Raw genomic sequence first — 72,089 nt, 5'->3', positions numbered from 1 at the left:
TGCTTGCTGAATCTAACTGTTTGTTGGTCAAGGTAAGGGCAGGTCACCTAATCATATCTTCTTGATCTGTAAATGTCTGTCTATTTTGAACGAATGTAACCAGTAGTGTAATGTTCATTCACCTCATTGCCATTACCATTGACTTGAGTATAATTTGTTCTGTTCTCGATATATAGCAATTGTCATCAGTGTCAATTGAGATAGAAATGCCTCCTTCGCGGACCGTGTCTATAAGCATGTTTCCTTTTGATGCATGATAGTACATTCAAGGGACGAGTAACATGTTACTATTTGCGTCACATCAATCAATTGTGTATGAAAGTTATCCTAGAATACAGTCGGCTACGGTACACAGGTTTTGCTTCTGTGACCAAAACATACCTTGCATAGAAAAATGTATGAAATAATTCCATCTTTCTCACGCATTCATGCAAAATAATTTTTTAACGATGTGGACCTTTTTTTTTTTACAGAATTTCCAACAATGCCTGCTTGTATGGTTTACGGTTGCTGTTCTAAGACCCATGCCAAACCTAAAGGCACAATAATGCATATATTCCTGAGGAATATAGATCTAATAAGCGAATGGGTCAGATATTGCATATTTGTGCCAGCAGAGCTTGAAAGTAGAGCCCATGATGTCTTGGGGGACTTGAGGAATGATCGATTCCGCATCTGCAGCCTACACTTTACCATGAATACGTACGACCAATCGCAGAACACAAAGAAGCATCGACTCAGAACGTCTCCTAAATTGCTCCCAAATGCAATTCCAACTCTATTCATGCACACACTGCCTCAGGTGAGTCACGGTTCATGATTTAGCTGTAGGCCTTGGGGTAGTGAACAGGTAACTACATGGACGGACTGGTGTTTTTGGTTTAAATGTTCCCTACAATACTTTGCATATTGACAAGATTGTATTGCTTTATAACTACACCCCATTTTGCTATACAGCTGTGCCTGGTTTAAGGAGCATCATAGAAAACTATTTATGGGTGCAGAAAACTATCCTATAGTGCCCTAGGAAATAGGCACTATCTTTTCGTAATTGGTTGCTTTACATGTCAATTTTTTAGGTTAGCATGTTGACTGAAGCACAGACTATCGGTAGTGACGGCATCACCGATAAGTCCATTATACCAATGGTGAGCCATACAGACTTGCTTTAAGTTCATATTGTTCAGAGTTGGATCTTCCCACATTTGTAATGCAAATCTAATTTTCTCTTTATAACTCCATGACAATGCACTGAAATTGATGGAGCAAGATTCTACATCCATTTCTTTCCCGGAGTCAACAACAACTTTCAGTGTGTATCAGGTAGTTTTATTTCGCTATTGAATTCTGGAAATGTATTATGCATGGAATTATAGATAATATGAAAAAGTTTATGTATCCTATGTTTGTTTACTTAATGTTTCATTTATGGGTTTTTATTGATATGTACCATTGTCTGCATCCCATTGTGTGTGTTCATTTTTTTCATCCATACTAAAACAAGTACTGTGTTACAGGGTGATTCTGGTACTTCGACTACAATTAATCATCCTTTGGAGCTGATCCAGAGTCTGAGGTATGTGTACTGACAGTTCCCTTGAATGGAAGAAAGTATATCCTACATCTGATACTATTAGCAGTGACATTATTATAAACAAGCATCTTTTGCAAAAGGCTTGAGTGCAACATTACAATAAGTGGGTTTCGCATGGGGATCTCTGATCGAGTACAATAGCCATCCATCAGGTGAAATTTGAAATGTATATTTTGACTAAATGACGTACACAGTGTACGAGGGTATCTATGTAAGCCATGTGTGCGAGGAAAGAATTTGATTTCAAATACGATTGACTTTTTTAATGAATATTCTATTCAAGCAATGTATACGCGATTGGGAAATAGAAGAGGAGGCACGTGGATCCGAGGTGGCGGACCAGCTTGCTGGTGCAGTCGTTACAGTGAAGAACACAGTTTCACAGAAAATCAAGAAGGCAAGGGTAACTAACAAACAATTTCAATTACAAAAAGTGTTTTGGGCTGGTGTCTTCATAACATGCTTTTAAAAAAATCTAAAGTGCTATACACTGTATGTTGGATTTACATTCAACATGTTTCTACAACCCATCTCCTAGAGGCCCAGAAGTAAATGAATTATGAAGACACAAACAGCTAATGAAACCAGGGATGCTGCTTGCCAAACTGATTTCACCATGGAGCAACTATTATTTGAGGCACAGCGTGTTCTAATCAATAAGCAGACTTGAGATGCTTATGCCCAATGACCAGAAAATGAATTGAATGTGACCGGCGAAGCCAGCAAAGTGTTGTCAGACCATTGCTACAATGTGAGAACTCCACAAAAGGAAGATGAAACTGGATATAATGAAGATGCTTTTGAATTACTCGCTGACCATTTGACACAATCTACACCCTCAAAAAAAGGGCCACTCGACAAACAATCTACATTGATGGTTTCTCCAATTCGTGTTCAAATAACACAAGCTGAAATAACAGAGATTGAACCCTCAACGCAATTGACCGAGGAACTAGCCAAAGATCTCAACTACAGTTTTTCCTGTTCGGCCAATATGTCCACCACAGTTGAGTCACAAACCACATTCATGCAGGACGATAGTCTAACAAGGGAGCCCAAATACATTGTATTCGCCAGCTGCCTGGTAGAGATTATACTGATGCTGAAATGTGTTCATCCAGTGAGGGGGGAAGTATGCGGGACGCCATTTTTGAATGTGACTCGTGTATCACAAGGCGCCAACCTGAAAATACAAGCCGCCTGTGATCTGCTCCATGGTCCGCTCAACCGATGCTGAGGAAAGTGCCAGCTGGAAATCTACTGTGTTCAGCAATTATACTTTTCAGTAGCTCTACTTTTAGTGTTGTCCAGTTTCTGTCAATTTGTGGGACTCAAGTTCCTTTCTAAAACATAGTACTACAAATATCAACGTGAATATTTATTTCCTGCTATAAGTGAAGCTTGGAAAATCAAACAAATGTCAATTGAAAGGATATTCTCTGACAAACGGTTCAGGCTAGCTGGCGATGGACAGCGTGACAGCCCCGAATTTTCAGAAAAGTACTGCATATACCACTTTCAGGTCATGGAAACTAAAAAAATCATGACTTCGGTGGTCGTGCAGGTGTCTGAATGTAAATCCTCAGTGGCCATGGAGAAACATAGTTTTTATCAAATCCCTGGAAGATCTCAAATCGGGGGGAATGCAAATAGACCTCATAGCCATCGACAGACATGTTTCAAAAGCCAAGACCATGAGAGAGCAGTTTCCAAATATTCGCCATCAATTTGATGTATGGCACGTTGCCAAATCAATCAACAAAAAAAAAATCTCAGCTGCTGGAAAAAAAAAGGTTCTGAAAATATTTTACAGTGGTCTCAGCAACTATCTTTGGTGGAGCTCCAAAACTTGTGGTGGGTCTGTGGAAATTCTACTTGAAAATGGCGCTCACTAATGTATCACTGTTCCAACATTCGCCCTTGGACAGAAAACTCAACACAAAGCTCTTGAGAAGATCGTGTTTGCTAAAACTCTATCAAGAGATCTGAAGGAACTCACAGAATTCTCTCACACGGGAGATTTGGAGGTGTTCCACAATATGTGCCTAAAGTACAGGCCCAAGAGATTGCATTTCGGCATAGACGGGATGCAATATAGGACATTACTAGCGGTCTTAGCGAATATCAAGAACATGAGCATGAACAATCTAGGATTGCAGGAAACTTTGGGATGCTTCGTTACACAATGGCCTTCATGAAAAGAAGCAAAAAATGGGTGGTCAAGCCAATATACCAGGAAAAGGTATTTGATTTTGTGGAAGATCTCATTTTTACTGTGTTGGACATACATACTCATGGAATTGCGCATGATTTTTTTTACGAGAACACATACATTGCCACAAAACATTGCAAACGTGCTCTGTCCACTGAAAGCAGACCTCATGGAACAGTTCGCTTTCTGGTACAAATGATTAGCAGCTACTTATTTGTTCAACAATGTTTATATAATGTGTACAAATAAAGCATCCAAATTGTCTTTTGAAATGTATCTTCTTTGTCCATTTTTTTAGAAAGAAGTGCTTTCTGGAGGATGCCATATAGTGTAATGCTGTGTTTTCTATCTTCCCGTTTTCGTTGAGCTCTTGTGGGTCCTTCACTGAGGGTCAAATGGATAACAGCATGAAAGCAACTTTGGGGTTCTGCAGTTGCCTTACCAAACACTTGTCCAAATAGCTGAATAAATATGAGTCCCACAAAAGAAATGAGACTTCGGCTAGATAAGATACTTGGAACGCAAGATCTACTGACTGTTAACAAAACAGTGCATCAAAGGGGGTTGTTGGTGAGAAATAGGTGCATTCTGACCCATATTTTTACGGGGGCATGTGTTAGGGGTTGTTGCTATCGGATGCCTTATCACAGAGGCCAATCTTTGATTTGCAGCCCTCGGAGTCTTACGATTTCAAATGCAGTTGGGGTAGGTGTCAGCGTTACCAGAATATATGACCAATCCAGAATAGGTATATGGGAGGTGAGGTTGTGGTTGTGCAGGGCTAGGGTCTGGTGACCAGATGCATTCAAAGGGAACTGGAGTCATGGGTTCAGGGGACCGCAGCCTGGCAGGAGGGGGTTGCAGCAGGGCTTGCTCTGACATTCTCATACAAGCACATTTTGTCAGGGCCCGAGACTCGCTCCTTGCAAAAAATGTTTATGTGATTTGCCGTGTGAACAGGAGACAGGCTGAGTGACAGGTGGTGTGGGCTGGCTCTGGCAGTCGCTGGGAGAAGGCAAAGTTTTCCAGAGGGACATTATAAATAAGGCATTTGGAAGTAAACTAATTGTTACTGTTTTCATTAAAAAAGGCAATCACTAAAAATTTCACGTGGCATTGGTGGATGGCAACAAACAATTCATTTGTTTTTCAAAAATATTTCAAATGCCACTATGGTCTAAAGGGCTATTCGCTCGCATTCAGAGTGATGGTCAGCGCCTTTGGATTTTGCTTGTGAGCTGAGCAAACCCACGCATTTTACACAGTATAAGGTTCAATTGTTTTTCGACCTTGGAATAAAGGGAGTATTCCGAAAGGAATGAATGAAGGGAGGGGTGTAATACTGTCAAATATGATAAGGTTCACTATTCCAAAACTGGACAAAGGAACATGTATTTTCATTTTATGAAAATGTGTTGCTCTGAACGGACACTCTGCGTTACGCCGAGAGAATGAAAATGCCGAATAGTATGTGCGTTTTATTGTAGACGATTTTATAGACGAACGAGTCAAGATTTAATTTCCGGACCGTTATTGCTGACTTACATTGCACTGGGTTGTTGTTTGTGGCATATTGCAATGACACACAAAAATAACCTGTGTGTACTTGTCTTTGTCCCGGGCACATTGGCAGTCCAGCATCGAAAAGCATGTAGTCGACATGTGGGTTCCCCCAGGTTCCATCAACGCCATATTCTGCGCTAATATTTAGTTAAAATGCCATCTATGTGTTCTTCGAATTGTAGCGTCAGCTTCCGCATCCCATTGCGAGCTAAACATACTCCATAGCACTAACCTCTCAAGCAAATTGTAGACTAATTTCCACAATGTTTTCTTTGTGTTCCCATTGTTTCACGTTTGTGTTCATCATTAATTTTCACACGGTGCAGAATGAATGGGTAAATTGATCAATTATAATAAACAACGGCTACTGGGACACATTTCTGTTATGTTTTACACACAGCTACAGCCTGCCTTTCTGCAAATGTCATTGATTCCAGATACCAATTGATGGCTTCTTTAGCCGGCACCTGCAGAAACACTTAAATGACTGGATAACTATGACACTGTTTTGGGAAGATTGCCACGGGCCCATATGCTCTTACGCGGTACCAGCAATCAGGAGCAACCTGACATCGTTTACGGTGGCCTAGCGCCAAGCTGATGTTGAAGCTTTGCGATTCGTGGTGCGTCCAATGCGCTTCTCATACCCAAAAGTAACACCGTGTGGCTTACGATAAACATTTGTGGATCGAGAACAAAGAAAAAAATTACCCATTTGCTTGAATATGGCAATCACCGGATATTCTCGGAGCATTTATTGTGAAATAAAAGTACATTACAAATTGTACAGTGTTGCTATTTCCTTTAAAAATATAGATTTATATTAAAAATCGGGATGCACTGTGTTGTAAGATGATGTGTTTTGATATTCCAGGTTCTGCGTCAACTGAGGTTAACACGTAGGTGATGACTGGATGCGTTTGGCTAGGCTGCTCAGTAATGTCATGGAGATAGGCGGAGAATATCACTAGGTTTGGTGATGTCACCCTCAGGGGCGGGGGATATGATTTAGTGCCGCCAGGGCAGTTCACCTTAGGGCGATGCGGCAACAGATAAAATTAGCACAAGGTGGCCGTGCCCTGCTGCCTGATTTTGCATGTGTAAAAGTGAGGAAAACTGTGGTAAGGTGCATAAGAAATGTTTGTATGATCGATCAACATATGCTTAAAAACACATGCCCGAACACTCGGGACAATAATATTTTTGAGCGCACTATTCCTTTAAGTGGGGTATCGGACAGGCTTTGGTGAAAGCATGATGCATTTGTGATCAGGTAGCAGCCTCACTAGCACCAGATTGTTAATGATGTGCTGCAGCCACAATCCATCAATAGTAATTGGACATTTGGTGAGTCACTTTGCAGAGTCAGTTGATGGCATAACTGTAAAAGACGTTTTCATTGCTGTACGATGCAGACTGGGCTAATGTTGATGGCTCTTTAGCGCAGCAGTGAGTGTTCCGAGAAGGTCAGTGGTTCACGCCTGATGACTTAATTCTCAAAACGTCTCTGCATATGTTGGTGAAATGATTGACTTTGCTGAATCTTTTACATAGTGGACCTCACTCTGGTGGGAGAGTGGGCATGCTTACCACAATATCCGCGCAGCCGTACGGTGGACATGGCTTGCTACAGTTCAGATCACACACCAGGTGTCTTGTCCCACTAGTGGAGAACGAGATTCGGCTAAGTCGTGATTTCTTGTAATTTCAAGGATACTCTGGAGTAGCACACGAGGATCACTTGCGTAACCTGTGCGAACAGCATACCGTCATGGTCTCAAGCATCTGGCGGTAAACATGATCTTCCTAGCTGTCACGCTTGGGCATGAAAGTTTTCCATTGATTCACTGAATTCTTGGAAAATCTATTTTAGGAGGAATAGCTCACAGTCTGAATTGATGTGGGAGTTTAAGTGGCATCCATATAGTAGATGTCCTGACCAATGTTCTACAAAGATAAGAAACCATGTTTAGTAGCGTGGTTCTTCTCACCATTGCATCACTGCCACACATGGCATAGAAGTCGTTTTCCATTCGGCACAGCCACAATGACCACCTGCGTCCTGTTGGCATCCACACTTACTTCAAATGGAGGGTATTCCACAAGTTGGAAAGTTCCAATAGACTTCTCGTTCGTAGGGACAGGAACTACCGCTGCCAGTCCTGCCACAAGGATCAAACAAGGTCTGCCAGCCTTGTTTGTTTGTATAAATGCTTGGACTGGCAGCTTCAATGAGGTACATGTGGCATTTATGCTAAACGACCTCCTCATGGTCCGCTGTTATAGCTCCACGCTGGCGGTTGTTGGATCACAAAGCGCACCACCAATGCCAGTGAATTTTGCCTCCCTCTGCTTGTCCTCTGTCTTTATCTTGCTGAGAGTTTTAATCTGTCAGCGGCATTCTTGGATACATTACTGCAGTTTCTCTGGTTGAGGATGGGATGCTTCCTGATCTGTGCTACCTTGCCACGGTAAAGTTGGTTTCACAGGGTCAGCGCTATCATGGACCGAGCAAGCGCTTTATTGTCTGGGCTGTGATGTCATTACAGCCCCTGTGCTAGTGCATGCACGAAGGTCAGAGCCTCTGGGCTAAACAGGAGCTGAGAGGCACACAAACAGCTAAACACATAACACCTGGCACCGCCTTCTGGCACGCATGGCTTCCCGAGACTGCTGTGTTAGTTTTGGGCCGGAGCCAAACTCCTGCAGTGGGGCCTGAACTCATGACCATCGGCCCAGGGGGGCCTAGTGCTACCAGCTGAGCCCTGCCGCCGCCATCTCTGTGGCATGTTTATTGAGACAGGCTTTAGGAGCTGAACAGAATTACAGCACAGCCCTCCTGGTAATTTAGAAACTGCTAAAGCCACTTGTCAGAACTGCGAGACGTAAAGCCCTTAACCGAGTGTGCATTTCTCGGCATAGTAAATTTGTATTTTAGCATACGTAACAGAGTGGCTAGAGTCCAGTCAATTCAGGAGACATCAAACACCGTTTCTCAGCTGGGGAGTTTGATTTGTGAACCATATTATAGGGAGTTTTCAGCCGCCCCCTTTAAAGGGTGGCAAACTGGCTCAGAGGCATCAACGTGTCAGCAAATGCTTCCAAGCCCACAGAAACAGGGATGGCAATTAGTTCAAAGGTGTACAGACCAAACTAGCTGCATGTATATAATAAATATTTCATAGACCAATAAAGAGTCTCACCTCCACAAGAGGGCGGTATTGCTGTACGTCACTTTAGACTTACCATTGAGGCTATATAGTGTACTTGAGCGGAGGTGTGCAATCCGACACGTGACTCCAAATATTGTGCAAACAAATGCTCTAATGTGACAGGTCTATGCTCATATATAAACAGAAACCTGAGCTTAAGGGCCTCATCACGAGTTGGGCACTAATACCGCCGGGGCTATTAGCCCTACCGCCAACCCCCGGGCGCTATTAGCACCGGATCATGGGTTTGGTGGAACAGTTGGTTCCCATTTCCCATTGGGCTCATTCGGGAATTCCCCATTGGGCCCAATGGGGAATTTTCGTGCTGGCGGTAATAGCACTGAAAATCAGCAAAATCGTGGCAGATTTGCCCCCAGCTCATAGCTCATAGCTGGGGGCAAATCTGCCAAGCCCATGATCTGGCAGACCCTTAAATGCAGCAGTAATAGCGCTACCGCCACATTTAAGCGTGACCGCCAGACTCGTGATGAGGCCCAAGTCTTACAGACTAATTAATGCACCAGCCTCATTAAAGCATACAATCCAGTGCTTTGAATGGAAAAAAAAAGAAGTGCCGGTACTCACCAATCTAGGCTTTAAGTGGGTGGGGGCTCTGAGGAGGCAAGTTCCAAAAATAGTTGTTGTGCCTGGGGCCCAGACGGGTCTCCCAGACCTAGTTCTACGAAATTCACCCTGTCTTCCCACCCGGTCATGTAGTTTTCTATTGTTCTCACTTTCTATGTATGTCCTTTGGAATCATTGTCTGTTTGTATCACTTTCAATGTGTCTCTCTCCCCACTTATCCCCGCTCTAATCATATTTTCACCCTATTTTTCTTTTGCTTTTTTTCTGAGCTTGGCTCTTTGGACCCCAGCACAACATTAAATTCAGTAATTACAAACATGAACTCAGTATGATGGTGTACTTTTAAGTCATTCCAAATTTGACTCTGTCAGCCTAATTCAATCACAATGAAGTAGCTATTTAATCAAATTATGCACCTGCAGGCACCAGTGTGCACCGTGAGGGAGGACATGATGAGCTGTCCAAGGTTAGGAAACTGTGTGGGATATTGGCTCGTAGTGATAGGAGTACGTTTGTTATTTCTGCTCAGGGCAACCTTTCAATCTCTCCCTTCTCATCAAATATAAATGGGCTGTTGTGGCCAAATACAGCATGCAAGGCCATATGAGTTAAAACTGACCAATGGGGCATCTTTTCTGTTGCAGTGACAGCATGTTGTGGTGACAACCAATACAAAGTTCTTTCAATGATCTTCATGAAATTACGTCTCACCCAGAGGGCAGACTCTGGGCGATTGGAGATTAGAGATTGTCCAATGACCTGTGTTAGTATATGGAATAATATAGGTGCTTGCATTCCAACATGCAATTATCATGCGAGAATGCTGTTTATGATAATGTATGTAATGTATTGTTGTTTATAACCCCCGGTGTGACAGGAATTCTTTGAGAACATTTTGTACCTTTTACTGGCTGAATAAAGTAAATAAAGTTGGTTTCTTCGTGTACCATGATCTGCTCCCTTATTTTTTTGGATAATTGAGGGTTTGGGAGTGTGAACACAGTTGGAGGCCGCAGTGAAATTTCCTGTTTCCTCAGAGGGTTTGAAGTCTCTTAGCCACACCCGTTGGGCATTGGTATTGGTAGAAAAGTTTTAGGGAGGTTCGACATCGGAGGACCTCTGAAATCCTAGAATGTGAGGATGCCCTTGCACGAAGAATAACAGCAGTGTGTATATGTATGATTTGTTGTTTGTTTAAATGTTATTTTGATATTAAGAAGAAGAATGAAGATATTTTCGGTGAACTAGGGAGTAAGGTTCCAGTTATTCGGGGAGGCCACGTGGTTATAGAATAGAAGTGTTTATAAAGAGACATGGAAGAAGAGATGAAGAAGTGGAAATTCCTCTTATAAAGAGGAAATGCAGCATTGCATAGGTTTTAGTATTTGTGAATAAAAAGGATATTCCCAGAGGAGGAAGGGCCTGCTGTATAGAATAGATTAGGTCCTTTATATAAGTATTGTTTTTATTATTATTTGATGATGGATAGTTATTGGTTGTTGAATTGTAGTAGGGTAGGTGTTTTGTGTTGTGAATAAGGAAAGTTTGAGGCTTGAGATGATGTAGTAATGTGTGTGGATGGATGAGAGATGAATTTGTTCTGCAGTTTTAAGAGCTTTGGAGTATATAATAAAAGTTGGGAGGGTGATTTGATTTAAGGGGAAAAAAAAGATAAGTGAGAGATGCTGCTGGACCAGTGTCGATTGAAATTGGTGAGTAGTACATAATGTGGCAATAAGACCCGAGGCGGCGGGCCAATACCGCCCCAGGTAATGCTCGGGGCCGTAGTTATAGGCCCGAGCTTAGCGAGGGCCTTAACGAAGCCCCCGGGTATTACCTGCGGCGGTATTGGCCTGCCTCCGAGGGTCTTATTGCCATTAGCACCCCGGCCCGTTGGATCGGGTGCTAATGGCATTTTTCTTTCTGTTTCGCACGTTTCGAAAAATAAAAAAAATAAAAAAATGAATAAAAATGGGCGCCGGGAAAGGGAAAACAGAGTCCTTTTTGCCTTTCCATGGTGGCCATCGGGAGCGGACGTGCTGGGAACACAATAGCCGTTGCAGCCAGCCACATGATATACTAATCCCCGGTTTGTCACACCAAACTAAGACAGTGACAAAATGACAAGACATATTAAGGAGGACACACGGAATTCACTTGTGTTGCAGGTAGAGAATGATGCACTGTGACATTTAGAAGATCAGGCATGAGAGGTGCAGGAGGAATTAGAGAAAGGGAGGCAAGAATAGAGAGACAGGGAACAGGGACAGCTCCAGATAAATGGAGAGCAGGACAAATTATGTTTAAAACTGACAGCAGAGCTGTTGAGGAACCCAAAATGAGACTGTCGGCAGAAGTTAATACGCAGAGACAGAGGGTGGACCGTCCGATTATGTCATATAGAGCGAGTCAGCAACTAAGGAGGAGAAAGCTTTCTCTGAGTGTGGAACACCCTAATAGTATTGATTATGATTCAGTGAATGGGGATGAGGAAGAGGTCTAGGAGGATAACAAAGAAGAATTTGACGATCTTCAGGGTGACAACCAGCAAATGGATAAGAAGGGGCTAACAGGGCCCTGTTCCCTGTAAACGCAAGGAGATAATCATTACAGAGAGATAGGCATTAATGGCTGCCAGGAAGTATGGCTGTGGCAATGGGAAAGATAGCAAGGGACGTACCCATGTGTAAGAAGCAGGGTATGCATTTTCCCTTGTAACAGAAGGGGACGGGACTAGCTCAGTATGTTCCGTGGCCCCAGACAGATAAGGAGAATTGAATAAATAAGTTGCCATCCCCCACAACAGGTGCAAACAAGTGGATTCACACATTAGAAAAAAGAACTGCAGGCATCACTTTAGCTGTGGGTGATATGAAAAGTGTGTTTGCTTCGATATTGGGAGAGCAGGCGGATGATCTTTGGAAGAGGCCAGGGTATGCAGGAGTAACAGAAAATAGTAACAACCATGACGGATTGCCATTCAATAATTGTAGAGCAACTATGTGGAAGGAATTGAGGGTGATGTGCCCAGACACATCAGACATGTGTGCTATCATGAAGAATAAAATACAAACAGAAAAGGACCCTGCACAATATATTCAGGAGAGGAAGGAAAAGTGGCGCTTAGAAATGAGAGAGGCGTGGGGCAAGAATGTCCCTGTGTTTTATCACTTTATATGCCAGGGTCTTCCTGAGGACTTATAGGGACAATTGAGAAAGATGGTAAGGATTGAGATGAAACAGCGGCCTGAAATACAATTGCATATTGTTAATTTTTGTAGGTTGAAACAGGACAAGGAAAGGAAGAACATAGAAGAAAGAGTGAAAGAGGAAGCAAAATGGGTGCAAAAGTAATTAGGGAAAATTGTAGTAGAAGGAGCAGTGATCATAAACATGGGAGAGTATCAATATGAGCAAAGCTACCAGCAAGCAGGACCAATGGGATATAATGTAGGGGGAGAAGAACAGATGTATTATCCCAGAGGGAGGGGAAACTCCCAAAGGGAAAGGGGAAATGGATTTGGACATGCATATGGAGGAGGATTTGACAGAGGTATACCCAGAATGACAGGACACTATGCGAGAGGAAATAGTAGCAGAAGAATGGCGCTGTTCGAGTTGTCACCTCATGGCCGCAGATGCAGGGTCAAACATTCTGCACCCATGTATCCACTACAATATCAGATACAGTACCCTTGCAATGCACCACCAATATAGCAGACACCCTACGCCCCAACAAACACTTTTGATTATGCACAGCAACAGACATTTCCAGTGCTTAATTTGTAAGAAAATAAGTGTCAGTGCCCAAATATGTTCTAGCACGCCTGTAACACACTGGGGTTGACACTCTCCACGTCTGCTCCATGCAGAGTCAATATATTTAGAGTTAAAGATGCAATGCCTAACAGTTCATTGAAGGTGATGAATGATCTGACACTGGCAGCGTCGACATAACATATTAGTTGTGACTCGAAAATAACATAAATGTTTAAGTATGTCTATAAAACACATAATTGTTAACATTTTGCTCTAATTCTATCAGTGACAAGTGCAACATATTGACCATATATCCACAGACAAAAAGAACAAACATGCTTTACTCCTATAGCAATTTGATGGAAAAATACAAGCAAAATAATTACTGAACCAATAAAATTGTCTTTCAAACACTGCAGTAAGGTCATCTTGTTTAGGTTGTCACTCATGACAGGCACTCTCTTTGACATTGGCCTTTTCACTGGCCCTGTCCCTGTGTTGGGGCTGCTCACTGGCGACTGCCCTGTTGTTGCTAACCCACCCTGCAGTCGCAGTTCTGCTGGTTATTAAGGTAGATAATGTGCACTAATGTCATGCAGGCTGAGTGGAGCAGTGTTCAGGCATGGCTCGCACGAGTGACCAGCATTGTCACCTTCCATCTCTATTGTTATTCATGAAAATTGATCATTAGCAATGACCTGCCAATTTAGGCCACACTGTTCTTGTTTTTACTACAGCTGACTGACAAATTAAAATAATAAAGTTGGCAAAATACCACAACTTAATCAAACTAGGCTCTGAAATAAGTGTCAGGGCTGAGCCCTGGCAAACAGCCCCACAAGTTAAGCACTTGACATTTCCAAGCATGATACCACAGCCACAGCCCTAATCTCAGCAACATAATCTGAATGCCTTACAGATACAAGTACAGCAAACAATACAGCAGTGGGACAATAATTTGATACCAGCGAGTGTTATACCACATTTTGGTGGGGTTACCATTACAGAAAGGAAACCCCTTTTTATCTACAGGCAAAAGCATGTATCCACAATCGGACAGCCCACAGAGGGGTCTGACTTGTCTGGTACTATCAGTAATTCCAGACCCGGGAAAGGAACCAGGGGGGGTGAGAATAGGAAATAGGATATTCACTTTCTTAGTAGGTATAGGGGCTACTCGTTCATGTATCAGAGAGGGGGGTTTCCATTGTCAGACTGGGTCATGGACACACAGGGATATTCTGGGGATATATTTGTGGTTCGTTTCCTTTAAGAGCTGCCAATCACAGTTGGGCCACATGCAAGGTCATCACCCTTGTTATATTCACAAAAAACACCCATGAACATATTAGGCAGAGATTTGATGAGCAAATTGAACATGAAAATGTTTTTTTCCGAACAGGGTATATAGTATGTTTGACACCAGGTATTCATCATGTGAGCACCAAAGCATTCATACCAGTGTTTTGTGGCCAAAGAATTTTGAGAGGATTGCCACTTATGGCAGAATTGTTTGCTTAATGGAGCACAGGTATTGTTGGGATGGGACCCCAGAATAAAAAAATAAGCTTTTACGATTGCCCACATAGTTTTTGTTTAGACGAAAAGTATCAACAGACATTGAACAGGATACAGTGATTGCAGTACATTTAGAAGCAGTAGTGATAAGGGAAGATACAGTGATATTGCAGGGAACAGATAAGGAGGGCATTCATTGGTACGCATTGCTAGCTATTGATCCAGTGTTTTGATTTAATGACATGACTGATGAACAGTTGTTCCAAAATGAGGATGATGATGAGGCAATTTTCCAGATACGCATTCCATGTCAATTAAAAATAGAGCACAGAGAGGACCTCAAAGGATATTGTTGGCCAAAAAATGAACACTGCATTTTCAGGAAGATTTTGAGAAAGTACCAAAAGAACTGTGGACTAGGAAACCCCATGCTGTATGTCTCCTGAAAAGCAAAGGGGCAGACAGAGTTACACTGAAGAAAGGAGCAATATTACCCTGAGTAAGGCAATACCCCATGTCCAGAGAGGCTGATGAGGGAATATATCAGATGATTGACACGCTAACAGCAAGACGTAATAGTACCATCAGAATCCACATGTACCATAGCTCTGTACCCAGTGAAAAAATCAAAGGGAGGGTTGTGGAGATTCATACAAGATTCACGCCCCTTGAATAATATTGTGGAGGCTGAGTGTCGAATGGTTCCTAATCCGGGAACAATACTGTGTAATATACCCACCAGTGCCTCATTTTTTATGGTGATTGATTTAAGAATGCTTTCTTTTCCATACAATTGCATTCAGACTCGCAATGCCATGGCTATTCAACAAATTCGAACCAGTATTACTGCTTCCTGAGATGCTTAGTGCGGTACTGTAACTATTTTGTCTCCCGAACTGTGTTGCCTCCATGATAACTAATTATGCTACCTGTATTGTAACCTCCTCGGTAACCAGATAAGTACTATTATGTAACCTATGCCGGGATACCTCTGGGTTTGGGCATGTAACAAAGGCTATAATAAATAAATAAATAAATACCACATTACGTTTACCTAAAGAGGGAAATGATTCCAGCACACACGATTACCACAGGTGTACTGTGAATCCCCTAGTGTGTTCAATAGAGTATTACCGATGGACCCGGTTAACATACCAACACAGAGCACAGTGATACAATATGTTGACAATCTTTTGGTGTGCACCCCCACAGAGGAGCAATGTAGGCAAGATTCAGTGTTGCTTCTGACCTTATTAGTATAAAGGGTATACAAAGTGGAGAAAGAGAAATCACAGTGTTGTCAGAAGTGTTCTATTTGGGACCAATAATATTGTCAGAAGGCAGGAAGGTGACGCCAGAAAGAGCAGAAGCAATTCATAACCGTACTTGTGTGAGGTAAGGCTAGGTATCCCAACACCTTTCGTCCTACTGCTTTCGCCGCTCTGCACTGCAGCAATTACGTGCTGAATATATCCACAGCTGCAGACTTCGTCACCCGACACCATCGAGCCAAGCTTATTATACTTCTGGCAAAGCCTCTAATGCATATGCTCTACGCGGCCATTGTCGACCACGTGAACGACTCCTCTCCAAAATGGCGGCCACCCGCACCCTCTGCCTGGCCTGACTGCAGGTCCCACAGCTGATCCGCGATTGGCAGCCTGCTTCCGTTTATCGGCCAATCCACGACCGGCAGGCAAAGCCGGCCTCTTTCGAGCAAGGCCCATGAGACCAAGGCTCATTTCCTATCCTGAGCCTGTCCAGCGTCGACAGCGCCAAGGGCCAGAACCCCTGCTCATTCCGCCGACACATAATTCACACAGATCAACTTTGTAACACACCTGATAAGCGGTAAGACGTTCTAACTAACCCCCCTCATCGTGTCGCCGCTCGCTGTGCCCCCACGCAACTCCAACCATTTTTATGAGCCCATCTGCCTCCCCCACCCGTTGTGGTTGCTCCCATGATGTGAGATAGCTACCTGGTATACGCTGCTACCACAGTGTCTCGCTCTGCCACTACACCGCAAAACGGCTCTCCCTGCAATAAGAACTACCTTTAAACCTTCACACATATCAGTTGTGCCCTATGTTGCATGGATCTATTGCCTGTATACCGCTTTTTAGCCCTCTTCTTCTAACGCAGGTAGCTAGGGGAACTTTTTGTACAAGTTTGGAAATTTGATTTTGTAGTGTTTACTATGAACCTTCGAATCTAGGTGGCCTAATGCCTGAGTCACTTCACTGAAAATGCTGTGCAAGCCCCCACTGGAAATCTATTAATACAGGTGCTCATAGTCCACTGCGCTATGTGTAGTGCCTTATTGTCGTTCAGCGACCGCTGTGTTAATATGCTGTATTGTACTGTTGCACCCAGCCACTCGCTCTCTAGTAGGCCATCAGTTTGCAAAATGCTCTCCCTGTACACATTGTGATTTTTGATTATAGGTGCCCATGCGCCCCATTGTGACCTCGAATTTAGGTGCTCTGGTGCCCCTTTGTGACTTTCGAATGTAGGCGCTCTAGCAACACACCGCATGTTACTTGGCCTTTGCCTGCTAAAATGTACAATGCAACATTTAGTCTGCTATGTCTCACCCCCTCCATGTTGGCTCGCTCCTTACCTGCCCCACCTACATTTGAGGCAAGCGCCAGTGTACCTGTAGAACCCAACATTTGTATGCTTCATGGTCGTTAACAGACCTCATCTGATTGTGTTATGCCTTATGGTCACTAGCAGACCGCATTTGATTGTGTTATGCCTTATGGTCGCCAACAGACTACATTCGATTGTGTTGTGCCTTATGGTCACTAGTAGACCACATTTGATTGTGTTATGCCTTATGGTCACTAGCAGACCACATTTGATTTTGTTGTGCCTTATGGTCGCCAACAGACTACATTTGATTGTGTTGTGCCTTATGGTCGCCAACAGAACTCATTTGTTTGTGTTATGCCTTATGGTCACTAGCAGACCACATTTGATTGCGTTATGCCTCATGGTCACTAGCAGACCACATTTTGATTGTGTTATGCCTTATGGTCACTAGTAGACCACATTTGACTGTGTTGTGCCTCATGGTCGTTAGCTAGCTGCTACTCTAAACCTACCTACTGGTCGTGCCATTCACAAGCTACCTGTAAGCGTGCTTCAATCCCAAATCTAGCGATACCTCTAACCAGCCTGTCTGCCCCTTGGGCCTATAAGCATTAGCGTAGCCTACAACTTCCATCATCCCTCTAGTATCCCGCCCCGATCCCATATCTGAACCATGCCAGCCTGGCTAGTACTCATCATGTTACCCTTCTGCATCTTGCCCGATTGCACACCATGCAGCAGAAACACCTATATCCCATTTAGCAATGGACTCGCCAAGCTTGGCTGTCTAAGACACCACCCCATTCCCTGCGCCACACCCTTCCTGCCCTCCCAGCCTCCTTTCCTCCATATTGCTCCAACAGACCAAAGCACTAAAATTAGCATTACTCTAGGTAACCCTCCACCCTACTTTGTCACAGACAACCACTCTGACAATATCCTGAACGTACGTAATTTGCTCGAACTTCGCCCTCCAGCCCACCCGAACCTTATGACTCGCAACAATAGACTAGGCTGGAGACTCCCTACCTTACTTAACAAAATGACCAACAATCTTACACCTAAAGCCACTGTCAAAAACATCATTGCAAACACTATGCCACTCAAAGGAGCCTTACTCAATGTCAGATCCCTTGTGGCCCACCCTATGGAAATCGCCGACATCAAGCTTTCAGCAAATTTGGATTTCCTCGCCGTCACAGAAACCTGGCTTCATGCCGCAGCAGGTCCCTCCCTAACCCTCACGGTTCCAGACAAATACTCCATCCTTAGGGCCGACAGACCTAATGCCCGTGGAGGAGGTGTAGCACTTATATTCAAATCCTTGTTGGATATTAGATCTGTGACCTCCCTTCCTCTAAACTCCTGTGAACACCTATCCATTAAAATTCAAACTACCCCTAAAAATACCATCTCCCTAGAATTAATATACAGACCTCCTGGTCCCATAGGTTCCTTCGAGGAAGATATAACGTCCCTCATAGCTGAAAAATCCAAACCCTCATCACAGAACATTATTCTAGGTGACTTTAACTTGGGATACAACGATCCTCACGATACTCCAGCATCCGCCCTTGCCAATGCACTTGGCGAACAGAACTACATTCAACTTAACACCCTACTCACACATCAGAAAGGCAGAACCTTATACTGGCTCGCTGCCCATAATTGCAACATTATCTGTAAGGACCCCCAACCACTCACATGGACCGACCATTTCCTACTCTCATTTGACATTGGCAGTAATAATCCACACCATATACCGTGCCCACCTGCACCAGCATGCCTGACGAGAAATAAATGGAACATCACAGCTGAAGCCCTCAGTCCACTGGTTCTACCCACTCTAAATATGATCCCCAACTCAGCGGACCTTAACCTACTAGTAGACACCTACAATAACACCATGACCAAAGCTATCGACCTTGTCGCACCGCTAAAACTATGTAAAGGTAAACCTAAAGCAAATCTCAACTCCTGGTACACTCCTGAACTTAAAATACTTAGAAATAAAAAGTCCAAAATGGAAGCCCTTTGGAAAATGAACCCAACAGAGGAACATAAAATCAATCTCACAAATGGATCCTCCCTTTATAAAAGAGAAATAATTCACACTAAAAAGGAAGCCTATAATATAAGAATAAGTAATGCTAGTTCCAGTACCAAAGAACTATTCACCATCCTGAAGGAGTTAGAAAACCCTAATCCACCCACGGATACGTCCATGAAGGATCTACTCTGGTGCACTAGTATCCAAGATGCCCTTGAGAACAAAATCACTGGCCTACAAACTAAAATTGAAAACAAAAGACTACAACTCTCTAATAGCAGCCCCACCCCTAGCCCCCCTATCCCCAGCTCACCCATCACCCCTAACACTATCCCTAACCCTAACACTATCCCTAGCCCACCCACCACCCCTAACACCAACCAAGGCTTCACCTTTAACAAAGTCACTGCTCTAGAAGTGCAAAAAATCATAACCTCCCTTAAACCGTCAAACTGCAAAGGGGACAGTTGCCCTGCACAGATTATAAAAGACGCAGCAAGAGATCTCGCCCTCTTAATCTCCAAGCTCATAAATATGTTTTTCTCCACTAACTCGGTTCCCAATAACTTGAAACAGTCATGGGTCCTCCCGCTACTAAAAAAACAGACCTTGGACCCAGCCATCCCTACTAATTACAGGCCTATCACAACTGTTCCCTTCTTGTTAAAAATTCTTGACAGAGTTGCTTACTTGCAAATTCAGCATTACCTAGAGTCTAACCAATTACTTGGATTGCGTCAGTCTGGCTTCCGGCCTCAGCATGGAACAGAAACTGCCCTGGTTGATCTTAAGAGCCAGATTGATGAAATCAAAGATAAGGGCAAGGCGGGCATCCTACTCCTTTTAGATCTCTCAGCCGCCTTTGACCTGGTTGACCATAAGATTCTCTGTAATCACCTCTCCTCTGCCGCCCACTTCTCCCCCTCTGCTGTCGCGTGGATACAGTCCTTCCTGACCAATAGAACCATGACAGTCTTCTCTCCGGTGGCAACAGCAGACCCTATCCCCATTACTTGCGGCGTCCCTCAAGGTTCATGTTTTTCACCGACCTTATACAATATTTTCACAAAGCCCCTTTTTGATAAACTGGACCGTCTGGGTGTCACCTACACAAACTACGCGGATGACACCCAGATACTCCTCACTATCTCGGGCAACTACAAAACTGATGTAACCAGGATCAATGAAATCTTCTCCGTCATTCAGGCATGGATGGCCACACATGGCCTCTGCCTGAATGACGAGAAGACTGAACTGCTCATTGTTGGTTCACCCAACAACTTACAAAAACTAAGTCCCAACTACTCCAACATCATAATCGATGGTAATACTATCCCGGTTGCCAAAAATGTAAAAACACTTGGCTTTTACCTCGATGCTAATACCAACCTCGCCAAACAAGTCAACTGGACTGCTTCAGCCACTGCCTATACAGGAAAACTAATTAGAGCTTGTAGACCATTTCTTTCCTCTAACAGTTGCCTCACACTAGCTAGGGCTCTTATACAATCTAAGTTAGACTACTGTAATAGCCTCTACCCTGGTGCCAATCAAGCGATAATTAGCAAACTCCAAGTCCTTCAAAATAATGCGCTACGGGCAGCACTAAACATTCCCAGGCGTGAGCACATCTCTGCCACTAGAACCTCATGCAAATGGCTCACCATCCAACATAAAATCAATCTAAAAACCCTCTGCCTTACCTACAAAGCACTGAACCAGCTAGCCCCTCCCTACCTTACTAACAAATTCACTCTGAAATCTTCCCCTAGAACTACAAGATCTTCCAACACCCTATGTCTCACAGTACCTAGATTTACCTCTAAAAGAGCCGGAGGTTCGAGCTTCACTGTCTTCGCCTCCCAACTCTGGAATACCCTGCCACTGAATATTAAGGCGTCCAAATCCTTCCAATCATTCAGGAAGCTTGCCATTGGGTGGCTTCTGACAAAACGTCAACCTTCAAGTTAGACCTCAGCAATAAATTGTACATATTGCACATGTCTCATTTCTGTCATTATTGGTTGCTATTACCTCTACTGTCTGTATATTCTGTATATAATTATGTACATATATCATGTATACCTGTTGATCTACTACAACTACTGAATATTACCATGTACTGTGCCTTGTAACTTGCACTAAGCACCCTTATACTCTCGGGTCCGGAGCGCTATAGAAATATAATAAACAAACAAACAAACAAATAACATACCCCAACCAACTACAATAAAAGACATGCAACAGTTTCTGGGTTTGTGCAATCATTGACGATCATGGGTTTTTCATTATAGCACATACATCAGATCCTTGTTACAAGCGTTGAAGGAAGTACAGAAGGAGAAAGAAACACTTAAGTTGACAGGAGAAATGACAGAAGCATTTAATGAGTTGAAAAATACGATCTCTATTGCCCCAGTTTTAGCAATACCAGATTAGACAGAGGAGTTTTTCTTATTTTCCCATTCAATGGATATGTAATGATTGCTGTCATCACACAGAACACTTCGATAGGATACAAACCCCTGGCATATTACAGTGATCTTTTGGATCAAGTGATGAAGGGAAATTTCCCATGTGAACAAGCATTGCCTGCAGCAACATTTGCTATTGAAAAATCAGCAAAAATAACAACGGGTTGTGTAGTGACACTTTATGTAGAGCACACCATGTTTGCAATTTTACAGAAGCACAGAGCGGTCCTTCTAAATCTTTTTTTTAATATATTCATTGTTTTAAATGATTATACCACTTTGGACTGTCATTATCACATGCTATAAAGTCGGTGCTGCTTGAGTGGGAAGGACACTTCACCACTGTCATAGGGAGTGACAGCATGTCAATCAATGTTGACACCAATTCAGCATGTTCTGACCACCACCTCACCCTGCATGACTTGGTTACTTGCAGAGGAATGACTGTCCACCTTGCTCCTGCATGTGCCCTCTCCGATGCCCAAAATTCTGCAACTATATCAGGAGATGAATTTCATGCATATTTGACTGCCATGACGGATGCTTTGAAGTTTATAACCCGCCAAGTGAAGCTCTGTCAGGGGGGACTGGCCACAGTCAATAGAAGGGAAGAAGAGCATCAAGAGCCATCAATACTGATACCCCACCTCCTCAGTTATACCCCAGCAACATTGTTTTTATAAGGAACTTTGTGTGTAAGTAGAATTCTCCCCGCTTTACTGGGCTGCACGTGATGCAGTGGCCCACTCACTTGGCTGTGAAGATGAGAGGTAGGCGCAGATGTCTCCACCTCAGAGACATCAAGAAGAGCAACAGCAGTGCCCCTCTATCCAACGGTAACAAGCAAGAAGAAGAGGAAGTGGATCCATGTTGAAGCTGACATTTCCCAACATTGTGTGCCCAGAGACACATATGTGTTCAGATTTACTTCCCCAATGATGTAGAGGGGCAACTTATAAGGGACAAAACTGCCATGGGTAGTAATGTGTATAGTGCATTTCCTTTTTTCTCTTTTCGGCCTTTGGTTTCAATATAATAGATATATGATAAAGCAGCAAGTAGGTAATATATATGGAGTAGAGAATAAAAGTAGAAAAAGCAAAAAGGGAAATATTTAATGAATAATTAGCACTAAAAGATAGATATGAGGGTTTTCGTTCGGAGATTTACAACATGTGGTATAGTCATATGCAGGAGGTGGAGAGAGAGAGATCGAATGAGGTGCCCCCAGACTGTTTGTAGCACAAAAATGACCAACGCACACAGTACAGTGTCTAGTCCATCTTGCATTGTGCAAAACGAGAGGACTATTGCAGGGACTTTGGGCCTGCGCTAAATGGGTAGATAGGGATGATTACTATCATGTTTTTACAAATGATTTTACTAAGCAAAAAAGGTTGGCAGACAGATTGGGTTCCAGGATTATCACCATGTATTACACACTACAGGACCCACATAGAGGTGAAGTAACATGTAGATATCACGATGCTAAAAAATGCAAAAATGCCATGAGAGCAGTAACACTCTGGTGCTGGACAAGGCCACAGTTACATGTAATTGGAGATGTTTTGACAAGAGCATGTTAGGTGGAAGGGATAATGGGATGCAGAACAAAGGTAATAGATGGATTGGCAAAGGACCAAGTTGCATTTCTTAATAACACATGTCTTGCTGAATGAAGCAGTACACAAGATTGCTCACTTGGGTGGATTAAAGAAAGAGCCAATGCACATACAAACGATGACGCACCTCTCCTTAAGTTTAAAATACAAATGAATGTTGCCAGTGGACAAAAAATACTGGGTGTATACATATTATGGACTTGCCATGTATGCAACTAGGCACTGCAGTTTTAATGGACCACTATTGGCCATCTGGCACACGAGCATACATGCACCTGCCACTTAATTGGAGTGATATTTGCATACTTACCACCTTACATTCACCAGCATGTGTAGTGAACCAGAGCCACGTTGTGGCAATTAATGAGCATCCAGTAGTGATGAATGTGGCCATCAAGAAAAGAGATCCTAGAAGCTCAGGTTCACAAACGAGCAAGAGAGAGAATTATTTTTTGCAGGATTCCACAGACAGATTAGTAGCAATACCGACCAAATAGCAGCTTTTTTTTTTCTGCATCATTGCTGGCCCCTGGCATACAGGTGGCAGCAAATTCAAAATGCCTTCAAATAATATGTGGGAGTTGATGCAATTGGTCAATGCCACAGAAAGAGGTTTGAATGCCATTAAGGAAGAATTTTTAATTTTTAAACATTTTTTTATTTAAGCATTTAGCGTAAATTAATACATACATTTTGCTTTGTCTTTGCGAGAAAAATGATCCTATCTACATAGCCAAACATTTCAAATTATAAAATCGCTCACTGTCTGTTGTCATGTCATCGTTCCTCTATTTTGGTGACATCATTTCCCACATTACGTTTGGCTATGAGTTCCAGGAATTCAAATATTAACATTGATTAGATTGTCCAAAAATCTTTTTTTGCATTACATCTATAAATAGTCCAAGACCTCTCACTGTTATGTTGCTTAAATCAACATGCAAAGCTTTCCACCAGGCATCTGAGTCCAATTCATTCGACGTTGGCAGCGCTGGCTGGATGAACTTTTCTCTTTCTAATTTTAAGTCCTTACAGAATATGAGCAGCAGTGTCTCTTCATGTTTGTTACATAGACGACATATATCATCTTTTGTTTGGCCGTATTTTCTGAGGATTTGTTTTGTTCTTAGGATGTTTAACCGGAAGCGTAAGATAGCATCTTTATGTTTAGGATTTGAACTCTTACTAAGGTAATTAGGTCGATTTTTTGAGAAGTTGGTCAGTTTGGTTGATAATGTGTGTGCTTTTGAATTTCTGTGGATGTTCTTAGTTTGCTCCCAATCTGCTGCTAGCAATGCTATTTTTGCTTTTTTTCGGGTTGGTGCGTTGAGTTTCAACATTAACACCAAGATTGTCCAGTGTTTCCTTGCATTCGTTTTTCCATAGCTCTAGTGGCCAGAAAGTGGATGTCTCTGTTTTGGATTTCAAGATATCATATTGGAGTGGACAGTCTATTAATTCCACTTTTCTATATGTTGTTAAGGTTTTCCATATCATATGAACGTTTATGGAATGGGGGCCCAACTCATGTCTAATCACACCTATTGGTATGCAGTTTGGCAGCCCCAAAAGCCGTTTCCAAATTTAGCCTCCAGCCTTTCCCATATTAGCCAAGGAAGCCTTACACAGGTTTCCCCTGCATATGTGATTGCCGAATGACTTTTGGTTGTAAAAGTCTATAGTGGGCTGGAGGGAAAATTTCTTCTTTAAGATTAGCGCTTGAGCTATGAGTTAATCCATTTTCAATTCTAGGCTTGTGGTCCATGGCTTGTCGCTCCAATCAGAGCTACTGTTGCTCCCAGGTATTTTACACTTCTTGAAAAACAGATTTGGTAATCCTGTAAACACCATTTGAAAGGTTTGGAGATTCTTGTTTGGGGTTTCTTAAAGATCAAAATTTCTTATTTGTCAACATTGATTTGCTGTTTGTTGTCCTTCACATAGATCTGTAATGCATTGAGTTTCCTCCGCAGACACATGGCTGTCAAATCTAGTAATACGAGGTGATCTGCATATAGCAGATGACCCACCGACTTTCTGTTTATTCGTGGAGCGCAAGTTCTTTCCGGCTCTAGCCCTTCTTTGATGTCTAAGATGAAAAAATTATATAAGATCGATGCCAAAGGGCAACCCTGTTTTATTTAGCCATTTTGTGGTGTGTATTGATTGGCTAATTGAGCCTTTGCTGTCAAGTAGTATTTGAACGGACGTGTTCGAATGGAGAGATATAATGGCTGCTAAATGATCTAGCGGGTAGCCCTTTTTTTCCAATTTGTGCCAAAGAAGTGTTCGATCAACTCTGTCGAAGGCTGCTGCCATGTCAATACATGCCATGAATAGTTTTTGGTTGTAATTTACTATTTTTAACTTCAACAAGTTTAGTAGCGGGAGATTTAAGCCACAATCGACCTGTTCAACAATCCCAGCCTGCCTCTGATCAAGGTTTCCAGATCTAATCAGCCATTCCTTTATTCTTTTGAACAAAATCCCTGTATATAATTTTCCTACAGCAGCTAATAAAGAAATTGGACGATAGTTTCCCGGGTTTTTGTGGAGTCCCTTTTTAAAAATTGGTATCACAGTGGCTCTTTTCCAGGAATCAGGGATTTGTTTGCTGATGTTTATTCTTGTAAAAAGTTCATAGCATAGGTCGGTCCATACTTCCGGATGCTGTTTCAAGATCAAATTTGTTAGGCCATCAGAGCCTGGGGATCGAGAGGAATTTTTAATTTTTTAATTTGACTGAGAATTTCATCTCTAGAGAAATTTATATCCCATGATCTTGACGAGGATTCAGGAACATGACTTCATTCAAAGTTCGTATGCTGATAGATGGTACCAAAGTGTTGTAACCATGTTGTTTCATGGATTGGGTTAATCTGTTCATGTCCTTTGGAATATAATTAGTTATTTATTAGAGACCAAAAGAATTTGGCTTTTTTTTAATGTTGCCGCAATCATTCTTTCTGCATCCTGTTGACACAATAGGGCTTTATGTGCCTTTGCTCAGTTGCGATACCTTGTCCAAATTTTCTTAGACTCGTTGACAGTCATCTTTTGGTCTTGGATTTTTGCTATTCGAAAATCCTTTTTTATCTGTTTTTTCTTTTCAGCTATAAGATGGTCGCAACATTGTTGTCTTTTGTATTTGTCCTTTTGAGTTCATTATGTTGGAAGATCTGAATGCACTTAGGCAAGAGTCATACTTTACTCCTAAACTAGTGGTCTTTATCCATGATTTTATCGTCACATCTAGTTGTGGGAATGTTTTGATAGATAGGCGAATTCTATTGGTACTATTGTTTGTGGTCACTTCATGTGGCCAGTTGGTTTTTCTTTCAAGGGCATGACCCTCTTCATATAATGAGGTTTGCCTATACGTTAGGATCAATTGACTGTGATCACTCTTTGTTGTGGGTACTATCTCTAGAGAGGTTATTTTTTTAAATGTGCCAGTATCTACAAAGAAGTACCTCTTGCGTTGTAAGAAAACCATGTGGCAGATCCTAACAGGTTGCCTTCTACATTACCATTGACCATGTTTAGATCTCTTATAGTTGTTTAGTTCGGCCATGTTTTAGCTTGAGTTTCTTTCATTAAGTTCCCAGAAGGCTTTCCTTTGTTTGTTTTTGCCTTGACACAATCTATGTTTAAATCCTCGCACATGAGTATGCTTGGGTTTTCAAACTCCGCTCTAAGATCATCTATGTGTGTCATTACCAAGGCCAAGAAGCGATCGCCGTCTTTTGCTTTGCTATTCCAGTCAAGATTGAACAAGATCTGTGTGGTTTTGATCTTGGTCAATCATTGTTCTTCCTGGATTATGGCTATCTGAATGAGCGGGCAAGGAGTCATAACACGTGTCATTTTCCGGCTATGGTGTTTTTTATTAGCATCAAAAGGCCAGCTGATGGTCTTCCTAATTTGCCCTTATATGCTTTGTTTAAATAACTGGCATACCCATCCAGCTTAGGCGTATTTTGTAGCCAACATTCTTGTATACAAATTACGTTGGCCGTTAAAAGGTCTTGGTCAATTTTTCCAAAAAGATGCCTGAATCCTTGAGTTTTCCAGGAGGCAATCCAAAATGATCTCTGTACGAGTGGGCCGCCGATCTATTGTTTAATCTCTTTTGTCAAAGTCATATGTGGCCAATCCCAAGAAGACAAGTCGTGTATTTTAGTCACAATGCTTTGATTCTTTGCTGTGTTTGCCTCTTCAACATCATCATAGTTTCCTCTTACAATGATACGTAGGGCTTTGGGGCCCCGTAATATTGTTGGTGAGCATCTTATCGTCTTGAGGTTTATGTCATCCTTGTCTACTTTGATAAGGGAATGTTCTATCAATCTCTTTCCCCTAAATTATCCATTTGACTGGCCCATTTCAATACTCTCGAGTGTTTTTTGCTCAAAGCCTAATATCCTTAGGTCTTCCGTTGCTGCCTTGACCAGGTTCATGATGGCCGTAGTTGTGAGATGCATGCAGAAGAAATCTGTCTGAGCTTCAATGGGAAAAGCAACTATTTTGATGTCTTTGGGTTCAACCACCCGAAGTTGCGGTACCGAATGCAGCAACCTCATCAGGTTGGCACGATTCAAAATCAGTTCATCCTTGGTCTTCAATATACGTTCAAGAGACAATTTGAATGAACCATCTCATTGATTCCCTGAGTTGTGATTTGGCCAATTGTTTTTGTTTTGAGGTTCTTTTTCTGTTCTGCTTGGTCGTTTTTTGTTTATTATGCTGATGGGCTTTGAGTGATCGATCATCAGGTCCAAAACTTGTTGTTTTTTGCCATTTTTTTCGGATTTGTTACCAGCAATTCCCTTTTGTTTTGTAATGTTACAAACTGTACGGTATTTTGCTCCGGGGATTTTTGCTTTGTTGACAATTTTTCTTCGTTTTTAAATGGTTCACTCTCTTCTTCAAGTGAGCCATCGTCCTCATATACGGATAGGTCCAGCAACAGATCTTGCTCTTTTTCACTCATTGTTCTCGTATCCTCCTTATTTTCTATCAATTCATTTACACATTTTCTTGAGCTTGTGAAAAACATTTGTTTTAGGGCTACATTTTCAGTTTCCTGAGCCTTTGCTGTACTTGCTGTGGCTCCAAACAGTACTCCAATTGGTTTCAAATTTCGAATGAAATTACGAGCTCCATTATTACAACTTGCTTTTGTTGCCGGAGCATTTTTGTTTTTTTTGATTGGAGGTCAGGTGTTTTTTTCCTTGCACCCAGGCTTTTTCCGTTGTCCTCACCATTTTGTTTTGTGTTATCGAAGAGAGAAAACACATCTTGTCCCGGTCTATTAAGAGGTCTATCAATGATTTAAGGCATGAAAATCTTAAAATTGTGTTTAAAAATATTTGATTGATAGAAATTTGAATTATTCATATATGCATATATTTTTATATGTTTTAACGTTTGTAATTATTGGATGACAAGAACAAGTTTTTAAATAATGTTTTAAACAAAGTTGATTAGTACATTTTAAAGGTTGATGAAATTAACCAAACAAATAATAAAAATAAAAAATAAAAAAATGAAGAGGTCTATGTTCATCGCTATTTGATTTTAGGCTGTCTTTTTCACAGCTTGGTTTCGGCATAGCAGGTGAGTGATCTTGGGGGCTTCTCCTTTTGACAAATGTGTTGATTCTCGTATGGGTTGCAGATGACAAGGTACGGCCGGTTCTATTTTGGCCTGTTCCTGGCAGTTTGTTGTCATAACTTTCACTGATAATTCATTTGTTTTTGTGTGTAGCTCCTCCTGCAACTGAGAACCCTTTGTGAGAAGTGAACTTTTTCTTTTAATTGTACGTTCTGATGTTACTAGGGTCACTGTGCCACTAAAGCCTGTCAAGAAAGCTTGTTTGTCTTCACAGGTCTTTTTCATTACGTCAATCAGCGTCTTGAAGATTATATTTTCAGACTCTTTTTCTTTGACTCTTCTTTCTTTTATGGACTCAATATGTGACTCAATATGTAATCATTTGGATTGGATTAGGGCTAGTAGGGTGTTCTGGTCCTTGTAATTCTCCTGGAGTGTCTCATATATTTTGAGAAAGGGAGACAGTGTTATTGTTAGTGTAGCTCAATAGCTGATTGGTCCAATATTGCTTGGGACTTGAGCTTTTTGCAGATGTTTTTTGTTTTTTATGTTCACGGGCAGGCACATTTTTTGTTTCTAGATATTCCAAGTCATCATTGTTAGAAAAGGATGTTAATTCTAATTCATTTTCTTTGGATGAGTCCAAGGTCGACATATTTGGTAAGGATGCACTTGTTTGCATTGATCCCCATATCCCGGTTCCACTTGTTTTGGCTTATGTACTTGTTGACCCATAGGGGTTTCAGATCTGTCAGGAAGAATGACAGGCTGTCAGATTGACTGCTCTCCAAAATTGGTATGTTTGGAATATCCTCACTGCCCTTTAAGGAGGAGTTTGTGCAAAATAGGGGCTACTTGCTGTACACTAAAACCTGCAAACGGCAAGCAGAATGGCAGTTTGACTGATGCCAAAGCGGCTCTGCACACGTTACACACTACTAAGTAAAAGGAGAGTAGTAAAGTAATAGATGAGGGCTAGTATCATTTAATTTTCTCATGGGTACTTACATGGTTGGGGAAGTAGTAGTGCCTCTCCTTCTTCTAGTATTAATAAGCATCTGCATCCTAAAGATAATATTGAGATATTGTCAACGAGTAGAGAAAAAAGAAGAACAAACACACACGATGTCCCTCACTGTCGATATGTTAGGAGGTCCTTCTCCTGCAGAACACACACTCACACACAGACAAATGCTTCCCTTGGTAAAGAGGAAATTACAATGGTCCCGATAGAAAGACCCATTGGATCTACTGGAACTAGGTTTGCACCCTCTTTTGATCCTTAGAATTAAACACAACATAGGATTGATTGTGAGGGCAATGGTGATTGCTGTTATATGATGTGTGGACCAGAAGAATATGTAAAAAGAGGAGGTAGCTTGAGGGGGGTCTGTAAAGCTTGGATCCCTAAAGCTGAGTTTGACAGGATGACGGAAAAGGGGTTTTTGGTCAATAAATTGACCATACGGGGGAATGTGAATGTGATGGTGCAGATAAAACCAGTGACACAGAAAACAATGCCCACAGTATTCATCAAATGAGAACTGACATATAGAATAAGGAAACTGGAATCATTTTTTGTTTATGCAGTCACCATGTTGTTTAACAGAATGTAACACAAAGCAGGATAGAGTTAGTTTGCCACACTGTAGGGAACTGGTTGCTATACTATAGGGAGGATTAGGTTGCTGAATACAAAGAGAGGGAACATAGTGGATGGTGGCATGCCTAGCTAGGTAGGGTACATATACATGGCAAGAGGATCGCCATGAGCAAGGCCCTGTATAGCTTGCAGTTAAAGTTAGCCAGCATTGGAGTTTAAATAGCTTAATAGAGATTTTCTTTGGACCATGGATGATGTTCAGAAGGCTTAGGATGGCAAGGTTGAGAATGATGGGAGGACGCAAAAGGGAGCTGAAACTGCAAACATTGGTCTTTCCCAGTGTTCTAGCTTGGATAAGCATTAATTATGTTAGTTTCTGTTGATGGTAGAGAGAAAAATACAAAGCACTGATTGCCAGGTGCACACAGTTATATTGTCAATAGCACAATAGCAAGATGAACACCTAATGCCCTGAATGGTGAAAGAGGTTCAATGCACACATGAAGTAGAAGGAGAAACATATTGAAGTGATGGTCCTTTCACACTTGCCCCACACCACAAGGAAGTAGCAATTTCATTAGATTATGCAACTGCAGGCAACACTCTGCACTATGAGTGAGGACATGATGAACTGTCCAAGGTTAGGAAACTGTCTGGGAGATTGGGGCCTGGTGTGATAAAGTGAGAGGGGAATATAAGTTTGGTATTGCTGCCCATGGCAATGTTTCAATCCCTCACCTCACTTCAAATATAATTGGTTTGTTGTGGCCAAATGCAGCATCCAAGGCCGTATGAGTAAGAACTGACTAATGGGGCACCTTTTCTTGTAGCAGTGCCAGCAGGTTGTGATTCCAACTAATCAAAAGTTCATTCGATGATGTTCATAAAATGACATCTCACCTAGTGGGAAGGGCCCTGGCAGGTTTGGAGGTTAAAGATTGTCCAATGAGCTTTGTTGGTATATGAAATGATATAGGTGCTTGCATTCTAAAATCAAATCATTTTGCAAGAATGGTGTTTTTTTGAGTATGAACATGTGATGTATTGTTTTCTATAACCCTCAGTGTGATGAAAATTCTTTGAAAACCTTTTTGAATAACATTTTATGAATAAAGTAAATAAAGCTGGTTTCTTCGTGCACCAAGGACTGCTCCTTTCTTTTTGGATAAGTGAGTGTGTGGGAGGGTGACTAGACATCTCAGTTCAAACCTGATCATCTACAGACTTTAAGATGTGTAACTTGACTTCAAACCTGATAATCTGAAAGTTGATGTGCAGGGTAACATACCACAGCTACTCCTTGGTTTGAAGGGGGTCATTTCCTCCCCTCTGTAAAAGGGGACATTCTCCCTAACACTGAGGTGATAGCAGCCCCCCATGCAGTTTTGATTGCTTGCAACAAGTGCAAATGCATGGAAATTCAGAAAATCCAAGTTTCGATGCACTCTTTGAATATCATAGTGTAATCGTAAATTACCTCTGCTGTGTATGAGCATGGCATGAGGCATTTCCCTGAATTCCTTTGCAATCCCCCAGCATGTGCCAGTTGCTAAAACATGTTGAGCAGCAATAGGATTGTAGTCTTATTTTACCCATCCTCACTAGATCACAGTAAAAGCCTACTGTAAAACTGTATTCACAGTGAAAGATAGGGATTCCCTTGTAGTGGTGGGCAACCGGTTTGACAGTGGGGTCAATGTGCAGTTTGACCTTGCAGTTCCTCAGTTTCCACAGGCCTTTGAACATATCTGGGAACATTTTGACCATGTCACCATCCGGAGCCATGTACTTGTGTGCCTTGATGTGATAAAGAATATGGACCAGGCCCATGTACAGTGCTGTCTAAGCTCAGTATGCACCCACTGTTCGCCAACGTGTAAAGGACATGCAGCTGTATGCGGGCCGTGTCTGATTAATGCGTACGCAGAGTAGTGAATACCCTCTTGCAGGGGAGCAGGGTGTCAGATCCGTAAGGGTTAATGTCCAGTGCTGAAGGCTTGCATTTCGGGCACTTTGGAATCTTGTTGTAGGTCTCTTCGCTCATGACATTTACGGTCGCCGTTGTGTTGATGAGGAATTCTATTGACATATTGAGGACTTGCAGTGTGAGTGCTGGGCTGTGTTCCTTGGTGGTGGTGTTATGTAAGGCCCACATATAGCCTCTGTTCCGCTGGTCGGGGGATGACCCTGACAAAACGCTCCCGGATTGCGAGTTTGTTGCCACATGTCTCATGGCAATTAAGGTATGCCTCCATGTTGTCCTTGATTTTTAGACTTTCGTCCTCGAGACAGTTTTCTCTGGCACAATCATGCAAGTCAGCCAGACCTTGGGCGAGGGGACTCTTCTTGTTTTGGCCATATCTGACCTCCACAGGAAAGCCTTGCATTGACAGAATCCAGGAAGTAATTCTGGAATTACTCACATTTCCGGCCCGGATTCTGTCACTTTGGAGATATTGCAGAGGCTGGTGTGGAGTCTCCACTATGATGTGTTCCCCCTGGATGAACAGGCGGTAATTCTTCAATGCCCACACGTTGCCAGGTGTGCCTTCTCACAATCGTTGAATTTTTCTTCCACAGAGGATAAAGTTTTGCTCGCATAGGCGATTACTTTATTGACCTTGTCATGCTTTTGGTATAATACTGCCATCAAGCACGTATTAGAGAACCCGGTCTCCAGGAAAAACTCCTTGTTTCTGACAGGGTAAGCTAGGCAAGGCGCTTGTGAGAGGCTTCTTTTGAGTTGTCTTACTGCCTCGGATTGTTCTGGACCCCATTCCCACTTGACCCCCCCCTTCAAAAGATGAATTAGGGGTCTAGTGATCTCTGCGTAGCCCTCAATGAACTTTCTGCTGTAATTAGTCAGTCCAAGGAGGCTCCTTAGTTCCCGCAGAGTTGTGGGATCCTTCAGTTTCTGAAGTGCTTCCACTTTCTTTTCTTGGAGACAGAGACCCTGAGGAGTAATCTCATGCCCCAAGAAATTAACACCAGTTCTACACCACTGTGCTTTCTGAAAGGAAAGTTTTGCTCCGGCAGCCCTCAACTGTGTCAGAACATAACGGATCTCCACTATATGTTCCTCCACAGATGAACTTTTGATGAGGACATCATCTACATAAGCCAGGTTACCCCTCGCACCCAGGTCGGGCATGGCCTTATGTAGGAAAATGTTGAATTCATTGCCGGAGTTGAGGAATCCGAAGGGAGTCCGGGTCCATGTGTACTGCTGGCCCCCAAAGGTAAAAGCCAGTTTGTATTGGTCCTCCCTACTGACAGGCACGGTCCAGTATCCATTGGTCAGGTCTATTGCAGTGAACACCTGTGACCCCTGAATCTGGGCCAGCCATTGGTCAATGTAGGGCAGAGGCCATCGAGAAGTATGGACCCGTTTGTTGAGCTCCCTAAGGCCGGCACAGAGTCTCCACTGGCCGTTTGGCTTCAATATTCCCAGCACCGGATTGTTGAAGGTGCTGTGTACTGGACGGATTATTCCCCAGGACTCAAGGTTCTTAATTATTTCAGAAAGGGACTCCATTGATGTGAGAGGCAAGCAATATTGCTTCACAAACACTGGAGTCATGCCATGGTCCGTGGGAATTGTTGTTGTGTGGATGTCGGTGCGACCACAGTCATATGAGTCTACCGCAAAGAGATCTTGGAAATCCAAAAAAACTTGTTTCAACTTTTGCTTCTGTTCCAGAGTCACACAGGCATCAGCTAGGTTGACTCTCTCTTCCACCATCTGCCTGAAGCCTGGAAAGACATCTGGTTTTGCTATCTCGGCGGCCTCCTCCAGCTGGGTAGAGAAGTCCCTGGTCAGAGTGCTAATTTGGACTGGAGGCTTCAGGTGGAAAAGGCAGCCCTCATGGACCTGGAAAATCACCTCATCCCTTCTGAAGTCACAAGTCACATCTTCCTTACCATAAGGGCAGGAAGTGTACACCAGGAAGTTCCCCCCATGCCGGGCAAAGATCCTGTCTGGTGTTGTATTGTCATCACTGTCACTGTCAAAACAGTCCTTGGGGATTGGTCCTAACAGTTCATTTCCTAAATCAATGGAGAAATGTCGGTCATCAACCGCCATTCCAATAATGGTGCCTGTGGCTAGAGTAATATTCTTTAAGTCGCTGTTATCCACCTCTATTGGAATGGTGTCATGTTCTATGTTGACTAATGGTGTTGGGTTTACCCCTAACCCTTGTTGTTGCAGGAAAGCATTTAGATGAATATAAGCATCAGGGTTTTTCAATTTTTGTCCTCTTTTAACTGTCACTCCCAGGGAGAATTGTCGGGTCCTTTCTGGGATGGTGACTTCCTCTTTTATCTGAATTTCAACTGCATAAGGTAGCAATGGAGCTGACCTAAAGGCTTTTTCTGGATCATCAAAGCCCATGGGATTATCCGCTAATCGGGACCAAACTTTGAAGTTTATTAGGTCCAAACTAATGGCAAAGCGATTGAGAATATCACTGCCTAATTAAAAGGCAGCAGTGACGTCTCGCACGACCCAACAATTATGGACTATGCTCTTGTTGCCAATGGAGATTTTGAGCATACACCTGCTTGGCAGGAGATGTTTGGAATTGGGTGTTTCCAGATCCATTTCCCATTTGTCTATCAGTTTGAATGCGGGAATGGCTGGATCTTTTGGGAGTTGGCGGAACATGGCTTCGCTGATGAAGCTCTTACCGTTGTTCACACACACTCGGGCGAGAACAGAGTCCTTCCCATCATTTAACTGAACAGGGATGAACAACTGCTCTCCAATTTGCTGAACATCAGCCAGGCTCTGAGCTGATTTCACATCTTTCTGGACAATCGGAGTGGGAATGTCTGATTGTGGATTAGTAAAGAATTTCAGAGTGTTTCCTTCCAGTGTGGAATACCACCTTAAACTGGAAGGAAGGTTGATTTTCAGAAATAGAGAGGACCCCCCATCACCAGTCTGTTGGCCTACTGCTATTACTGTCACGTCTGGAATTTGGTTGTTCTGGAAGTGAAATTCTACTTGGTCAGATTTTTGTTCAACCATGTGGCAGGTGCCATTTAAACTAACATGGTTGACACCTTGTTTACGCAATCTATTAGGGGTGCCCTCTGGAGTCACTACTATGACCGGGTGTTTCACCTTGTGTCGCCCAATTTTGATGTCCAAATCTGCAGTCCCCTCGACGGGAATTTCCTTCCCGTCGAAGTTCTGCAGTTGTCCAGGAAGAGAGGTGAGAGGAATACAGTAATTCTCCCCCTTTCCTGCATGTAGTTCATCAAAGGCCCTTTTGGACAGAAGGGTAGCTTGGCATCCAGTGTCCACCAGTGCCAAAATTGTACCCTGCCCCTGTACTTGGTTTTGGACATTGCGAGAGAAGAGATTTGGGCAGAATTCTGTGGAGAGTCCTGGGAATCTGCAAGAAAAAGTTGGCAACTTGAAATGGTTTCGGGTTCCCCTGGTTCTGGTTCTGGGCCACCCCACCCTTTTTGGAGGCAGTCATCAGGATGGGTTTGACCCATGGAATTTTGGTATTGTTGGTTCGGGGATAGAATGATGGGCGGCGACAGCTCAATCCCCACATCTACCCAGTCTATGGATGCGGTTTTGGGTTCCCCTGGTTCCGGTTCCGGGCCGCTCCCCCCTTTTTGGAGGCAGTCACCAGGATGGGTTTGAACCAGAGGTTTTCTGTCTTGTTGGTTCTGGGATAGAATGATGGGCAGCGATAGCTCAATCCCCACATCTACCCAAACTGGGTTGGAATCCCTTGGGACCTATTTTTCCTTGGGAGGAGTTCCCCCATCTCTGAAAAATAGTTTGAATTAGATTATTTTAACTAAGAGATTGGTTTTGCACAGTTCTGGCTGAGTACTCACACTATATTTTGGACAGGAATGCGACTTCGTCACGGATCAGGTCATTTTTTTTTGTTGGGCAGACTCGCGATCTTTGGTTGAGGATACGATCTTGAGTTTACTCATGTTCTGGACTTGTAGGCTTATGACGTAGTCTGATCTGGCCATTGCCAGGATTTCATCCAAATGACCATTGTTTCTGTAGTAGTTTTTTCAAAATTCTGGCGACTCGCACCCTGATATCACTTAGGATCGTAATGCTTTGTCATTGGAGTAGCGGTGAAAAGCGCAATGTTTCAGGCGGACACGTAACCTCATGATGAAGTTGTCGAGTGTCTCCCCTGGTTCGTTGGTTGTGGTGTGGAAGACATGTAATTCGTAATCAACATTTGTGTGTGGTGGAAAGTATGTGGCTAAAGCCACCTGGATCTCTTGGAATGTTGCCTTTTCTCCGTTAACCTGTTTGTAAAGAATATCTCGGACTGCTGCACCAACCGCCAGTGTCAGCAGGTTGTTCTTTGTTTCCTCCTCAACATAACCCATTGCACCTATGTATACTCTGAAATCCTTTGCCCACCGGGCCCACCTTGGGCCTAGATTGCTTGAATCAGTGAGATCAAATGCCACTGGCACTTGCCATGGAATGGTGTCACCTTGGGCCATATGGAATGTCTGACGGTCGGGCTGGGACGGTGGCCGGTATGTCGTCTGATGACATGGTTGTGTGCCCTTCTGGCACGTGCCACCGTGGACACCCTGGAGCAGGATGTGCTCCCTTCCCTCGTGTGAAATCCCCTGTGTAGAGGAGCAGCTGAATGCCTCTGCAGGTAGTCCCGCCCCTATTCTGCCTATTTGTTGGAAACCGGAAATTGCAACATGCGCAACGCCAGTAATGGTACCTATACTGCGAAAAGCCTTTGAGATAAGGTATCCATTGAGAATGCCCTACAGGATGTATCCCCGAAGAGATGACGGTCTCCTGAGAGAGAGCCTCGAAGAAGTGTGAAGATGTGAACAAAAGAGGCTGGTGACATCACAAGAGATAAGAGTGACGCACTGAGAAGGATGACCAGAGAAGAGAATGCATAGACCTTATACAATCTGATGGTGCAGTAAGGAATCGAGAAGACTTTCATGTGCGAAATGAAGATTGCATGTGTAAAGAAGCACTGAAGAAAATGCAAATCGTTTCATAACTGAACAGATGCCGTAACGCAAGTACACTAAGCAATCATAAGGCAGGCTATACGTAGTGAATAGACTGCAGGCAGTGCCGCCAATGTGTGTGTGTGTATATATATATATATATATATATATATATATATGTGTAGAATCTGGACATTAAATGTTATGATTTTAGTAAGCTTAACCCGTGGAGAAAGGAGGATTGATAGCTGTGTGTTTATCACAGCAAAAAATAACCCGAAGCTCAAAGATGGACCAAAGGAAGACTGCTTGGTTTGGTGCCAAGGGCTGGGGCAGCCAAGAACTGGTTATCTATTGTTGGAGAACAGAAAACCTTAGAAGTGAAACCGTCCCTTGTTAAGTTGCAAAGAGAACACCACGAGAGCCAAGTTTCTTCATTTAAGACAATTAAATGCTATCAAATGGACTTATACACTGTCTCTGATCACGTGAGTCCAGGATGGAAATAGATGTGGGCATGCAAGCCTGAACCTTGATAAGAAATGCTCACACTCCCTTATATTCCCAGAGACGAGAATATAATATAACATGCATATTTGTAAAGCGCACGCTCACCCCTGGAGGGGCATCTTGGAGCTAATAAGGAACAAGCTACTTACCTGTAACTGTTGTTCTCCAGCATGGGTCTGGCATGGATTCACATGCTCATGAATATTCCCCGTCGTCAGGCTGGGAATCCTCAGAAAAGAAAAAATCAGTTTCAGTTTCGTTTCGGAACTGTCTTTCTACTAGTAACCAATCACTGGTCTCTGGGTCATACTGCTCCCAGCCAATGACTGCCCTCTACCTAAGCCCTCCTCTGGCAGCCATCTTCAGATTTGGTAGCACGTAAAGTGGCAGTAGCACCAAGAGAAGAGCCGCAGAGGGGTTGGAGGGAGGGTTTGCATGTGAATCCATTCCAGACCTATGCTGGAGAACAACAGTTACAGGTAAGTAACTTGTTCCTTCTCCAGCATGGGGTTTGGCATGGATTCAGATGCTCATGAATACAAGAACACATAGCAGTAACCACATGCACAACCACGGGAGGTGGCAAGGCTCAACATTAAGCATTTCAACAACTCAACATTAAGCATTTCTTACCTCCTCACCAGGCTCACCTTCAAGCGATCACGTTTCGCAGCACTGCCTGGCCGACTCTGGACTCCTCCCTGGAATCTCGGTCGACGCAATAGAATCTCGTGAAGGTGTGTGTCGGCCTCCATGTAGTAGCCCTGCAGATGTCCAGCAGGGGCACACCAGACAGGAACGCCGTGGTAGCAGCGATCACTCTGCTTGAATGGGCTATCGGACGGTGACAGTGCATGATGCAGCCGGAGAGCCATCTGGAAATGGAAGCCTTCGAGAGGGCCTTCCCTTGGTTGACAGGACAGGACCAAAGTTCACAAACAGCTGTGATGTCTTCCGAAGACTCTTTGTGCGGTCCACGTAGAACTTCAGCGTTCTAGCCACATCCAGCGAGTGCAAAGTCCTCTGAGCCAGCAACAAAGGCGATGGGAAGAAAACAGGTAACACAAAGGGCTCGTTGAGATGGAAGTCCGACGGCACCTTGGGCATGAAGGAGGAGTGCGTCCTCAGCACCACCCTCGTAATGCCGAGACGATGGCCAAAAGAAACGCTGTCTTCCACGATAGGAACTTCAGCGGTGCCCAGTGCAAGGGCTTGAATGGGGGACGTTGGTCTCCCACGCCAGGGCAGGAGCCTTCACCAGCGGGAACGAGAGGAATAGTCCTTTCATGAACTCCTTCACCAGGCGGTGAGACCACAGCGACGACCGCCCCGGAGTTCTGGTGTAGCGGGAGATAGCTGCCAGGTGTATCTTGATGGAGGCATGTGCCGGCCCCGCCTTGGCCAGCTACAGCAAGTACGGCAGCACTTGAGGGGCCGTGATCCATAGAGGGTTGATCTTCTGTGCACAGCACCAGACAGAGAACCTCTTCCACTTATGTTCATAGCACTTAAGAGTCGAGGACACCCTGGCCTTTGCAAGTACCTCCTTGCAGTCTGCCGGGATATTATAGCCTCCGAACTCTAGTGCTGCAGGAGCCAGGCCTGCAGATTCAGCAATACCGCATTGTGATGTAGGATGGCGCCTCCTTCCCTGGAGAGAAGATCCGTGTCTGTCGGGAGTTTGACTGGGGGGGGATGCTGACAAGTCCAGAAGGTCAGGGAACCATATCTGCCTCAGCCACGCCGGTGCAACGAGGATCATCCTGCGCTGGGAACGTCTGAGTTGATTGATGAGTCGCAGAAGCAACGGCACCGGTGGGAATGCGTATAGGAACAGGCCGTCCAGGGGGAAGGAGAATGCATCACCCAGGCTCCCCGGCTGGGGAAACCTGCTGGCAAACCTCCGGCTCTTGGTGTTCTACGCCGTTGCGAACAGGTCGATCAGGGAACTGCCTCATTGTCGGAATAGGAGATCCACTTGATCCTGCCGAAGCTCCTACTCGTGGCAAGACCGCAGCTCCCTGCTGACTGAGTCGGCGACAGTGTTATTCACTCCTGACAGATGAAAAGGCACCAGGAACATCCCCTGGGCGATGGCCCAGTGCCACAGATCGTGCGCTTCCTTGGATAGGGCTGGGGATCTGGTGCCCCCTGCTTCTGGATGTAGAACATTGTGGTGGTGTTGTCGGTGAAGATCCGTACCACTTGGCCCTTGAATGACGGAAGGAAAGACCTGAGGGCCCAGAACACGGCCTGGAGCTCCAGGACGTTGATGTGCAGGGACCTCTCCTCCGGGAGCCAAAGGCATCTTGCGTGGAGATCTCCGGTATGCGCTTCCCATCCCTCCAGGGAGGCGTCCGTCGTTACCGTCTTCTGATGCGCTGGGGTCTGGAAGTCCATGCCTACCGCGAGGTGTGCGCGGCCGCGCCCCCACACTGGATCGCATGACGGAATGTCTCGTTGAGGGAGATCTTGTCTTTGAAGCTGCCCGCTACTTGCATCCAACGGGCGTCAAGGAACTCCTGCAGTGGCCGCATCTGCAACCTGCATAGATGCACGAGGTAAATGCACGATGACATCATGCCGAGTAGGGACTTGATGGTCCTAACCCTGGCAACTTCCATGGTAAACAGCTGTTTCAAGGGGGTCTTCTCGATAGGCTGGAAAGATGATTCCCTCCGGGGTGGCAGGGAAACTCTAGGCCCGGAAGTCGTCTCCACAGGGGTAGCCTCCACAGGCTTTGCCAGGGCCACCATGACTCCTTCAATCAAGGCCTTCGCTGGGTGAATCATGGCCTTAGCGACCTTGGGCACGTCTGAGGCCTTCACCTTAGGGGGAGGGTGACTGCCTGGACCACCCTTGGCTTTCTCCGTCGGGATCGACCGGGGCTTCTACCGAAGCTTACCCGGGTTCTCCGACTTCCTTATCCCAGAGCCAGAGTGTTGGCTCATGGATGATGGCGTCGGTGACATCATGCCCTGCCTGGCAGCCAAGGAGCCTGAACCAATGGCGCTGCCGGTGCCCGCAGACTTGGAGTGCTTTGCCTTTTGTTGGGTCGCTGGAGCACCCTCAAAGGTCTTAGAAGACCACTCGGACTTCTTCTTCTCACCTGCTGCTGGGCTCTTCCCCTCCAGCCAGTTGGTGAGCCGAATACGACGGTCCTTCATTGTCCAGACGGACATGTTCTTACAGAATGCACAGTCCTCCTCCACGTGCGACTTGGAGTGCTCATCTTCCTTGAAGACATTCTGTAGTCCACATCCTGGGCAGTTCCTGAACAGTTTGGATCCAGTAGGTGTCGAATCTCCTTTGTCCTGGGCCATGTCCGAATCGGGGTAGGCCTCAAAGTTCTTCTGGAATCCTCAAGAAGTGTAATTCAATGAAACTCTTCCCTTGAGGGATGTAGAAAATTCCAAAACGGGTCCACGTTGATGGAAGAAGAATCGGTGGAGCTTGAGGCTCGAATTGACCGAAAATATAAGAGTAAACTCTTGAAAAAAACACAACACGCAGTAAAAGCTTGAGATCTAAAGCACGAGGACTCCCAACACTTGAACGTGCGGTAAGAATCTGAAGATGGCTGCCAGAAGAGGGGCTAAGGTAGATGGCAGTCATTGGCTGGGGGCAGTATGACCCAGAGACCAGTGATTGGTTACTAGTAGAAAGACAGTTCAGAAACGAAAATGAAACTGATTTTTTTCTTTACCAAGGATTCCCATCTTGACGACGGGGAATATTCATGAGCATGTGAATCAATACCAGACCCCATGCTGGAGAACAGATGTTTATTGTTACCCAACTTAATGGTACTCATTTTATAGACCTCGGTAGGATGAAGGGCTGAGTGGACCTTCCAGGAATCAAATTCTGTGACCATGAGGTCAAGCACAGGCCCCTGTAGTGGATGCATTAGTCCACTGAGCCACAGACCCGGCTATTACTAACAGACAAAGTTCGAAGACAATTTGAATGGCAGACGGCATCAGTGATGAGAGATGATGGGCTAATTGGATGGGGAGGTACGGTGAAGTCCGCCCACCAGCACCTGGGTTACCAGCTTATATGCTGCTTTGAGAATCAAATGTCCCAGAAGGGTACAAGTGTGCCAACCAGTTGTAGGTGTTCATATAATGAAGGGCTTTATAGTTTGAAAGCCAATGTTGTGACATGTAGCTAATAACTGTTGAAGATTACTTGCTCTAAGGGAGGGCATGAGTTGCCCACCTGACTGTAGAGACCCACTCACAATCCTATCCCATATAGAAAGTTTACTTAGATATTCCGCTTAGTCCTATCACACTCTCACATAGGTTTTTGTAGTTTGTCACATAGTATGACATCACGTATGATGCGTTTTTGCTATAAAAGTAATGTTTTTCATGAAATGCATTGAGATTGTGTACTGCGATGTCCGTTGATGTCCATTGTACGCCCTGATTTAGTTAATTGATATTAAAACAGATGGTTTTTGCCAACTTCCTGAGTCTGTCTTCTTGTTTGATGTGAGAGTTATTCTCTATCCCATCCATCGTACGATGTGTTACCTTAATTAAAAGGACCATAAGGGTTCACTTTGGCTCCTATTCCACAGGACGTGTGTCTGGGGCTTAGTGGGATTGTGATCGCAGTATTGAAGGGGCTTCCCTCAATGGCTTCCTTAATTGATCCACTGGGCCGGCAGCTTTGCGCAGATTCCTCAGTTTATGGAGTCGCTCTGAAGGGTGGGGGTGGACTCACCACCGTAGGACCAGTTCCTGCGCGGTGCCATGGGCAGAGGGGCTTGCCGTTCCCTTTTGTCAGGCTAGATGCTGTAATGCTGTAGATGGAGGAGGGGCTGGAGCATACGGATCTGCTGGTCGCGATCTTATCACTTCAGCACGATGAGGCATGGTGTGACTATGGCCTCGCCAGCGATCCGGACACCACTGCTTAGTGACCCCCAGGCTTAACACAGTGTGCCTGGGAACACTCGTGAAGTGGTCCCTCATCACCACTGTAATTAAGGGTGTCCCGCTCTACCTTGCCCGCCACCTGGGATACGGGTCGGGCCGCTGAACAATGGAGGCAGGTGACAGCATGTGCTTTCACAATCTTTATTTTAACACACTGCCCTTCCTCCCATGTACTCTGTCACTTACCTTGACCCGCCACACACCCCAAACTGGTCCGTCTCACATAACAAGACCAACAGGTCTCCTAACATCATGACAGGCACTATCCTCCCAAGGCAGCCCTCTCTTCCCACAGGCACCCTTAGATGCCATAGCATTTAAGTTGTCCTATCTCCGGCATGATTACTTCATACAGCCATGGATTAGATTCTGGTACTTGTAGTTTTGCGTGCCTTTGCTTTCCTTATTAAGAAAGAGGTACCAGAATCCAAACTCAACACGTGAGTAGCTCGTCGAGTCCTGCACATTTCTTTGCATTATTGGTCTTGCAACATGCTTTCACAATGAGGTAAGCAAAACTACACATGCCAGAATGCAAAAGAAATCCAGACGCTACAGTTGCTCACGCCTGGCATGAGACAACTTCATATGATATGCAAGTCAGTCGGTGGAGCAGAAACGAAAGCAATTTTAATTAGTTGTGCATTTAAGGAAAGAAACAAGGGTTTTTAAGGTTTTAACATGGCCTGGAGTTTTGATAGCAGGTCGACACGAAATGTAAGGCAGATCCTTGAACCACCCAAATCCAGTTGCTGGTTACATATGTTGCACCAGTAAAAGACAATTCTGCATCAGTGCCAGACAATTTTCCACCAGAACAGGGATATTTTGCAACCGAATTTCCAACAAGCAATCAATGCAAAATGGCTTTTGGATCGACTTACCAGGGCAAAAGCAATATGTTCATAGAAATTCCAGTGCCAAATTGTCTCGCACTGGATCACATTTCTTTATCGCACGCTAGCAGAATAACTCTGACACCAAATAATCGAACCAACTCAGTTTACTGTTTTATTATCAATCGTCTAAAACAGGGAGTTACAATGGACATCAACGGAGGTTCGCTCGACTTTCTCAACTCATTCCACATAAGAAACACATTTATATACAAAATAATCATTATATGTGATGTCATACTACATGGCAAATGAGAAAAACCTACTAAAGGCTGTGATGGGCTCAAGGGGAACATCTAAGTATACTTTCTATAAGGGATGGGATTATAATTGGATGTCTACTGTCAGGTGGAAAACTTATGCCTACCTCTAATGCAAGTCATCTTCAACACTATTAAGTGACAGTATATCATTGGCTCTCAAACTATAAGGCCCTTCGTTATATGGCCCTTTACAATTGGTTGGCACGTTTGTGCCATGTCTGCAACATTCGGTACACTTAGCAGCACATAAGCTTATACCCAGGTGCCAGGAGGTGGACTTGACTTTACCTCCCCACCCAATTAGCCCAATGTCTCTCATCACCCATGCCTTCTGCCATAAAGATTGTCTTTAAACTTGGCCTTGCAGTGTATTCTTGTCTGTGAGTATATAAGGGAGTGCAAGCATGCACTAACGCTTGTTCTAGAACTCCATGCCCAACTCTATGTCCATCCTTGGCCCACATGACAGGAGACCATGATTTGGACCGTTTTGCAGCATTTAAATGTCTTAAAGTAATAAAACTTGGCATGCCTGGTGTTCTTTCTTTACACCTTAACAAGGGATGATTCACCTTCTCAAGTTCTCCACCATCAAGAATAGATAACCGGCCTTGGCTGCCTTGACATTGATACCAGGCCAAACAGCCTAGCCATTCATATCCACAAACTCAGCTAATTCTTGCTGCTACACAACTCCCGGCTTCCCATCTCCATGGGTCTGAGCTTACTAAATTCATGACACTGATGGCCAGTTTCTATGCAATGGCAACTCCACCTGCAGTCTATTCACTTTGTATAGACAGCTTCCAAGATCACTTAGTCTACTTGCGTTGCTGCATCTGTACAGTTATTGAATGTCTTGCATTTTCTATAGTACGTTACACACATGCAATCTTCTTTTCGCATATGAAAGTTTACTCAATTCTTGACTTTGTCATCAGTTTCTATAAGATCCATGCATTCTCTTCAGCCAGTCTTCTCAGTGCGTCACATTCGTCTCTTGTGATGTCACCAGTTCCTCTTTATCATTTTCATATTTCTTCAGGAGTTCCTCCCTCAGATTGTCGTCTCTTTGGGAATACGTTTGATAGGGTTTTCCGAAAGGGTACCTTCTTTGAATATTCGCAGTGGTATGGTCAAAACTGCTGGTGTCAAGCATAGCACATTCTCAGGCTTACAGGAGGTAGGGGGCGTGATTAGTTGCAGAGTCATTCAGCTGCTCCTCTACACTAGAAACAGTAGAAGGAATTGGGAAAACTATTACCTCTAGAAAAAGGGGTAAAACAACTCTGGCATTGTGCCAATCTGTGAGAATTAAGAAGAGAGAGATTTTTAAATGAAGGTTGGACATGGGGATTTTTCCTTTAATAAGAAAGCAGATATTCATGACTGCACATGTCACGTGTTACACCTCAACTCAGTTTGTTTTTCAGTCAACCTCCCATTGCATCCTGGGGCTTGTACTTTAAGTCTGGGATGACAAGTACCACCATTCAAAATGTGTTGACTAAAAGCCAGGACTGACTGAAGGTGCAACACACAAGAGGCACTTGCAATGTATAATTATCATGCCCAGATTTGCATAGTGCACATTCAGCAGTAATGCACCAAGAATACAAGCACGACATTAACAGGATTGTGATGTTCAGATTTAGTCAGATTCACAAATTATCCTCATGGGATTATATTTATGGTAAACAGACTACTTTCGGTATTAAGTCACTCATAATTTTCATACTTTCATTACATGCCTGACCTAGCACTACACACCACCCAGCTTCAAAACACATGTAGTTGTACTTTTAAAACACAAAAAGGACAGCACAATCAGCAATTCACAATGAAGAATATGTTTGCTGAAAGTCACATTCTAATTTTAACGAGCATTACCCATCTCTGTCTTGACAGAACTCCGTATTTCCACTAGTCACGTGTGAGCTGCCCGCCTAAACTGATTTTCTTCTTTGCATGCTGTGACATTGTGACAAAACCACTACTGCTGTGTTCTGAGTAGTACCTAAACTGCCTACTCAGCCTCACACTACTACTTAACCATGAGTCATCCCAATCATAAAGGTGAAACAGGCACAGCCCAACATATACCTACTTTTCTTCTTTTTGGTAATGTGGCCAAAAGGCATTCTTTACTCTTTTGGAGGAGTGTGAACTGGTACACAAGCAATCCAAACAGTGGTTCCAAAAATGTTGTACTGTTCGGCAGTGGTGATGCCTTGTGGGTCCAAGATGCTTGGAATGGCAGGTGGTGTCATGTCAATGGCACCGGATGATTCGGTAGCCTTGATTGAGCAGAAGCAGAGACTTTCCATGCATGGAGAGCTGGGTTTGCTGGCTCAACATATTCTCTGGCATGGCTTGGGTGTCTAGTTGTAGATGCTAGAAGCCTTGCTGGGTCTCAGACTGGGAGACTGCAGAGCTTCGGTGAGGACTAAAATCGAGGGTACAGAGGCGATCGAGCATAGAGTTTGGGGATGTCTTCAGAGGTTGCCTTGCAGCAGCATGGAGACATGGAGGACAGGGAAGGTCATCAAACCATTGTCGCGGCAGTTTGGAGATTCAGAAAGAGCTAGGGGTCACTTCCTCCATTCTGTGGTTGATGGAGGACCCAGTCCAGGGACCGGGGCAAGATGCGTCTTTTCATCTGCCATTCGAAACGAGAAAGGATTGTAGAGGGCACTTGCAATGGTTCTGTCACTTTCAGTGGTAGAGTCCTCGGTACTAGGCCTCAGTTGCAGAACCTTTCTACAAAGCAGTTTCACCTCAATTGTACCATTATGGTTGGTAGGGAGAAGAGATGTCCTCTTCCTTGTCGCCTTATGTGTTCACCTGAATGTCAGAGGACTTTGTAATAAGCTATATCCCTACTAGAGTTCCTTGTGAACTGTTCTTGTCTTGAAGCTCCCCCTTATAAACGCTAAATGCTACAGTGGATTTGTCCCAAGACATTATTTTGTCAAGGGTCCAACCCAGGCAGCTGTAACAAGTGTCCTTAGTCTTCTGGTGTCATACCCAGAGTGCTATGTCTGCAGGAGGTGGGGTAGGATGTTTAGGGAACCCTAGCAATATCCAAGATGGCAGAACTCACCTTTAGGCTAAAACTCTCCGGGCTACACTAACTGCACCCCTTCCTCTGTCTGCCTATTTCACAAGAACTACAGTAATCAGCACCCTGGTGTGAGAGGGCCATTTTCACGGCTGAACTACCTTTGAAGCACCAGTTTTCAGGGAGCACTCAGGGAATGTTCCTGGGCCATGGAGGAAGATGACGACTTTCCGGAGGGAGATCAAAAGATCCCAAATGGTTGTTGTAGGTACAACCAGGCCATATGGCTAATACACTCCCAGTCTTGTCATGCGTGAGTCACCTCACCAAGCTGACAATAGTATAATATCCAAATTCTTGTGTCTGTATAATTGTGTAATCTCTGTAGCCACTATGTCATAAACAGACATGGCTTATATTTAGATGTTAATGTGCCACCAGGGTGCAGGGGGTACACAATTATAAACATTTAACCCACAGGTGCAGACAGTTAAAAAGCCACCTCTGACTAGTGAAACTTTGTGTTCGAGCAGCTATGTCCAGGAATGCACGTGTGACTTTTGAACCTGCCCAGCTGCAACTATAGGCTAGTCGCTGTGAGATGTCAGGAGACTGTCCCAGTAAAGGTACATGAGTACACTATGTTTTTGGCATGGCACATAATGATAGCGTGGTCTAATTAGCAGGCCTCCCTCTCAGAAACAGCATTACGTGCATTGTTTTAGTCTAAAAAATCAAAAATGTTCAGGTTTCGGTATCAGGTAATAATATCGCCATATATATGGTCGTCGTAAATAATATTGCCGGGAAAATGTTGTTGTGATATTATTTGGGTGACCATATATATGGGGACAGGGACAAAAAAAAAAGTTTAAAAAAGAAAATAAGTTTGGAAGTTGCGGGGGTGTCCACCGCATGTTCCATGCAATAATGTCGCCACAAAAAACAGCCATTTTTCGGCGATATTTTTGCATGGCGAGATTTTTGTGGCGACATTATTACATGGAACCCAGGTTTCCTGTCATAGACATGTAGTTTTCTTTTGTCTAGTATTAATGTAAGACAACACAATGCAAAGTTAAAACCGATATTGAATCAGGTACTCATGCCAGACATCAGACCGCTTAAAAGTTCTAGTTATACCCATATTCAACTGTTCTTTTTTCCAGATCTACTTGCTACATCAAGTTTCTATGATAGCTTGACATTCATCTAAACATTCACTTGTGCCCATACATAGTCACAGAATGATTTTATAATGCACATACATTTTGCTGACAGGTGTTTAGGTTGGCGCATATGCTGGGATGCAATACCCCAGCCTTAGATGTGCAACAGTGGTCCCAAGTTGCTATATTTCACGTGCAAGTATGCCTCCCAGTCCTATTTTTTTCTTCGGTTTCTGTGACATATAGCTACGAATTTATAATCGAAAAAAAAAAAACTACTTATTGTTGTGAAGTGAGCACTCTGGCATGTCAAGGATGGCAACAGTAAGGTTTATCTGCAAGTACAAAGCACAAAATGTACCCTGGCACTAGCACAAGAAGGCTCCTTCCTCGCACAACTGACAATGTGAGAATTGCCTCCACTTCACACTTTATGTAAGAGTCTTTGGTTCTAGCACCCTCAACATCTTAAGGTTCCTTGAGCAGAAGGTTGACTCAACCTCATCATTAGCCCTTACAACACTAATCCCAGAATGCAAAGAATAAAACCAGGATTGGGTGGCCTAGTCACGCATGACACAAAGCAACTTGCAAGCTCTGTCATCAGCGCCCACCAAAATATCAGAAAATTACAATGTTTCTATTGTTGGCATACATGCTTGGAAGAGGCAATGTCCAGGAGCCTGTCATCACCTAGAGGCTGGTGCGACACATACTGCAACTATGTAGTGCCACTGCTACACCAAGCATGCAACATGTCCCCGTGCATTCAGCAGATGCTACTCCAGGCCTGATTTTAATCGGACTTGTAGTCCTGCATTTCCCCATTACAAATACAGTCAAAATCATGTAAAATTGATCTCAAACTTCGGCAAAGATCAACGCTGGTCGGTTGGTCCACTAACATAAAATCAATATACAACAATATATTAAGCTGGCTGCTGCATTTTTGTATGCCCTTGGAACATCTTATGGAGATCTTTCTGATTGGGCAGATAGACCTGAGGGCCTAAAATGAAGGAAGATCCTTGGTCTTGCCATTATACTTCTATAGTAGCCATACGCCTCAAATTGGGTTGGATATCTTTGCACCTTCCAAGACTCTGCTTAAGGACTGTAGGCCAGCTCCAGGCAGAACACATTGAGTAGGCTGCTGGTCATGTGACCAGGCCCTGCCATTCAGTTGCCCTGCCCACCACCTATTTAATCTGTCCTCCTTGGGTGTCCTCATTGCCGACGTCTTCAGCAAAGGAGATGTGAAGACAAGGACCTCACCTGTTTGTGCTGGTTCGGGCTTGATAGGGCCCAGGGCCTGATCCGCTATTCTGCATTTCACCTACAAACTAATCACTACTACTGCTACTCACCAAAAGACATCACCATGTGTTTCCTCCCACCACAGTACATCCCTACTCTCCCTAGGGTTTGAATGGCCAATGGCCCAGGGCAACCCCGGCAAGCTACTCTAGCGAACCTCATCAATATTGTCCTTGCCGGCATCCAACACCCACGGGCCACATGCACACGCCCTCATGTTTATCAGTGCTCACTCAGCAGACACTCACGGTGCAGAGATCGCTGACCTCATCTCATACTACAACCTTGATGCCCTGTTCATCACTGAAACTTGGTTTACCCCAGCACCCCCACAGGTTTTCAATGTCCTCCTACCCCAACGCTACGGCAACCAACATGCCGACTGGCAGGAGGCAGAGTGGCAACTATCCACAGGAGCGATTGGCCATGCTTCATCATCCCCTCTTCCAGAGCAAGCTCATTTGAATCACTCTCCTGCCGGTTCCCTCTATCGCACAAGGAATACATCACCTTCCTTCTCATAAATAGACCACCTCACAGGAGTGACTCTTTCATTGCAGACATCTCCAACTTACTCTCCTCTGCCAAATTAGCACATTCAGATAATATTTTTCTCTGTGAATGTCCCTGTGTACTAACCGCTACAACGGACCTTAAGCAAATTGTTCTCTCCCCCCCACTCACAATCCACCCATTATCAAACATCCACTCAACTTCAACTCACAAAGGTCAGGCTAAACGCCACCTCACTCAACGCAGCTCATTCAAAATTCAAAACCTTCTCCGTCATTGAGCTAGAGCAGACTTCCCCCATCAAAGGGAATGCCTCCGGCCTCCTGGAATTATTCGGCAACTCTGCTATGAAACTGGTGGACACTCATGCCCCCCTAAAATCCAGCTGAGCTAAGACCAAACCATCTGCCCCATTTTTCACCCCAGAGATGGCCTCCAACAAACGCTCAATTTGAGCCCTAGAGAAATGGTGCAAAATATATAACTCGGGAGACCTTTCCATCCTCAAATCTCTGTGCGCAAACCATAGGGTTCTGATTACCGAGGTCAAAGCTACTTACTACTCCACCACCATTATGGCAGCATCTAACAGGAGCAAATCCCCTTGAAGTAGTAAACCATTGTACCAAACCCTCACCTGACCCCGAGGTACCAGCAACAAATATTTTACAAATATTTTACTGAAGAAATAGACAAATTGTGTGAGACCATCAAATCAACCTATCACAGCATTACCATCCCCAGCAAGCACACTGCTTGTCTGGAACAAATTCTCCCCTCCCTTTCCTCTGGATCTCCTAAAAAATGATTCTTCTTATTCTGAAAATATAATTCCGGCATCCATCATTAGACAATTGACTGACCTGGTGCTGAATGGGCTCCCTAGCATCATTAAAGCCTCCCTTGCAGAAGTATCATTCCCTGACGGTATCCAGTGATTCCATCAAATACAAAGCATCGAATGCAAAAGCATTGAATGCAAAAGCATCGAAAAAATGCATTTTTTTAAAGGTAAAGGTTTTATTTTTATTATAGTGGGTTTTAAGTGGAAAAAAACAGGGGTTTGGGGGGAACCCCATTAAGAAAAATGAAAACAAAAAAAAATGTTCAACACTTTCGCATTCGATGCTATCACTATAAACCTTCCCTGACACCCTCAAGACTGGTCTCATATGAACTCTTTTGAAAACAAGACAACCCTAGGCGAGACGTCCTGGCCGAGACTCATTACGAACCTACCGATTTATTGGCTAAATCTTGGAAATTGTCATGATTCACCATTTCTGCCCTTTCTGGAATATGTGGTCTATTAAGCACCATAGTATCATGTCCAGTATACTACCAACATGGCCGACGCTGCTAGGCAGGCCACGTTCTAGTGTTCCAGCTATGTCTGCAACCTCCTTGAAAACAGACACGCCCCCGCGGCTCTGCGCGTCTCAACGCTAACTTTCCGTGTTGTTGTACTGGTAAGCAATTACCCTGTTATGCTTCCTTATCCGCCTCCTTCTCCCTTGGGTTCCAGCGGTACCGTTCCCTTTCTTCCTGGTATTCAGTCGGTACCGCTCCTCGCATTCTCCGACTCGCGGATTCGTGCGAGTCTCCTCCTCCTTCCCAGACCCTGGGCTCAGTTCTAAACCGCTCCTCGCATTTCCGCTTTGCGGATACATGCGAATCCTCTGCCCCTTCCTGGACTCTTCCTGGACAATTGCCCGATACCCACGAAATCCCTCCAGGAACTCTGAATGTTTCAAACCTTACCATCTTCCCAAGGCAGGAATCCAAACTGCATCCATAAACCTGCATACTGGTGACGGAGGAGAATCGTCTGTTCCTGTACAAGTCTCGAACAACCAGGAAAAAAGAGAGTCCTTCGCATCCAAGAAAGGAGACTTCAAAAGACAAACAGGTGAGACAATAGCATGAGTGTCACAGTTTGAGATGCCATAGACCTGATATTGAATCTAACATGGGGACTGCTGTACAGGACCTCATGAGAGGAATGCAGGAATTATCGACAGAAGTCCAGAACCTCAAGGCTGAAAATGCAGCACTAAAACAGCTCATATTATCCAGGGACTCAGCATTTCAGGAAAGTGCCCTGGTAGGGGGAATTGTGGAAAAATACGATGGAACATCCAAGACACCGCGTTCTTTCCTTGATTCATGCCTGGTTCATTTCACATTCAAACCTTACTATTTTTCTACATCCAGGGCAAAGGTGGGCTTTATAATCTCCCACCTTTCTGGAAAGGCCTTAGCCTGGGCAACACCCTTGGTGAATGCGGGAGACCCTCTCATTGACAATTACAAGGGATTCGTAGACGCCTTCAAGACCATGTTTGACCGTCCTGAACAAGTGTACAGCACCCAAGAGAAGTTATTGGAATTCCAACAAGGAAATCAAGATATGTCCTATGTAACCCATTTTAAACAATTGGCTAAAGAGGCAGATTGGACCCCTGAGGCATGCTTTATCTTGTTTCGTCGTGGGTTACAAAAAGAAATCAAAGACGAATTAGCAAGGGTGGCCCGTCCAGGTTCCTTCTAGGCTCTTTTAGATTTGTCCTTACAAATTGACTTCCGTATTCAAGAAAGAAAGGCAGCGAAGAGAAAGATACGGACCCTACCACAGAAAGCCTCCTTGCAATACCCTAGCCCTAAAGAGCCAGCTACACCTAACTCCTCGGATCCAGAGCCCATGACGCTCGGCTCCCTGCGGGGACCTATCTTTTTTCAGGAAAGGACTTGTCGGATCAACACTGGACTCTGTATGTATTGTGCCTCTGGTAAACATCTGGTAAGAAACTGCCCAATAGCCCCTCCTCTGCGTTCAGGAAACGCCAGCTCCCGATCTTAAACGGAGCCCAGGTACGGTAGAAAGGAACTTACTCTGACTCTTCTCCTTCCTTGAACCCTCATTCAAAGTATTCTTTGGTGATACTCCAGGTATCTCTGTCGACCGCCAACAAAGAGAACCATTCCATCCTGGTCCTAGTGGATTGTGGTGCTATGGGCATCTTCCTGCATCATGAGTGGGCCTTGAAGCACAATATTCTGAGAGAGTCCAAAGAAGTCATCCAGGCAGTCGAAGGAATAGATGGAAGCTGTTGTCTTCAGGACCCATAACTCAGCAAACCACAGAATTACTGCTTTCTATACACAATCACCAGGAATTGCTACAATTTGACATAATAAAGACAGCTCATTACCCAATGGTTCTGGGCATGCACTGGCTTCAAAGACATAATCTATACATCTATTGGGCTGCCGGATCCTTATTCTTAGGATCGGAATTCTGTCTTTCACATTGCCTTTCCCGGAATGCTTTACAAACCATATCCATGGAAAACAAGATCCCAGAACGACAATCTATCAGTGTTTCCAACATTACACAGGTACCTGAAAACTATCATCAATTTTCAGATGTATTTTCAACAGCTATTGTTCAGTCACTACCTCCTCATCGACCTGAGGACTGTGCTATCGATACCGAAGAATCTGCAGACATACCCTTTTGAAGGATGTTCATTCTTTCAGAACTAGAAAAAAAAGCCGTACGAGAATACCTGGATACCAATCTAACCAACGGAACCATTCGTCCTTCCAAGTCTCCTGCTGGGGCATCTCTGTTTTTTGTGCCCAAAAAGTATACCAAGGAGCTCCGACCATGCCTGGACTATCCCGGTCTTAATCAGTGTACTCTTAAGGACCGTTATCCATTACCACTCATCTCTGACATATTAGAAGCCGTACGTGACGCAGTGATCTTTACCAAACTTGACTTGCGGGGTGCTTGCCATTTAATCCGCATAAAGGAAGGCGATGAGTGGAAGACTGCATTCAGAACACCCTATGGATACTTTGAGTATCTGGTCATGCCATTTGGTCTTGCCAATGCCCCAGCGGTATTCCAGCGCTTTATTGATACAGTCTTCTCGGATATGCTATTCCTTTTTGTTATTGTCTACCTGGATGACATATTGATTTACTGAAATGACCCGGTCTTACATCAGGAAAACATTACCTTGGTCTTACAATGGTTACAGGAGAATAAGCTGCTGCTGAGAAGTGCATCTTTCATGTCTCTTCAGTCTGTTACCTGGGATTTGTATTAAGCCCTCAAAGAGAAGCAACGGATCCCGCTAAGGTTGAATCTATTCTTTCATGGCCAGCTCCTACCTCAGTTAATCAAGTTCAATCCTTCCTGGGTCTTGCAAATTTTTATAGGAAGTTTATTCCTACATTCTCTTCTATTGTTCAACCTATTGTCTCCTTGCTAAAGAAAGACACACCCTTCAATTGGTCTGTAGATCAGGAAACCACCTTCCAAGAACTAAAAAATAAGGTTACTCGAGGACCCATCCTAGCTCAACCAGACATTACTAAACCCTTCCTGGTAGAAACAGATGCCTCAGAGTATGCAATTGGGGTGGTATTAAAACAAGAGACCAAGGATAACGAAGAATATCCTATTGCTTACTTGTCTCGAACATTGAATCCCAGTGAGACACATTACTCAGTCCTGGAGAAAGAATTACTTGCCATCCGACAGGCCTTTACAGAATGGCACCATCTACTTTTGGGTGCCAAGTACCTTGTACAGGTACAAACTGACCATCGGAACTTACAGGTCATACAATCAATGGAATGCAGAAATAGTCGTCAAGCCCATTGGGCCTTTTTCTTTGCCCAATTTCAGTTCTGCATTTAACACGTCCCTGGGACAACCAATATAATAGCTGATGCATTATCTAGACGTCCCGATTATGAACCGGAAGAAGCCTGCACCTTTCCCAAGATGTTTTCCGACACAGTATTCGTAGCCCAGGCCAATTCATTATTGGACAACATATGGGCTGAGACTCCGATCTCTGACCTCTGGAACGAATACTCCAAGACCAATCAATGGTCCTTATTTGCCAAAGATGGTTATCTTGTTAAGGACAAAAGATTGGTTGTTCCTACACAGATCCTAAGAACCAAGATAACAAACCTCTGTCATGATACCTTCCACTCCGGGCATCGGGTCCTATCTATGCCATCGGCGACAAGGTCTGGCTTTCTTCTATACTTTTACCTCGACACCTAAGGCCCAATAAGTTGGCTCCTCGATTCTACGGGCCGTTTACAGTGAAGGAAATCATCAATACTGTGGCCTTCCGACTTCAATTACCAGAATCTTGGAAGAGAATCCATCTCGTTTTTCACACTTCCTTACTCAAAACCTATTCTCAGTCAATCAGGACTGCTCTTCAACCTCCCCCTGTTCTCGTCAATGATCAGGTCGAATTTGAGGTCTCCAGGATATGCGATTCAAGATATAGGAGAGGTCCTCTTCAATACCTGGTGGAGTGGAAAGGTTATCCTTCCAGCAAACGGACATGGGAACCTGTGTCCAACATGAACGCCCCCCGTTTGATGCAAAGGTAAACCTGGTGGATCGAAGTTTAAGAAGGGGCATGCTGTCATGATTCACTGTTTATGCCCTTTCTGGAATACGTGGTCTATTAAGCATCGTAGTAGCATGTCCAGTATACTACCAACATGGCTGACGCTGCTAGGCAAGCCACAGTCTAGTGTTCCTGCTATGTCTGCCACTTCCTTGAAAACAGACACGCCCCCGTGGCTCTGCGCGTCCCATCGCTAACTTTCCGTGTTGTTGTACCGGCAAGCCGTTACCCTGTTATCTTTCCTTATCCGCCTCCTTCTCCCTTGGATTTCAGCTGTACCCTTCCCCTCCTTCCTGGTATCCAGTTGGTACCGCTCCTCGCATTCTCCACCTCGTGGATTTGTGGAAGTCTCCTGCTCCTTCCCAGACCCTGGCCTTAGTTCTGAACCGCTCCTTGCATTTCCACTTTGCGGATCCATGCGAGTCCCCTGTCCCTTCCTGGACCCTGGACTCTTCCTGGACAATTGCTAGATAACCACGAAATCCCTCCAGAAACTCTGAACATTTCAAACCTTACCATCTTCCCAAGGCTGGAATCCGAACTACATCCATACACCTGCATACTGGTGACGGAGGAGAATCATCCATTCCTGTACAAGTCTCGAACTACCAGGAAAAAAGAGAGTCCTTCGAATCCAAGCAAGAAGACTTCAAAGGACAAACATTTGAGACAAGAGCCCGAGTGTGATAGAAATAGTAGTTGCTACACAACTACTTACCAGAATCAAACAACTCCACCTCCTAAATGACTATCAGTCAGGGTTCTGCCCAAAGTGTAGCATCGAGACAGCCACCATCCAGGTGGTGGATGATGCCCTTCAAATCATGGATAAGAGCGACTCATGCCTCCTCTTCCTCCTTGACATCCCGGCTGCATTTCAGACTGTCAGCCACTGCATCTGTCTCTCTCTCCTTGCTGACAGGATGGGATTCTCTGAAACTGTCCTGAATTGGTTTACCTTCTACCTCTCAGGCAGACACCAGGCTGTCCCGATTAACTTGTTGCATTATCACTGACTGCAGGTCTCCTGCAGAGTTCCCCAAGGCTCCATCCTCTCACCAATCCTTTTTAACCTTCACACGGAGCCTCTGGGCACTTTCCTCAAAGATCCCAATATAGCCATCCACCAATACGTAGACGATACTCAGTTATACATGAGAGTAAATAGCGAACAGGACAGCATTCGTCTCCACGATTACCTAGTCATCTTCCAGTCCTGGATGAAGTTGCAAACCTCAAACTAAACCCTTCCAAGATTGAATTTGTCCTCATCGGCCCGCCCGCTAAAAACAACTTGTCCGACAATGGCCAAGTGATATGCGCCGAGATGGATTTGATACACAACCAGGAACATCATTTGCGGGTCGTCAGGGGTCACACCTGCGACCCCTAAGGTCTCCTTTGCTACCCCTGTTGTCTCTGTTGCTATGCCTAAATGGAAGATCCTGGGCTGTGGCCAGCACCATGCGGCTCTTTGTTTCTGGAGTGGCTGGCTTTCTTGTTCAGGCCTCCTAAAAAAACAGGGGATTCCACAAGTGTAACACTTTGAGCAGTGACCCTAGAATAAGAATAACACATGTCTTAGTGGAATTCTGTACAATAATTGGAGACTCATTAAAGGTTTATTTCAGGCACACTTCAGGGGGTGAGTCATTGAATTAGTCTGTTCTTAAACACCTTAAATTCACAATGCAGACAAAAACCTCCAAAAAGCATTTGGCGTAGAATGAGCATCCATTTCGGATTTTGCGTTTTGCTTTTTGCAAGTTACAATTATAGCATTTTTCTGCCGTTGTCTCTGTTATGATCATCACAAGATATTCCATCTCGGTGTCCTTGGTCACGTGACAAAATCTTTTTGCCTAAAAGCTTGTGTACAGTGTAGAAATGATTCACCATACCACATAAAGTGACCCTTGATTTAATTGTGCCACAATTAATGCTTTGTTGTAATTTGTCTATCTTTCCTTTCTCCATGGCATGCTGTCCAGGATGTTTGTTTGAGGTGAATGCCCAGAGTATGGGATGCCGTGTCAGTGCGCTGCTTTCCCTGCGCTACTCTAAATTCTTTCATACACAGTTTGGAACCCTCCCAATGGTATGTATTTTGCCAACCCCTGAAGCCTGAAAAGTAGATCCACGCAGACTTGACATGTGGCCAACTTTGCACCAGGTCTGCCGTTAAATCTCAGTTACCAGTTTAATGGTATTCAATACAGAATGTAATTTGCTTTCCGACCTTGAGAACATTCATTCTCATAATTGCTCATTTTACTTTTTCCTGTAAAATAGTTGCAGCCGGTAAGATAGCTTAGTGGGTTGAGCGCTGCCTGCTGCGATGTGTGTGTGATATACAGGTTTGAATCCCTGCAAGGCCAACTCAGCCTTTCATCCTTCTGAGGTTGAGAAATAAGTACCAACACAGGTTGGGTGATATTGCATGTATATTTGTCCTATATAAAGCGCTTAAGCATAACTGCTATATAATAACACATCATTATCATTTGGCCTTGGACGTCTGCTTGCATTCAGAGTAATTTGGTAATATGGGCCTCTACACACTTATATTAACAATGCATATGGTGATCTTTTCTTGTTTGAAATGTATATCACATTACAGTGATATTGTGACCATATTTTTAGTAGTGTACTTAGGAACAATGCTATGTGATGCCACTTCCTGTTTTGTCAAGGGGTGAAAGGTCATGTTCCATCGCTTCCTGTGATGTCACTTCAGGGTGGGGTCAAATCACATCACTTCCTGTGATATCAGATGTCAAGGGTCATGTGATGTCACTTCCGCTACCCCAGGCATTTTGGTGAAATGACGTCCTTTTACACAACTCTCAGACTCGGCAGAATCCTCAGGCTTCAGCATTGACAGGAATATTTCCTTCAAGAAACACATAGCCAAGATGACCCAAATTGCTTAGCTCAGAATCTCTGCCTCAAACCCTTCATCCCGCCACAGGACCTCCGGACCGCAGTGCAGGCCCTTGTGGTCTCACACATAGATGGGGAAAATGCTCACCCAAGAGGGCTCCCAGCTGTTCACTTAGCTCCCCTAAAAACATCCACCACATTGCAGCACGTCTTATTATGGAACACAGAAATTTGACTGTATTACCCCATCCCACGTGAACAACATTGGCTTCCACTCCAAGCCAAGATGCTATTACAGACTGGATGTATCATCTGCAAAGCAGTCACGAGTAGCACACCAATATTTGTGGTGGCTGAGCTCCACATATCTGGTGGCAAACGCTCCTAGAGCAGCAACTCGACTAACCGGCTTGAATCACAGCTCATCCACAAAGAGAGGACTCGCAAACAATCCTTCTCTTGTCATGCACCCACCCTCTGGAACTCAAGCCTGTTGTCGGCTCTGAATGGCCCCACAATTCTCCATTTTCGCAAATCTCTCAAAACATGGCTCTTTCAACAACACCTTACCAAGAGCTAATTTCAATGGATGCCCATACCGATGCACCGACCTCACAGTATTGCACCACTGTTAAAAAATTCCAGTCCAAATGCTGGCCATCCACACTCTGTACAGCGTTCTGCTGCTCTGAAGCTAGGCTCACGCTTTAAAGAATTAAAAAAAATATATATTTTTTAGCAGATAATGCAGCATTTACAAAGTGGACCAACTAAAAGAGTAGAGCTATTCAGTGGTCTCAGCAGATATGCAGCAGATGTCTGAGGACGCCTGCCTGGGAAGAGACAGAACTGGAGGACAATGCTCGTAGTGAAGATGGGGCAGTTGGAACGCCCAGGCACCAGGTCATTTTTAGTGAAACAGGTCTGGCAATGCTACCATCTGATTATAGTTGGAGGTTATGAGGTGTGTTCTGTAAGTTGGAAGGAAAAGAATAAAGAGATGAAGCAAGGGTTGCCCCATACAAAGGTCCACCCGGGATACCACAAAGCTATTTCGAATCAGTAATATTGATGATGAAGAAAGCATTTTTTACTCATTCAATAATGCAAATTTTAATTTGCAAATAATCTAAAAATGATCCAACCTCCAAGAGCGAATATAAGGTACGTGAATGAGTTTACCTATACAATTTTCAGAAAATCCTGATGAACAACTGCAAGCTCCTGCCATTTTGGTGAGGATCAGTTGAGATTGTAGATGAGATCTCTCCCATTTCTTTAGAAAACCAGCTTAAAACCTGCCATCCCAGAATAGTCCTGTATCAGATTGAGGAAGAGGAACCAGTTCCTCCTCACAATGATATTGTAAAGAAGGACTAATTCACATAAGTAATCTGAAAAAAGTTACACAAAGTACTCCACAGACGAGTGACACTGTGCAGGAAAAGACAAACATTTATTATCTCTCCATAGCTGGGAGAAAAGCAATTGAGACAGTCCTGCAAGCTGAATTGGTTGAAAAGTTCTGAAACCCCAGCCACTACAGTTACAACTTGTATAAGGAAAAACCACAACATTTGCATAAGACATTATTTACATCATGGGGCAGGTCAAAAGAGCGATTGGTAATACATCCTGAGACCATATAGTGCTTCATACATTGGTTATCTCTGATTGGGCAAACACGTTTCCTGGAATAAGAACCTTTAACAGCCACTTCATGACATCATAACATAAAACTATCTCCCCCCTCAATCACATCACATCACATCACTAAGCGGACCAGTAGAAAAACTCTTAATTATAGTTGGCTGCCATAGTCCTGCGTTTGAAGATAACGTAAGGCGAGCAGGGCCATGAGTTCTGCAGTGCTGTCCTGCTGATTGGCTCCATATCCCTCACCCCACAGCCCCTGCCAGTACTCCCCATCTTTTCCCTGACAGTGTGCCAACTTTGCTCTGAAAAACCCAATTTCACTGTGCTGGAAAATTAATTTATTATATTAAATATATCTTTGGTCTCCTAATCTTGCTTGAGCTTCCAGGTGCTTAGCACAGTGCCCTTCGAGATATTGCATGAAGCTGCTCCAGCTGGATAATATTCTTCCTAAGAAAGTCTTCCCCATACAACATTAATAAAGCATCACGTGTTATCCTGACCTCAGGTGCTCAGTTAGCAAAACAGTTAAACACATAAGAAACTAAGCCTGCAGCCTTTTAATATGGGCTGGCTACGAGAACATGGTCAAACTGTGGACTCCTATTTTACTCCTACCATTACCTATAGCTTAAAGCCCTAATCATGCTCCACCTATACTTATGGAACTAAACAATACACAAAACCCATGTGCATACGAGCCCAGAAAACCTGCCCACATATGCCCTAAAAAATGAAAACAAAACCCAATTATTGCTACAAGTGTGATTATTCTTCACAATCACTGTGCTCCCACACCCCTATTTACCTATACCTTGGAACTACATCTTTATTGTGGGTATTCACGCATATATTTCTTTGCAGAGCACCCTACTCCCTGTCGTGTGACTTTTGGCATTAATGCATGGGTCCCTGTCTTGTGTGCACTACATTCATTTCTCTTCAAGATGATCTCTTAATCAAAAGGAATCTGTTTTAAAAAGGTGGGCATGAATGTTTAGATGAAAGAATGAATGTGTAATGTTTATGAAATATTGAAGAGATAAATTTAGTCATATTTATAGCATGTAATTAGGTCAGATCAATATGTCAAATTAAAACTCAAGAATGATATTATGCTAAACCAGCCTTTCTACCCTTTCTACCCCTCTCTCATAGTAAAAAACTAAGAGTTTCATTCCAGCCTCCTGTATGAAAGAAGGAAAAAGAGGCAATGGTGAGAAAGGAGGGAGAGGCAATGGAGAGAAAAGGAGGGAAGGGTTTAAACTTCTCACCCAAACAAAAGGAGGAGTTGGGATCTTAACACCCCCCAACAAAAAAATGGAGTCCCTACAAAACCACAGCCTCTTTCATTGAATGTCTGTAAAGTCCCTGGGAAAACAATACAAGTACAAAAATATGTTTTCTTTCTAACAACAAAAGCAATGGAAAACACACTATTTTCTCTGTAGGAAAAACTTCTGCTCCTCGGTCTTTCCTCTTAATAAATCGGTTCCAGAGAGGGCTGGAGATCTACAGGAGAAAAATAAAGGCAAATGGAGACTGGTGTGTTTTTACATTTATCATGGAAAGGGTGAACCTAGGTTACGCAGGTAGTTGCCGTTATGTGAGAGCCAGCACCCAAAGATAATGCAGATTTTACTACATGTCAAGTATCGACTATGCAAACAGCCTCTACCTAGGAATACCAGAATACCTACTAAAGAAGCTACAACGGATCCAAAACACAGCAGCCAGACTACTCCTCAAACTATCCAGAAGAGACCACATCACCCCTGCCCTAAAAACACTACACCGGCTCCCAGTAAAACACTGTATCACCTTCAAAACAATGTGCATAACGCACAGGGCAATGAGCAGAATTCCTTCAAAAGAAAATAACAATCTACAAGCCAACGGGACCCCTCAGATCAACCAACGAAATCCGCCTGGAACTAAAACCTTATATCAAGAAAAAACTCAGAGGCACCGCCTTCTACCACTTCGCTGCAAAAACCTGGAACAACATCCCAAAAGAAATAAGGAACACCAAAGATCACCTTAAATTCAGAAAATTACTAAAAACCTGGCTCTTCACTACCAGAGACTAAAACCGAAGCAGCAGTAAGACAAACGACTAAACAGGAAAGGACAGTGACAAGCCCCAGAACTGACTGATAAGCACTCAGGGCACCGGGAGGGGTGACGCCAGACAGAGTGGTGCACATGCCAGACCCACGGAGACGGAGGCAACAACCCCAGCCAATCCTTACCATCCCCTACCGCCCTATAGCTACAAACTAGGTACCACTGGGTTGTGGAACTGGCGAGATACCACCAATCACGGCACTAACTGAGATATGGACTGGCAGGTGCACTAGCCATGTGGGGGGGTGAGGAACATGCAACATTGTTGATGGAACGGGCAGAAGAGGCAGTGAGATGCTCAAGGGGCCTCGAATACAAAACGAGCATGAACCTCCAGAGGCACATAGTGTCCAAGCACCCCATCGAGCAAGATTACGCAAGCCCAACTGGTCAACCCAGGATAGAGATGCCAACTAACCAATACCACTAAAAATGTCCTCCTCTGCATACACCTCCCAAACTCCAAACCAAACACAACCACAAACCTACAGCACAACAAACCGCTCAAACTTCACCACACTGCAACAACGAAACAATAAACGCACATAGACTCGCACATCAGTACACAACGACTACCGGCTGCATATACCCCAGGCCCAGCCGACGGACCCACCGGGCTGAGGCTGCCAACAGTACATCACTGCTCTCTTGCAATTTTCCAGCCTCCACCCACTAACTCACCCACCCTCCCTCTTTCAGAGCCGCCAGAGCGCCAGGGGACCACTCCGGTGGTGATAGTGCACGGTACAAATGTTCTTTAACATTAACATACTCATTAGGAACATCACCGAGTTGTAAGATTAAAATGCTTTCAGAGCCCAAAGACTGTGTCTTGACCAACTTTGAATTGACAGCAGGAAATGCAGAAAGCCCCAGTGTAAAAACACTCTGTTTATTTATGGAAAACTATGCCTACAGAGGTGGAACAATGCAATTGATAAAAATATACAAACCTATCGTGTTAATGAGTTACAGAGCTGCATTACATTTCAATAGATGATGCTTCATGGCCAACAAATCACAAAAATGCATATGCAAAAATGAGGCTGAGGCTTGTGAGGCTGAGGCTTAAGAAATGTTATTAAGCAAGCTAAAGAACATGGCCTGTGCTGCAGAAATATTAATTTTAAAGTTATCAAAGTCAAGTGAATAATTCTGTCATTCTATGGGATTTTGACATGTTTTCAGAAGAAGCACCTTTCACCTTTTGCTGCACACAAAGAAATGAGCCAAATGTGGATTCTAATTTATAAATCCAGAGAAAATATGTTTTAAACATGACATTTTATTTAAACTGCCAATTGTGGATGTATGAAAGGTTATATCAAATTTAAACTGCAAAATATGGTGTTTTGTATTTGCTTGGCCAACACTTGTTTTCTTCTCATACCTGTAATGAGCTTGAGAAAAAAGATGACCAGCATTTCAACACAGGGTGGCTGGTGTGGATGGAGGAAAGCTCAGTTATCATTTGTAGAAAAACCTATTAAACCACACACATAAAGGACTATCTGGAGTTAGGCCTAAGAGTAGTGATCAAGTACCCACACTTGTGAACCCATCTCGGGAGAAGATATTAAAATTCTACCCAGGCTAAATCATGGTTGTATTGGATAAGAATATAGCCTGTCTTCTAATGCCAGACTTGAAACAGCACATCACTGCAATTAATGTGTCAACTTTGGACCCCGGCTTTCCATAAAATCCACCAGAATCTAAGCCAAAAACTGAAACTAAGAAGCCCCGGTCAGCTGATTCAGGCCAATCATTAATTTTATGTCTGACCATCCCTGATTTGAAAGCACAGAGGCACATATTTCTAATGGCATTTCAGATCCAAAACACTATTTTTCCTATAAATGTACAGCCATATCATCAAGAAACACCAGAAAATGCATTATGACCTTGAGGGTCCACTCTATCACGTGAAGCCGAATTTGAATTGCCTATGTTTGTAAATCATTGATAGCATTATTAATAGCCACAACTTTATTGAATAATTAACCTACATATTCATGCTGTATATCCAAATGTCTGTCTAATCACGGCGATCCGAGAAATCCACGTTTCATTGGTGTGGCATGATGCTAAAAAGAAAAACGGAATACAAAAGATTCTGCACTCAAACTGTGAGAGCAAGTAGCCCCCAACCTTTTCTTATTCTCACATGTATAGACATTATGATAAAACTATGGGAACTGGGGGGTGTATTGCATGGTAGAGCCTGACTACTGAGCAAGCCAATGGAAATATTTGACCAATGAAAATTGTGTGGTCATCAAAGGCATAGTGTCAGGATGAATTCCAATTATAAAAAGAGGAACAAAGGGAGTGGGGATATGACTCTGGATTCAAATGCTGCACAGATGGTATACAACCTGTTCAAATGGATGAGAGCTGAACCTAGAGAACTGGGCTTTATCCATGAAGAGAATACTAACTGGTGCAGATTTGCCTTCCAAGAGCGATGGGAGGATGATAGGGTATTCTTTGAAAACTCCTGAAGGCTGATTCTAACTCAGTAAAACAGAAGATGTGATGGCTGGAAGGTTTAGAATGAATCTTAACCTCTGGCATTGCTGTGGGCAAACCTGCAGACCATCGTTCTTCACCTGCCAAGCCATTACAGAAGGGGAAAGACCATATGCAAATCAGGCTTGGCCCCACCCCCAAAGGGGTAGTCCAGCCCAAACTGCTAGGTCACATCCCTTCTGCATGAGACCACAAACATCCCCAGTCATGTTTCAGCCTTGTTGGGCGTCATCAGTGAGGAGTAGCTTGGGTCTCTAGGCCCAGCATGCACGGGTCCCACGTCTGGGCATACCCGTCCCGCAGATTCCAGCAAGGGGGTCATTGTGGAAAGGGCACAATAGTCTCATCAAATAATAACAAATTAACAAAGCTGTGATTGACCAACGATGGGCAGAGAATGCAGAAATCAGGCAGAAAAGATATCCAGGCGTTTGACAGGAGCAGGCACAGAAGTAGCTGCATGGAAAACCAGCAGTGCAATCTCAGGACAGGGCAGAGGCACCCGCTTGTCGGAGAAACCTCTGATACCACCCTGCTTCTGCCAGCCTTCTGCTTTAACCAGACACTGCATGTGACATCCTGCGAGCTCGAGCAACGAAATGTGTATGCCTGAAGAGCGGGCGTTGCTAGAGAGTAGGGTGAACTAAAGACAAACCTCTTTCAGCTATGGCATACCTGTTATGCTAGATTAGTGCATAACATGCTTGTTGTAACACGCCATGTGTCATCTGAAGATATTGGCTTATATCTCAATTATATAGATCAGTGGGTTCATGCACAAGATAAAGAGATTTGTGAATACCCTGCAGGTCTAGTGTTAGACGTCTACATGGGTGTTACAGCCTTTCTTTCTTCGAACAATGATCAAATGATCACCACTTGTTTGGGTGTTAGTAACAACAACTATGGAGGGCCTAAAATAGAGATTAGTTTGTGATGTGTGCTAGAAAATTGAACAGTAATGTTAATATTACTTTACTTACTTACAAAGCATTAACATGCAGTCAAGAGGATACTTTATGGTGCTAAACACAGCTCCCCACCACAGGCGAGCTATGTCAGTATTACAGCACACAGTTCTTTTTAGGCCATTTCGCCTGCTAAGTCCTAGGAGTGTTGTGGGTGTGTTTATGTATAGCCATGGGTCCGAAAAGAATAGTCTGACTTTAATAATTGTATGCTTGGAATCTTATGCCATCCTCTCCCACAAGTTACATGAAGCAATCATGTAACTTTGTAAAAGTGTGGCAAGAGAGTCTCACAAGACTCAGTGTGAGACACAGCGCGAGTGAGTGAAGGCGCTCAGACAGGAGCGGAACATCGCCGGAGCAAGTTTAGCACCAGACGCTCCTCCATTGAGAGACTTACATTGTGAAAGTCTTACATCAGCACTTGTAGATCAGCCAACAGAGACTGCATGTATGCTTATAGATCAGTGCTGTTACTTACCTCAGAGTGATTAAACCCTAAATGAGTCACTTAACCAGCGTGTAGTCTTCATTATAGAACAAAGAGTTAAGCATATTGACGGGATGCTCATGATATGACATATGATAACATAATCAGTCATGAACCACCCAAGCCACACCTTCTGCCCTTGACGCTCAAGACACACTGCTTTACATGAACCTCCCCATGATTATTCCATGCCCTCTTCCTATGAACCCACGAGCCGGACTCTCTTGCAAGTAAGCAGAGACATTCAGTCCCGTGCATGCCACTGAAGACGTTACTTGCATTCAGGTGTATCCTCAATGTGGTAATATGTAAATGACAACTACTAGAATACCCTTAGTCAGAAACCCAAAGTACTGACTTTCTGCACTTTGGGAAACTCACAGTGCTCCCTAACTACCACTCACACTGTCCTTCTTCCACAGTCCTGAGCTCTGGCACATCCCTTTACATCGGGTTTTCCTTAATTTTTGGCACTCTCTTTGTGTGAACCCTCTGTCCACACTCCCTTCATATGAGAATTTCCATGTAGGACCATACAGTTTCGTGGTGATGATTGTTGTAGTTTGTATGTTTTCTTGACTACTACTTGCACAATGTCCTCTGGCAGAAATCCAAAGTGCTGCTTGCCTGTACTTTGGGCATGAATCGTTCTCCCCAGCTATTTCGCACCTTGTGCTTCTCCTCGGATCCAGACTGGTGCCTCCAGCTTATCACACCTCTACAGCTGTTCTCCAGAGGCTCTGCCCCAACACATACTACAACTCAATGCTCTCCCTGCACTCCAATGCAACCACTGTTGGATCAGTTTATTGTGAGACAGGGACATCTTATGGATCCACTGATGGATCAGCTGGTGCTGATGCAAGGAACTCTGATGCATCCACTGATGGATCTGCTGATGCTGATACATGGAACTCTGATGGATCCGCTGATGCTTAGGCAGGGATCTCTGATGGATCCACTTATGGATCTGCTGATGCTGATACATGGAACTCTGATGGATTAGCTGATGCAGATGCAAGGTACTCTGATGCATCCACTGATGGATCTGCTGATGCTGATACATGGAACTCTGATGCATCTACTGATGGATCTGTTGATGCTGATACATGGAACTCTGATGCATCCACTGATGGATCTGCTGATGCTGATACATGGAACTCTGATGGATCAGCTGATGCCGAGACAGGGAATTCTGATGGATCCACTGATGGATCATCTGATGCTGAGGCAGGTAACCCAGGTGGATCCACTGATGGGTCAGCTGATGCTCAGGTGGGGACCTCTGAGGAATTGCCATCTGCCAAGGGTGTCAAAGCCTTCGCTTTTTTGATATTTATTAACTAATAAAAGGATGCAGGTAATGCCATCGCAGAAGGGGTGACTTTCCAACCAGGCCCCCTTTCGATAAACTCAATGTACACCTGTGCGCTGCTGGATCATTACCCTGAACTGCAGTACCTGCTTGTCGGTGTCACAGGACAGGTTTAGGGGTGACACCAAAGCCACTGCAGCACTTGGGCTGCATTTAAGTCCCTGTTCCCAGCCCACATAATAATGAGAGTTACTATCATGGTAGCAGTTGTAAACTGTACATATAAGCAACACCAGAGTTAGGGTTGGTTGGCTAGCATTCTTCATACGTATTACAGCCACATCAATTTGATATGGCATATGTCAGCAGCATTGACCCAGCTCAGGTGTGGAAGGGTTATGTGTATTCTGGTCCGACAGCCTGGTCTTACTAAGTGAGATGGCAAGAGACTGGATGGCATGTCTCGCCTTTTGATCCTTGATGAGGTTGGGTAATACCCCTCTCAAATGAGCCAGCCTCCTAGCAGGAGCAGGGCTAAGAAACAGGAATTAATGATGGGCAAACCCATCCCAAAAGGACTAGCCACACACCAGAGTGCTGCCTTTGATCCTATTGACAAGCTAATGGAGCGGGGTTAGGGTACAGAGAGGGAGCTCAGACCCTCTCGATGAAGGTTCAACTGCCTTGTTTTCTCCCTTTATCTCTCTTCCTTCCTGACCCCCCACCCCCCACTTCCTTTAACACAAAGCATCTCTGATGGATCTACTGATGAATCAGTTGATGCTGAGGCAGGAAACTCTGGTACAGGAAACTCTGATGGATCCACTAAGGGATCAGCTGACACAGGGAACTATGATGGATCCACTAAGGGATCAGCTGATGCTGATGTAGGAAACTGATGGATCCACTAAGGGATCAGCTGACACAGGGAACTCTGATGGATCCACTGAGGAATCAGCTGACACAGGGAACCCTGATGGATCCACTGATGGATCAGCTGATGCTGAGGCAGGAAACTCTGATGGATCCACTGAGGAATCAGTTGATGCTGAGGCAGAAAACTCTGATGGATCCACTAAGGGATCAGCTGACACAGGGAGCTATGATGGATGCACTAATGGATCAGCTGATGCTGATGCAGGAAGTCCTGGTGGATCCACAGATGGATGAGTTGATGCAGAGCACTCTGGTGGATCGACTCATGGATCTGCTGTTGCAGGGAACTGGGATATATCACTGCTGTATTAGCCAACGCTGTGGTGGGGACTTCTGATGGATGCACTAATTGATCGGCGGATGCTGAGGCGGGGATAGTTTGTACAGAGACTCATTGCACGAGTGCGACATCCAATGCCTTTGTCAGCCAGTCAAGAAGGTTGTTGTTCTCGCAGTTTTCTTTCGGGTACCACAGTAAGAGGCTTTTGGCTGCACCAAAGCTAAGAATGCCTGATCTCTCCACAGCATTCCCTGCACTACCAATCTCAAATACATAATTGATACATGTTAATGGATTCACCCTTTTTAGTCCTTGTTTTAGTTAAACCACTACTCTGCTTGTATGAAAAGCCCCCATGTTCATAGAAAATTCCCAATTAGAGAATCTTTTCCGTTATCGAAAAAAGACCACAGATAATTTCTGAATATATATGTTTCCTGTTAAGGTTACATTGCCTGCCTCCCTTAGAATCCACGAATACATCTCTAATAATATCCGTGTGCTCCCGTAGACAATCACAGTACAGGGCATTATGTCAAGTTACAAGAACGTATGTATGAATCTCCTGGGCATGTCTGATGTCAAGTGGTAGAATATAATTACAATGGCAATTTGAAAATCTCAGTTTTGAAAAATATTGTTACATATTATTACATTGCAGATAATTGACCTCATTATTTAAAACAATATGAGTACCACAATGTATCAATGTACAATGTGTAAATGCATCTCTCAGCTGTACGTACCCTGTAACTAAGCTTCCCACAAGTAACAGCGCCTTGATGCCGAAGGGCTGTTTTGTGTTATACAAATGTAATAGTTAAACAAATAAATAAATAAATAAATGCCAATATTCAGGGTGTTAAAATTAGGCTTGTAATTATTGGAGTGCCCAAAATCCGGTTCCTTTCAGACGTCCTTGGTAATGCATGTATCTACAAAACAGAACTTTTCCAAACGTCATTTTCATTTTATTTGTCTTCCTGGGAGCATATGTTCTCGGGAATGATTGCAATCCACATTCTCTGCTAAGCCCACAGGGCTTTTTCCTTTTTCCATTTAATACCAAGCGTCATTCATGCAGTAACAAAAGGTTTCAATGATCGCCAATTCTAACGGGTCCCTGAACTTACTTCATCCCCCAAAAAGCAAGAAACGAGGGTTCACTGTTCTGGGTCGTTCTGGGGACCTTGCCTCTGGGCACCTGTCATCACTCCTCAGAACTGCCTAATGCGCTCACAAATCCCTTCCCCGGCTTCTTATTGGTTCCGCTTGCGCACAGTCAGGCTTTGCTACCTTCCCCACAATACAAGAGCCTCACACATGCTGTTTCAATTTATCAACAACATATGGATGACTGACGTGTTTTCTTCATTTGATTTCCATGTGCCAGTTCAATGTTTCCATTTTTACAAGAACCTCTGTTGGGGGAAAAAAGCGAGAATTATTTTCATCTGTTGACAAATTATAATTTTTTTCTGCCTCTTTATCCAAATTATGGACCAAATTGCCCCTGGAATGTTGAACATTCTTGTAAATCTACTTTGAACTTGACATTGGCAAATTTGCTCTGTTAAATGCAAAGCCAGTGCAGCTTTAATGCAGGGTTGGGATTTGCCAATAGGTTTTTGGCTCACCATTGTACCAAACTGCATATAAAGAATTTTGAAGGCAAACTCACACAATATCTGACCTGTTTGACAGACAGCAGGGTTTGAAAGTACAATGGCTATTTTCTGGCCATTGTCTGTGTGCTTTGCACTGCTGTCCCCAGTACCATAGGAGTCCAGGAGCACACGTGTTGATCCTGCATGCAACTCAAAAAGACAGTGCCTCAGTTCTTGAGAACATTTTCGCCGGAAGTAAGGGGGAACAGAGTGCATGCCATGGCATATGCCACAGCAGGCACTGTGAAACATCATTTTGTGGGCATGAAACATGCAGGGGATGTGGCTGCCACACATCAAGGCTCGTCCTGGATTCCCAAAGAGATGTGCTTTGATGTGCAGCCATCCCTATGTCTGTTTTCCCTGAGGATGGACTCCATCGCCACAGACCATGCTATGGGAAATGTGCACTGCCAAAAGTGATCATAGCCCCAGAGAGAAACACTCATGCAAAGCATGAGCGTTTACATATTTTCTTCCCATTTATGCCTCTCAAATTATAATGCAAATGTGAAAGGTGCAATTGCGCTTTCGAAACAGAGGTCAGAAAATAGCTTTGCCCAGCCCTCGACTCAGTTTGTTAGTTCCTAATTCATATGGAATAGGGATAGCTGGTCCGATAGCACAGCAAAAAGAGCGTTTGCTTTGACATCTGCACAGAGCCTGCTGACGCAGCTTTGAATCCGAAGGAGGTCAATAAATGAGCACCACACACTGTGGGTAATAATAAGCAGGGCTCAGATACCTGAGGGTTCGTAGCACTAAATGATTATTGTTATATGTAGGTGTCATGAATGTGCCCAACTTCAGCATATGCATGGGGACGCTTTTGCGCGTCTCTTGCCGACGAAGCCAGGACCTCTCACTTCAATCCTTGTTGTGAACCACTGCTGTACATGTAGGGGAATACGGGCCCACAGTGCACGACACAAGGAAACAAGCTTGTAAATATATCAGGACACCTGTATTGGCAGAAACATTGTGTGAATGTTTAGGTCATGACACATGAAAATGCTTTGGAGAAGTCTAGCAACCCAAGTTTTAAGGTTTTATGAAATTGTTTTCATCTAAAGACCTTATACATGATCACAGTAAAACATCACATGGCATAAAAAGCAAAGTATTCTAGTAAGGTGATGATGGACGTGTGAAAGGCCTTTCATCCATTTGTTAATTTATTCTGGTGTAATGGGAAAAATGCACATATCCCACCTCCATCTATCCTGCCATATAAAGTGGATGTTCGTTTTTTATTATGGTATATTACAGCCAATGCATGCTCAAAATTATCAAAACATATGTGCAAAAAGAAGCAAATAATCATCACCAATTCAATAGATGAAAAATGCAAGAATATCCTTGATTGCACACCAAAGTTTAGTCAAGTAATAAATCAGAGAGGCCTTGAATGAAGGCCTTGGTTTATTAACCTATGGGTTACGGTGATTGACTGCATATACATTCTATAGGGATTACAGTTCTGATTGGGTAACAACAATCTGATGGCTTCTCCTGAGACCACCTCTAAATTGATAATAGTAAAATGCATCTTTTCTACAATAGATTATTGGTTGGCATAATATGAACTGGGCAGCCTAACATCAGGGATTTTGACTGGTTGGTGTTTTACTACCCATCCTTCAGCAATTGACAGGTCGTCAAGACATGAGCCAGACAGGATTAGGGGGAGAGAGGCCCACAAACTGCT

The sequence above is a fragment of the Ambystoma mexicanum genome, chromosome 7q, assembly GCF_040938575.1.
Source record: "Ambystoma mexicanum isolate Mex_15411 chromosome 7q, UKY_AmexF1_1, whole genome shotgun sequence".
Classification (NCBI taxonomy): domain Eukaryota; kingdom Metazoa; phylum Chordata; class Amphibia; order Caudata; family Ambystomatidae; genus Ambystoma; species Ambystoma mexicanum.
The sequence above is the reverse complement of the archived record's forward strand: the minus strand, read 5'-3'. Positions refer to the sequence as shown.